Source organism: Haliotis cracherodii, unplaced genomic scaffold (assembly GCF_022045235.1).
Source record: "Haliotis cracherodii isolate W230 unplaced genomic scaffold, xgHalCrac1.p SCAF_1, whole genome shotgun sequence".
Classification (NCBI taxonomy): Eukaryota; Metazoa; Mollusca; class Gastropoda; order Lepetellida; family Haliotidae; genus Haliotis; species Haliotis cracherodii.
In genome coordinates, this window is record NW_027266264.1 from 85,015,026 (window position 1) to 85,087,114 (window position 72,089).

General features: G+C 40.9%; 4 protein-coding genes and 1 long non-coding RNA gene across 6 annotated transcripts; 1 reads left to right on the forward strand and 4 right to left on the reverse strand.

The window, feature by feature from the left end:
* The first annotated feature begins 208 nt into the window (after positions 1 to 208).
* On the forward strand, positions 209 to 1,411 carry LOC139470094 (succinate dehydrogenase assembly factor 4, mitochondrial-like). The gene is made up of 2 exons (XM_071252387.1): positions 209 to 293; positions 709 to 1,411. The coding sequence occupies exons 1-2, from the start codon at positions 248 to 250 to the stop codon at positions 996 to 998; spliced, it is 336 nt and encodes a 111-aa protein (XP_071108488.1). The 5' UTR covers positions 209 to 247; the 3' UTR covers positions 999 to 1,411.
* A 2,757-nt stretch (positions 1,412 to 4,168) lies between these two features.
* On the reverse strand, positions 4,169 to 32,309 carry LOC139451687 (nuclear cap-binding protein subunit 1-like). Its single transcript, XM_071233038.1, has 23 exons — positions 32,209 to 32,309; positions 28,186 to 28,271; positions 26,771 to 26,871; positions 25,205 to 25,289; positions 24,555 to 24,626; positions 24,168 to 24,275; positions 23,664 to 23,711; positions 23,353 to 23,426; positions 22,322 to 22,391; positions 18,238 to 18,453; positions 17,182 to 17,279; positions 16,449 to 16,512; positions 15,964 to 16,074; positions 14,889 to 14,953; positions 14,276 to 14,413; positions 13,339 to 13,442; positions 12,116 to 12,241; positions 11,291 to 11,390; positions 10,419 to 10,512; positions 9,420 to 9,523; positions 7,741 to 7,987; positions 6,706 to 6,819; positions 4,169 to 5,973 (listed from the first exon to the last, which is right to left on the reverse strand). The coding sequence occupies exons 1-23, from the start codon at positions 32,252 to 32,254 to the stop codon at positions 5,860 to 5,862; spliced, it is 2,385 nt and encodes a 794-aa protein (XP_071089139.1). The 5' UTR covers positions 32,255 to 32,309; the 3' UTR covers positions 4,169 to 5,859.
* A 4,386-nt stretch (positions 32,310 to 36,695) lies between these two features.
* LOC139451790 (polyubiquitin-C) lies at positions 36,696 to 39,035 on the reverse strand. The gene is made up of 2 exons (XM_071233125.1): positions 38,933 to 39,035; positions 36,696 to 38,395 (listed from the first exon to the last, which is right to left on the reverse strand). Exon 2 carries the CDS (start codon positions 38,390 to 38,392, stop codon positions 36,791 to 36,793), a length of 1,602 nt encoding a protein of 533 aa, XP_071089226.1. The 5' UTR covers positions 38,393 to 38,395; positions 38,933 to 39,035; the 3' UTR covers positions 36,696 to 36,790.
* Positions 39,036 to 48,467: 9,432 nt separating this feature from the next.
* Positions 48,468 to 50,726, reverse strand: LOC139451894 (uncharacterized). 2 transcript variants are annotated; one of them, XR_011652350.1, is made up of 4 exons: positions 50,315 to 50,726; positions 50,014 to 50,117; positions 49,125 to 49,408; positions 48,468 to 48,631 (listed from the first exon to the last, which is right to left on the reverse strand). It is a non-coding gene; the product is annotated as an uncharacterized lncRNA (long non-coding RNA). The 2 variants fall into 2 exon arrangements; XR_011652349.1 differs by having other exon boundaries at positions 50,014 to 50,726.
* Positions 50,727 to 57,041: 6,315 nt separating this feature from the next.
* LOC139470102 (6-pyruvoyl tetrahydrobiopterin synthase-like) lies at positions 57,042 to 64,119 on the reverse strand. The gene is made up of 6 exons (XM_071252399.1): positions 64,012 to 64,119; positions 60,545 to 60,624; positions 60,061 to 60,083; positions 58,511 to 58,567; positions 58,113 to 58,183; positions 57,042 to 57,192 (listed from the first exon to the last, which is right to left on the reverse strand). Exons 1-6 carry the CDS (start codon positions 64,083 to 64,085, stop codon positions 57,042 to 57,044), a joined length of 456 nt encoding a protein of 151 aa, XP_071108500.1. The 5' UTR covers positions 64,086 to 64,119.
* Between the last annotated feature and the right edge of the window lie 7,970 nt (positions 64,120 to 72,089).

Sequence of the window (72,089 nt, forward strand, 5' to 3'; positions counted from 1 at the left end):
CAGGGTTTTTTAAAAGACGTAATTTACAATCACTCCCAAAACGACATATCAAGTCATTTTTGAGATAAAGTTAATTACATAAGATTCGTTTATAAATGAAATAACAAAATATATGGCATAAACCTTAATATTTCTTCCGTATCAATCGCAACAATGTTACCAAACATAAAGCTGTGTTCGCATATATTTAGATGCCTTTTTGAACAACCCGCTTCGATCACAACGACCTTCACCTTCAGATGTAAACATGGCTGCAGTGGGGAGAAACGTACGAGTTCTTTCAAGTTCTTTATGTAAGTTACTGCGTAACGCATGGTAGTTCATTAGGCCATACAGAGTTTCAACAACTAAATCTGGTGATAATGCTTGGACATTTGAATAAAAAATGCTTCCAAACTTATGATATATGGACATGGTAATATGATTATGCAATAGATGAAGCCTGAGGGCGAACACAGCGTGAAATGGAGAAATTTGTAAATGTTGCATGGTTACTGTTAATCAAAGCCAAAGAGAGTAAATAATTTTATCATGATGCCTACAATGCTCAATTTATGTGCGATATATTTTCCGCCGTTATTGTGAGCTTCAACTTTTTATAGGTCCTGTAGGGAAGACCCTGCATCTAAAGCTCTTGGAAACAACTTCAAAACTGTTTGTTCACCTTTGATTTCTATCACTGACCAATAAAAAACATTATCACTACAGACAATATCCTATCATCAAGTGGAGCTCGGATTCCAGTCCTCGCCACTCTGCGCCATCACTCTGAAGATGGGAACAAATCTGGTAGGAGGAAGGGCAAGACACCCGGAGGGAAGCTAGACGACCAGATTGAGACCTCAGACGAGCAGAGGAACCCAGTCCTTGAGAAGGAACCGCTAGAGCGATTTCCAGATGACGTAAATCCCATTACTGGGGAAATCGGGGGTCCTCGTGGCCCTGAACCGACTCGCTATGGGGACTGGGAGCGCAAAGGCAGGGTCACAGATTTCTGAATTCTCGTCTGTTTTGTGGATGTGTGAACAGCCGTGAAACATTTTGTTTTTGATCTGACAGGACTGCTTCTAGTCACTAGTCACTTTGGGAATCATCTGGACATCAACACAACCACTGTGGATCATGGATATATTTAATGATTACTGTAGTCCATGGGATGGTTATTCCTATATTGTTTGCTGCTATCCTCATGATCCTTGTGAGAGTAGCTAGGATGAGTGCATTCATTCAGCTTTAGCATTGCTGCTTTTAAATCATGTTACTAAAGTATCCATATCAGTACCTCATTTGGTTTCAGATGGTATTGTGAAAGTTTCATACAGTTATATATTCATGGGAATGGTGGTTTAATTGTGGTAGAAACACCATCGAGTGTGCATATGTAAAAAGTTATACATTTACTGTTAATAAAGGAAATGGAAATATAATCCTGTCTTTGTTGTGCAGTCAGTGCTGCAGGTTGTGAAATATTGTAAATTTTGCATTAAATTGTATATTGATAATACTTATCCTATTTCACACTAGGTATTTCTACCGATCCTGATCCCAGATGGGGTGACAATCCCCATAGTCGTCCTGTCGATGTGGGGCCATAGCTGAAGAACGATAATCACATTCTTGAGAGTTCAAGACATGGGATGGAGAGCGATCTCAAGTTCAATCCCTGCTCTGCCGTTCTTTAGTAGAAGTAGAGGGCAAATTTGGTTGATACATCTCAATCATTTTTTGAAGTTCTTATTTGATTCCCAAACATTTGTACAGTTCGCAGGAGTTTGTCAAGGCGGCAAGAAAGTTTTTGTTTGTCAAAACCTTCTGTGTAAAGGTCCCTGAATTACAATTTTGTGGCCGTATTGTATTCCATTCGTAATTAATTCATTTGTTCTGAAACAGCTTTGTAATAGATTCTTTTGCATTCTTGGCTATTCTTAGCGATACATGGCTCCCAAAATTTCTTGTCCTCAACCCAAAAACATCCCGAAACAGACACGAATGTCCCGAGTCAACTACGAATCATGTAAGAATTAAGAACAACATTCTGCATATTTGTAACTTAGTTGTAGGTGATTCTTGCAATTCATGCATGATCCGTACATGAATCTTGTAATACGTACACGTTTCTTAACCCATTCCTGGCATTCTTCATATTTTTCAATCCGATTAGCCACGAAAGTTTGCATTATTGGCCAAATCATCACAAATTTCGAAAATTTCCGATTTGGGGTGATTCAGGATATTTGTAATCATAGTGAAAGGATGGCATAGAAATCTGCTTTCAATCTAGTAAGGTAAACTTTACATTTTCATCACTCTAAGGTGCCTCTAAATTACTACAGCCTGCTGGCCTGAATATGTATATCTGATGTTATAGGTATACTAAGGGAGAGAAGAAATTCAAATTTGTTAGGCATGACCATATTTTTGCTAACACTATTTGGGGCAAGTGAACTTTTCAGATTAATCTGCATCACTGCAGTGCATGCATGATTGTGTGTGGGAAAGTACTTTTGAAACAAACTTTCCTTCAGGCTATGACCTTGACCTTTGATACGACTGGTCAATATGTCAAATGATTTTTCCCAGGGCTACTGTATATAGGAGATATTTAGGTTATCATGCGAGTGTGTTTGGGGATGGTAAATATCCTGCATTAGGAATAAACATTGTATTTAGCAAGCCTTGGCGAGCTAAATACATAGTGTTTATTCCTAATGCAGGATATTTACCATCCCCAAACACACAAGCGTGATAACCTCTTTATCATATAATGTCATTCTTTAATTCTGTGCTTCAAAATCGCTTTCTTTCTCTCACAAACATTACCAAAACATTGCGAGTTTTCCTGGAATGCGGGCATTAATATTTATTACATCACAGGGTAAGTGATGTGTCAGTCAGACAGTGACAGTAGCCAATATAGTTCCAACTGAAATCTCTTTCTTATACAGTGGCGAAGCAACATATACGCAAAACTATTGTTTTTAATTGCCTCTCGCGGCAATCCATCGGCCTGTCTGCTAGAGTAACTGCCCTTTGTCAAAGGGGAACTAGTCTAATCCTAGTCTATGAGACGTCACGGCCACGGTCAGATGTTGTTGACAGTCGGTCTGTCCTGTCATAAAGTTAAGAAGTGTAGTCAGATGTACACACAGAGACAAAACGAAACAAGGTAACAATTCAAACATATTTCGGCCAAATCAAACTATTTTAATTTGTGGAGAAAGGTTCAAGCCGCAGAGGTCTACAAGAACAGATATGGCTACTGATCCTGCTTGATCTCCAAAGTTGCCAAAACTTATAAAATGCCTAAGCTACGTCACAGTTAGACGCTGATTTTCAGTATATTAGACTGTTCTTTTGATTATGAAAGCAATTATCTCTTCCCGATGGCTAATTCTGACTCGATCGCCGAATGACGAGGGCGATGCCATATTTGTTTATAAACAGTGAAAGTAGTCCCTACTTGAGCTTTGATATTTGCATCTCTATCCGCATATAACCCCAACGGGAGAAACCCCAACCCGAGAAACCTGCCCATTATATGATAAGTACCGGTACATGATATCCATGGCAGCTGTTATTCATACATTAAAGCCCCCTCATTTACATAGAGCGACTTAATAGCTATTGCCATGATACAGAAAAAAAACCCATGGCATTCAATAAAAAGATGCTGGCGCTCTATATTTCAATAGGAGTGAGTTTGTTTTTTTTAATTCAGAAAATTAATACAGGATATTTCTTAAAAGGAAACTTGAAGTAAGCAGTACTTTACTTTTTCCAGATTATGTTACGTCATGTGCTAGACACTTGTTCCAATTGGGTTAACAACCTCATGACCTATGAAGATCCGGGGTAGAAAGGGTCTTCAGAAACCCATGCTTGCCGTAAAAGGCGACTATGCTTGTTGTAAGAGGCAACCAACAGGATCGGGTGGTCAGGCTCTGACTTGGTTGATGCATGTCATCGATCCCAATTGCATCTATTGATACTCACCATGTCAATCACTGGATCGTCTGGTCCAGACTCGATTATTTACCGACCACTGTCATATAGATGTAATACTGCTGAGTGTGGTGTTACACAACAAACAAACCTCTTTCTGCCACCTCACAGTCAAGTAACATTCATGCTCTGCTGCTGACCAGAAACACAACAAGAGCACAGTACATCGTATAATGGCATTATCTTTATTTACAGGATGTTTCATCTCTCGGTCTCAACATGATTCTTGTAGCAGTAGACTATTAAAAGATTTACTTACATCAGGTAACAAACTAAAATATAAGAATTAAACACAATAAGAGTCCATTTCCTCAATTCTAACATGAAACATTCAACAGCATTCATAAAAAACACAAAGCAGACACGAAACCAAAGTGCTTTCACAGCATAAAATAATCAAATACAGACGATCAAGGCAATGTTAGTGATCCAATTCTACTGATGAAGCTCAGGTGGAAGAAATGATGACGTCTTGCAGACAAATCTGAATATGTACATGATGATGGCAATGTTGAAACAGATTATTCCAGACTGAAGATCAAGGTTGGGCCACAAAATATGATCAGTTTTTCATCAGATCATTTTGTCATAGAAAGTCATGATCTAGTAGACTTATGTATTGAAACTTATGACACATTCCACATTATGTCAACATTAACAAATTATTTCAGTTGACTATAATGAACAATAAATATATATTCTGGATGTTTTTAACCTGTAGAACTTGGCTGCACAGGCTATTTGTACCTTTGAAGTATGATCATAAATCACCATCAGAAAACGCCTAAACCTTCTTGAATATTCTCAGAAACAGATGCCAGTATCTATGAATAACCAGTTTGCTGTTTCCCTATCTTGGTTCCATAGAAGGGGCTAGAGTGACCACTACTGTAGAGTTGCACCAATCAGACGACTGGCTCTGGTAACTAAGCAGGTTTTTCCAGTTTCTTATGAGGGAGGTGCTGACATTTTGGTTTTAAGGCTTTTGTTGAATCTCGCCCTTTGACCTTACGAGATGTAGGCCTGTGTTAACACCGAGCTCAAACTTTTCATTTACAGCAGCAAAAATAGCTTAAACATTCTCCAAAAGCATAAATAATTTGGGGGCCAAGTTCTGTCAAAAGCAAAGAGTTAACAAATATCAAAACAGTATTTCATTTCAAAATCTTTCAAGAATTGCAAAGTTAAATGTCAGTTGTTTTCATGTTCAGACCTTTAAAACGAATCACTTCACAACACATATCACATTTATTTATTGTCACGTCTTGTTTATTCAGTAAGTGGCACATAAACATTACACTGGTCGTGTGTCAATATCATGTTCACGAAAATAAAGCAAACTGGAGAGACTAGATGCAAACCATGACTGAGTAGACTTATTTGAGAAGTGTTCTGTAACAGATTCAGAATGAATGACCAAAACCGCCTCATCAGTAACCAAGGTTACAATATTGTTAACACTATCCAGCCAACTGACAACCGGAAACATTACCAAAATCTTAGATCATACCCCACTGACCTGAACTGATTGTTAGCCACACAATCTATGAGATCACAGTGCATGCGGTTTATTCTACAGTATGAAAGTCCACACCAGGACCCTCCTCCACAGTCCCCTCCCAACATATATGTGTAGGAGCCTACTCCTCCACCAAGTACACTGTACAATCTTCAAGATGAGCGGGAATTCCAAAGCCATGATCTGTTGAAGAATTTATGTTATTCCACGATGTGTATCTTAAATGTTCGGGGCTCTTCAAGTGTCTAGATTTCGGAAAACCATGTGAGATGATTACATGAAACATGGCCGACACTGCTGGGATGGCGGACACCTCACACTCCGACTGATGCTGGGCCTTATGATCGAAGAGCACAGAACTGTTGAAATATTTCCAGGATGTGAATGTCAATGTCGGCTGTGAAGAGAAGCGTCTCGAGTGTACTGATGTACTTGTAGACCAACTTGTGATGCTGAAACAAGAAGGAAATTCATATTGGAATATAAGTCACACATTCCAGGACTGCTTGTTATTGGGCCCTGGGCAACAATATGTGAAGCCCATTTGTGGTGTCCCCTGGCGTAATATTGCTGGAATATGGCTAAAAGTAGCGTAAAACCACACCCAATCACTTTGCTGTCCCACTGTGCTGAATGAATGTCAGGGCTGCAACTAATACACTACGAGGCGAATACGATTTGTATCATGAATATAGGGTAACAAATACGAATATTAATTCCTGAATACAGTTACAAGTCAGCAGTCTATTATTTGTTATATTCAGTGAAGCAATAACAACATAAATTATTTGACATGGTTTGTTAATTATTAATACATTATACATTTATATACTGCACTTATCCAGGTACTAGTATCTGCTCAAATGCGACAATGACCACAATACTGACAAATAAAATAGTATAAGTGTTGGCTTTCGAAGAAATCTATGCATATAATATGTTCTTATGGATATTTTTATGTAAATGCACATGCTTGCATATTCATAAATATTTGATTGTAGTGGCCACGATTAACAAATTCAATTCCTGAATGGATATGTTTCGATTCACTGAATACATGAGTGAATTGTAACAGCCTTAATGAATATATCATCACAGCACCCACTGCAGCGTATTAAGCAAGCAATGATAATTGAGAGTGTCTATTTTGCCGAAAGAATGCTGAAGCAAGGAACTGCTACTACCTGGAGGAATATCTGCTGGAGTCTCTCTATGACCCACTTGTACCAAGGAGTGTTGTAGTCAATACCGGCGCCTTCACAGCGCGCCAGGTGCTCCGTCAATAGGATGATGAAACGCTGAAATGGTTGTCAGGTTTCAAGAATACAAGAATGTTTGACACTATGACATATATTCATTAAAACATCCTAGTAACTGTAAAACAACAGTTATCAGAAATGAACAAAACATTTCTCAAGGTTGGAAACCTTTATATTCTTTCATCCTAAAACAATATATTCCCTGAACACAATCCCTACCTTGCCTCATTGGAAGATCACATGACATCCCCATCTCTCTCAGAATCATCCAACAGATTTCTCTCCAAATAAAATTATGGTTCAGGGTCACAATAGAATGGAGATATGCTACACTTGGATAAGAGAGGATGCCTTTTTCATTGCTACGGACCCTTCACATCCAATAAACTTTTAACAACAATACAACCAGCCTGCAGCCATGACCCCAAGGTTCATCTTTACAAAAACTTCCCCCAATGATGATTCCAGCTATAATATGAAACCATTTTTGTTCAAAATGCTGAATGTAATAATCCAGCACCAAATGTTATGTTGCAATATCAAGAACATCAAGTCTTTTTTATTTTATTTGATACATCTCTCTGTAAAAATCTGACATGAAAGGCTAACTTTCCAATCAGCCAATCAGTGAGAAGGCTTCTTCTTTAGCGAACGAACCATTTTAAGAAGCATATCTGACCACTGTATCTTGAAGAAAAACGTAAACAGGCAGTTCCAAAAAGAGAAAATAATTTGATACCTTTCAGTATAATCTTCCAATCTCAGACAAGAAAAGTTTTAGCTAATAGCTATGGTTTTATTTCTGCTGAACCAAACACGGCAAAACTGCCAATGAAGTTCTGTTCAAGGCTGAATGGTTAAACAAGCTGAAGCCTGATTGGATATTCCTACGAAGTGTTCGCGTACAGCTGGAGAGTGGTATCAAATCATCGGAAAGGATGGGACTGAGACTGGACTTACCTGGAAGATGATGAGGAACAGTCTCTTCTGCTGGCTCTGTGTCGCCTCCAGCTTCTCCTCCATCCTGTCAATCTGCTCTAGTGTTGGCACATCTTCGTCCTCGATGGGGTCAAGCTCAAGGCCATCTGCTAGCCTCCGCTGTGCCGCCTCTAGCTTATCCTTGGCGTCCTCTACTTTGCGTTGTAACTTTCCAACCTGGTTGCTCATCTTGTGGATTGTGCCATGCATTATCTCCCAGACATAGAAACTGCAGGACCAAAAGCACATTCAAACTTCACATACCATGTTACTATCAGGAAGCAATTGACAGAGTGACTACGCATCTCAATAAGAAAGCCAGTCTCGACAAACCATACAGGCACATGATAGAAAGACTATGCTACCCCACCAACCTATCCACAGAACCATTTGTTTGTTTGTTGTTTAATGCCGCACTCATCAATTATTGAGCTATATGACGGCGGTCTGTAAATAATCGAGCCTGGACCAGACAATCCAGTGATTGATATCATGAGCAACGATCCAGGCAATTGGGATACGATGACGTGCATCAACCAAGACAGCCAACCTGACCACCTGATCCCATTAGCCGCCTCTTACGACAAGCATGGTCGCCTTTTACAGCAAGCATGGGTTGCTGAAGACCTATTCTACCTCGGATCTTCACAGGTCTACACAGAATGAAGAAAGTTTACATGATTATGAGTGGTGCAGCTGAGTGGTGTAGGCTATCTCACTGCCAAGTACCTACGATATCATCATCAGTTTGTGAGATCACAACAGGCTATAAACAGGATGCTGGTAGTTACCTCCCATAATGGCAGAAGTAGCATAGCGCCATCTGTTAGCATGGCAGAACACAAGGACATGGTAGATGAGGACGTGCCGACTAACCGTTACATTTAATAACCATCCCTTCATTTAAGACTGTATGGTTCTTGCTGTTTTCTTAAAAGGTTTTGAGATAACAATAAAAAAAAATGAAATGAAAGAGGTTTTAGATCTGTTTTTACTGATTTCATCATTTCTTTCTGTTTGATGTGGTGTATCATGATATCAGTAGTATCATTAGTCGATATCATGATAGAAATCGTATCAGAAGATACCAGGAGATAGTCAGCTATACTGTCAAGTACCTTAATGATAGCAGAGTTGCATAGTCAGCATGCAAGTGTCCTTGTCATAACCATAACGATGAAAGATACAACTACTACAGGAGCAGACATCAAGGAACCAAGGCCCCCTTCATTTTGACAACTGTGATTGAACTTCTCAAAAGGATTTGGGCGGTGGGGTTAAAGCGTTTGCTCGTCACACTGAAGACCTGGGTTCAATTCCCCACATGGGCACAATGTGTGAAACCCATTTCTGGTATCCCCTGCCATGATATTGCTGGAATATTGCTAAAAGCGTCGTAAAACCATACTCACTCACTCTCACAAGGATTCAATTCTTAAATACATACCTGCAGCCATTTAAACAAACAACCTTAATGTATGCTTTCAAAGGGAAATGGCTAGTAAGCCTTACACGCACATAAATCATGTACAGAAATGATTCCGACTTTGTCATCTTGAATATGGAATCTGTAATGACCAAGCTTTAAGTCGATAGTTCCATCCCCCAATGTGTTGTTGCTGTGGAAACAGAATACTCTTGAAGTAGTTATGTCTACTCACCAGGTGAAGTCAGGGAGCATCTCATTTGAGAAAAGCCAGTTGGCCACGGAGGAGCACTCCACGACCTGCGTCCTCACCAGCTTGTCCACAAGCACCACCAAAATCTGAAGAAAGGGAGGCACACGTGATGTGGCAGCACAGACAGTGGTAAATATTTGTAGTCATTGTCAGTGACAGCAAATCATTGAAGTGCTGGTAGAATATCGAGTGCTGTTGGTGGCAGTGAGTAATTAGAGTTATTGCCCTTGTATTTGTGAGTGCACTTACATCAATGCTAGGGCCTGTTACATATTGCCACTGCTGCCAGTCATGTGAACCACTGCTTGTTTTAATTGTGAACCTAATACTGGGGCTTTCAGTATTATTTACTGATTAGTTGTGCTGCAACCGATTTCTGGAGTAACTTATGTGTTTCAATTTGGGAATCACTTTGCAACACATTAACATAATCCTAGAAGATCTCAAATATTAGATCAGTTAAATAATTTTAGTTCCTGGACCAAAAGTTAGTCCTCGAATTAATATAACTTCTTAACATGAAGGGGACATGGAATACACTGTGCAGAGTTGCCTCCCTTAGGCACGCCAGAAACCTATGATCTATGGTTTGAATCTCTGATTTGTTCTGATTTTGTTTCTAGGTTTGTCAGCACCATACCCATGTTGTGGGTTACACCAAAGTGTTAACTTAAACAACTCATACATACAGAATCTTCAGAATGCAAATCTAGGCCTCTTCAGTTTCCCTCAAGGACTTACCTGTTGGTGACTCTTAAACACCTCATACAGACTCTTCAGAATGCAAATCTAGGCCTCTACAGTTTCCCTAAAGGACTTACCTGTTGGTGAGTCTTAAACACCTCATACAGACTCTTCAGGATGCAAATCTGGGCCTCTTCGGTTTCCCTCAAGGACTTACCTGTTGGTGAGTCTTAAACACCTCATACAGACTCTTCAGGATGCAAATCTGGGCCGCTTCGGTTTCTCCCAAGGACTTACCTGTTGGTGAGTCTTAAACACCTCGTACAGACTCTTCAGGATGCAAATCTGGGCCTCTTCGGTTTCTCCCAAGGACTTCAGGTAGGGGTGAAATCTAAAGAGCATGGCATACAAAAAGTGAATGAATCAATGATATTCTATGACACAGACACTGATATCCAGCTTCGGCATGGCACTAACATGATTAATGAACACAGTCAGCAAGTGAAGACAGTGTTAGAATCAGCATCAAAACGTGACTACAAGTATACATAAGGTAATGAAGATATTGATCATCCACACCTAACTCGAATATTCTGTTACAATAACATATCTAAAAAGTGCTACAGAAGAAATGCAGAACAGCTGAAGCAATCAAACAGTTATTTACATCACTGCACTGTGACTATCAAGTAATATTCATTGACAAGTCTATCTTTATATCAATGTTAAAGTATGCCTCAACTTTTGAATGGGATACTGAGACATTTAATACATTTACAAAACTCCAAGGACAACAGATGCAAGCATGTGCAAATATTACTCAAACGTGAAACTGAGCTGCAGGTACACCAGTTCTAGGAGTGAATACTATTTGTAGGGCAACATCTTCAAGCAGTTACTTCAAACTAGTCCCACCTCAACACACACTACGTCAATAGCTGCAGATACATCCAAAAGTTGCCTCATCCCATAACCTTGATATTATCTAGGGACATTTAATGACACACCCTTGTTTGAGACACAGTCTGAAGATAGAAACTAATACAATTCTGTTCAGTTTAGTAAGGTCCGCTAATAAATATCCATAAAACACTCATTCTACCGAATACGATACAAAGAAGCAAGTGCAGCAAGTAGACTGACTAGGCTACACCCTGGCATGTACTCACTTGGCGAGTGCTGCGAAAGAATGACTGAATGACTTGCTTCCCAAGTAGAGCAGGGTTGACACAAACACATCGATCTTCAGCGGATGATAGGGTGGCTCATCTGTAACATCAAGCTGCCGTTCAGCATGCAGGCTACATACACATGTATCAGTCGTATCACAGACAGCTCAAGGAATGATCTCAACCATGAAAGAAAGTGATCAGGGAAGCCCAATTGTAAACCCACTGCCACTTTTGCCTATTGCATTGTAGATATCTCTCTATCTTCATATAACCTCTTGGGAGTTACACTTAACCTCATCCAAGGTGCAAGGTTTTACTTTTTCCAAGTAAGACCTGGTATGAGGTTTTACTTTTTGGAAGTAAGTCCTAATGATTTGTGTAGCAGATGGAATTTTGACTTTGAAACTTTTTCATTACGGATGACGGGATTCGAAGCTGCATCCTCGCATATCGCTTTATGTTTTGTATACCACTGTTTTCCCACTGAGCCACCAAGGCAGGTGCTGAAAGATCGTTCAGTCTTAGATGTCATGACTTAATATGGTCTATGCTGCACATGTTTCTTCTCTCACAGACTTTGATAACATTCCTATATTGTTCCACTGTAAGATATCTCAATAGTTTCTTATATATTCGGTTGTTTCCTGCATGTAGCATGTCATACCTGCATCTAGATGTATTCCAAGAACGATTCCCGCCAGCCTCATGGCATTGTTCAATACTGTCACACTAGAGATCTTGGCAGTCCAAAATGGTCAACTATGTCATAGGAGATCTGACTGGCATTCGAACATAAGCTTCTGTTAAGATGACTACACTCACCCACTCTGTCGTCATCAGCCAGAGGGTTGGGCAGGTCTTTGAGGACCTGTGCCGCCTCGTCTGGCAGACACTTGGACTTGATGGCTGCCATGAGGGCGTGTGCCTCCGTTGTCCCAGGCAGGGACCCTGGAGAGAAGAACAATAAGCTCATTACGACTGCGGGGCACAGGTCAGGTCAGGTCATCAGTATGTCTGTTATGTCATGTCATGAAGTCTTTATTTGTTGGCTTCCTTCTTGTTCTAAGCGATATTTCAACTACATCGTAAATCATACTTTTGGTACATGATGAAATCTGGACCAGGTAAACAAGTGGTTGACAGCATGATCAAATCTGTTCGACTCGCAGCGTAGTTTTCAACAAGTATGATGTTCGGGCCGACTCACAGTCTGCCTTGGATGTTTTAATACATTATGCCGCTCATCCATTTGATTTCCATCTCTACAACTTATGTCACCTTAGTAACAACACGGAAGATGCCTTCAGTTGTTTACTCAGGGGATTTATCCCTTACAGGAATTTCTTGTGTGGAATTGGGCCGAGTGCAGCTGGTGTTTTATCACCCAAACAAGATGTTAGTAATTACTGATTGTTCATTCTTATTTTAATTATTCACAATGTCAAGATCAAAGGTCGGTTCTCACATTCAACAATGCATGCATTGTATGATCAACAGAAATAGCAGTTTATGTATCACAACAGTTATGTATCACAACATAGATAAACATGGCAAACATATCAGCCAATGAAAACATTGGTAGCTTTAGGCCACACCCTCAAATAAGTTTGTTTTGGAAAGTGATTACGGAGCATAAGATTTCAGCACTTTCACTTGGATATTTCAATACTTTCTATGAATATAATGACCTCGGAAACTACCTAATGTATCTGGGAAATTGATATTCACCCCAAAACGCGGTAATTTTTTCACTTTACCTGCCCTTCAACATGAATACCCCACTCTGACACAGTACACTCCAGCTGACCAGTCCTTGTATTAGCCCTCTAAAGCCGAGCACCAGGCATGGTAACAACAAGTACCATCTTTTTCATGTCTTTTGGTATGGCGCGTCTGGGGATCTAAACCGGGCTGACACTACTGATAGACCATGAGCGGTCTCGCCTCTTGTAACCAGCATAGGTTTGAATTCTAACCCAGAATCAGTTATTCAAATCCATGACCAAAGTAATGTATCAGGTAACATGTTACCAACAACACCGTACCTGCTCCGGCTTGCTCGTACTTGAAGAATGGCTGTGGCTTAATGGGGATGAGATTAGCGAAGGTCTCGGGCACAACGTCTACCAGCCGCTGGTGGTAGGATAGCCTGCAACATGAACACACCGGTGTCGGACTGCCTGGTCCAGATATTTATGTGAAACACCTTATCTCAAGGCCATAATACATTCATTATTAGATTTTCATCCCTGATGGCCATGCCACTAAATACCTGCCTTGCATCATTCTTCCCAAGTATGCAGACATTAGCTATGCATGTCCCTGTCTACTTCATCAAAATACACGAAGTATGTGAACACACTAAACATTCATGTCTCATCACATCAAATACACTATGTATGTAAACATACTAAATATTCATGTTTGATCAAATACACCACACACGTAAACATACCAAATATTCACTTTTGATCAAATACACTATATACATAATCATACAAAATATTCATGTTTTGTATGAATCACAGCCGTCGACAGTTAATGTACACAACACATCTTGAACATGTAGAACATTAACGTTTGTTAAGAAAAATACAATATACAAAATGAAATGCTTCCCACGTCTCGCATCCTCTTTATCAACCAAGTCAGTAAGCCTAACCAGCCGATCCCATTAGCATGATTAGGCAGCACTACACAACAAGCACTAGTTGCTGAAGACACATTCTCAACCGGATCCTCACAGCGGCTCAATTTTCAGAATAGTGGATAAGAATCCACTAATTGATAAAAGTAGACCATGATATCCTTATGGGACATTAATAAAGACAATCTAATGAAAACACCATACATAACAATAATGCATGAAGTATTAAGAAATGACTGAGCAGCAATTTCCAAAACATAAGCATAAACAACGAACATTCAAATGTATTAGACCTAATCTTGCATTGACTGTAGTGTAGTGAAGAGATACTGTACCTGAGACATCGCAGGAAGACTTCTCGGATGAACTTAGGTTTGGGTCTCTCAAGGTCCAGGTCCTTACATGTGGCCCAGTCGTCCCAACTCCACCGGAACTGGAAGTTACTCAAGTGGTACGAAAACCAACTTGTAAATCTGAAGGACAAGTTGAAACCCAGTTGTATCATGTTTGTCTTGTTAATCAATAACAAGTAAAAGTTTGTGACATCAGACAAACACAAACATATTTAATACTGCTCTACCAGAATTTTAAGTCTGGTTCAAGATTTGGTTGTTTGTTTGTTGTTTAACGCCACACAGCAATATTCCAGCTATATGATGGCAGTCTGTAAATAATCGAGTCTGGAAAAAAAAAATCCAGTGATTGACATCATGTGCATCGATCCATGCAATTGGGATGCTATGAAATGTATCAACCAAGTCAGCGAGTCTGACCACCTGATCCTCTTAGTCGCCTCTTATGACAAGCATAGTCGCCTCCTACGACAAGCAAGAAGACTTGAAGACTAATTCTAATTCAGATCTTCAGGGGTCTCTGGTTCAAGAAATCAATACCTCATGACTATTTCCCACAACCAATTCAAAATGATGGACACACAAAGTTCCTTACCTGTCTATGCAGGCGGTATGCATTTCATCAATTCTTTCAAACAACATTTCTGTAGCCTGGGCAAGCTGGTATACCGTTAAGGTGCATGTACAGGTATGAACGTGGAGATCCTAAGATCAATGGTGAGACATGAAGAACAAGCATCAGCCATTGTGGCCTAGTCCCCCATCTCAGACTGGACTTCTGAGGGTGGACCATTATATTTCATCTGTGCTATGGCTCTCTACTTTGATTGATTGATTGATTGATTGATTGATTGATTGATTGATTGATTGATTGATTGATTGATTGATTGATTGATTGATTGATTGATTGATTGATTGATTGATGCTGCACTCAACAATTTTCCAGTTATATCACGGCGGTCTGTAAATAATTGGGTCGGGACCAGACAATTCAGTGATTGACATCATGAGCAACGATACAGGCAATTGGGATCGATGACATGCATCAACCAAGTCAGCGAGCCTGACCACCCGATCCCATTAGTTGCCTCTTACGACATGTTTAAGAAAATTAAGTCCACATAATCATAATCGAATGGGATCTCAAATAGCATAGACGCCAAATATGTTCAAAATCAAGATCAGTCAAATCCTATTTTTGACCTAAAACTAAGTGGACCTGCAGGCTCTCCCGAATGACTTTCCAACCTCACATGAAAACAAGCATCCCTACCAATATGACATGTCAGGTTGTGTGCAAGGCAAGAAATATTGTACAGTTTTCAAAATCTGATCCGGAAAGGAGCACTACCGCCATTTTCAGTCTAAGTCAAAGTCGTTGTTATGGAAACTCGTAATATAATTTTTTAAAAATTCCCAAACTATCAAAAGGCACCAGTTCACCCCTTGACCTATCTATATGCCAAGTTTGTTAAAGATATCTCTCATGTTTTTATAGTTCTTCGCCGGAAACGAAATGTGACGGCGGGACAGACAGCACCCATTCCTATATCCATTCCACTTCGTGGTGGGGGATAATAATCTATGAAGCTTATCTTGAGGTTTTTCGCAAACAACTAATGAAAAAAGCTGTGACCTTGACCACTCCTGCATGTGTGTAGGAAGGATACAACTTGTGGCATGGAGCCTGGCTGTAGCTTGCACAACTCGATGAAGAGAGAGCCGTACAGGATCTCAATGTAGGGTGGGCGTGGCAGCTGGAACAGCTGACTGAACACGACCTGTGGGGAGGGAGATGACATACTGTAACTCACAAGGACAGTCCTAGAAGTCAAGATACTGGCATAAACAATGTGGTCAGTAGAAACAGTGTGCCAGTGATCAAAGACACAACCTCTACCATTTATTATTTTTATTGATACCAGATAGATGACGAAATTGTGTTTCTTGCATCATTGTTAATGACCTTTAATTATAGGTCTGTAATGATATATAAATGATCATGATAATGCTTTTAACAAACATTCACAGTTACGTTTCTGTATCAGGCTATGAATAGTCAACAATTGATTCTTTCCAATTTTGTCTTATTCTTTGCATCAGGTAAATGATTTATCTGAACCACAATATAGTAACACAGTGTTCCTGTACATACCTCTACTATCATGTAGTTAAGGGGGATCTTGTTCTTGCTGGTGAAACTCAGCAATGTTGCTGCACTGCAAACAATGAGGAAGAATGGTTATTTCCTCCTCAAATGACTGTGCTCAGGTCATGAAGTGAGTTCAGGATTACTGCTCCTCTCGTCAAATCACTATTCGCAATGCTGCAGCTCAATGCAATGACATGTACTATGATGTAGGAGTGAGTGAGTGAGTGAGCGAGTGTGTGAGTATGGTTTTACGCTGCTTTTAGCAATATTCAAGCAATATTCCAGCAATATCACAGAGGGGGACACCAGAAATGGGCTTCACACATTGTACCCATGTTGGGAATCGAACCCGGGCCGTCAGCGTGACAAGCGAACGCTTTAACCACAAGGCTACCCGACCGCCCCCTATGATGTAGGAAGAGATGTTATGCAGTTCGTGGACATTTACTTCTGATCCCGTGGGTGTGGGAAAACATCCACCATAAGAGAAGCAGATCTGGGATTCAAGCCCATCGTCATCGGATCCTGGCAGAGCTGGGGAGGCAACCCTGCATAATTAAGTGCAGTGATGCCGTAATAAAAGTCTTTATCACCACAAACTGTTGACATGACAAACCAAAGTGCAGAATGTAAAGGAACATTAAGGCAGAACAATCAACAGTAAGTGATCCACATGTGTTGTGACACAGAACGCATGGTCCTACTTGTCAGACTGGGAGGAGGGTGTGTATATTACCAGTCCTTCCTCTCGATGTAGTATGTGTGGATGATCTTGTGGAGATGCTCCTCAATCAGGTATCTCTCAATGGCATGGCTCCCCGGCAATACACTCCCCTGACAAAAACATGGAAACAACACTTAGACATCATCAGCATAAAAAACACTGTTTAACAGTGTAAAATGTCCACAAACACTTAAAAAAGTTGCTGTCAGCATTGATATTCAAATATTTTTGGCACATGTCCAAGACATGCTGGTGGTATGACATTGTCAATTGTGTGGACTACATCGTTACTTTGGGGTGGAAGGCAGTCAGTTTGTGGAACCAGGACACTGCTGGTCCATGTACACCGAATCATGTCGAGGGTGGCATTGGAAATAAGTCTTGAGATTGCCGACTTTCATTTCATCATCTCCAAACCCAAACTCACAGACTTTCAGAAAAGTGAACTTGAACTGTGATGCAGCTGTGAGGAGGTGGTACAGGAGGGGGCCGCAAGAAAATTGAACAATTTGAGAATGGACGGAAATGTGATTTCTAATATCTGGCTGTAGTTTCACACTGAACATTTTTGTCGGGAATCGAACGCTTTAACCACTAGTCTACCCGACCGCCCCGAACATTTTGTAAAAAGCCATATCTAATGATATTTTTTTGACCGAGGTGGAACTTGTCATGGAAATTGTAAAAAAAGAAGAAGAGTTAGGAAACTAAGTCCATCTTGTTGCCATGGAAAACGTAAAAAATAAAAATTTCTAAAATTTCTAAATAGCAAAAGGCACCAGTTCAGCATGTACTTGACAGACCTGCAAAGTTTCATGAAAAAATATTGAATGGTTTCTGAGTTATGCTCTGGAAACGAAACGTGACGGATGAACGGACGGACAGAGCCCGTTTCTATATCTCCCGTCAAATTTGTTGGGCGGGGGATAATAAAAACTGTCAAAATTATTTTGAATTTATTTTGCGTTGAAAACTAATGTTGATGTGTGAAACAACGTGTCTGCAAAACCACACCTATGTAAGGGTGTGGGGCGGGATGTGAAAAGCTAAGCAGCAAAGAAAACTCACCTCAGGTACATCTGTGTAGTCAAACAATCTGAATGTGACGGTGGGTAGGGGGTACTCGATCTCCTCGTTGTGAGAGGGGGGTATGATCTGGGGGAGAGTGTGCTGCAGGGCGTCACATAATACACTGTCGAAGGCCAGGTAGGGGCGCAGAATCTGCTTCTCCACCCACTTGTTGTTGCGCAGATTCTTGATCTGTGCCCACAGACAGTCCAGGTACTGCAACACCAAGGCATTCGCCATTAGACACAATAAACGATATGTTTTTTCTGTATTGATACAAGATGATACACTTGATGAAATAAATTACTCACTATTCGTTTAATGAAGCTTGGCGTTTTGTCAGTCGCAAAAATGTGTTGTAATTAGAGTTGCAAGTTCCATACTAAAATAGCCACAATGTACATGTGTCTACAGCTACCTTTTCCTATTGAACCTGCTCTGAAATATTTATAGTCAAGAAATATTCATGGTATTTGACGTTAATATGCATATCGCAGTATGTATCATATTGTGATCTATGTATCGTGATACGTATGGTATCATGACCTCGCTGTATCATTTCACCCCTAATGCACACTGAGCACAGCACAGTCCTGTCAACAGATGTGTAGCTACTGTGTGATACAGCTACATGGTGCTGGTGTGTGAAACAAGAATAGCTACATAGTTGTGCGTAAAACAGCTACATGGTGCTGGTGTGTGAAACAGCTACATAGTTGTGCGTAAAACAGCTACATGGTGCTGGTGTGTGAAACAGCTACATAGTTGTGCATAAAACAGCTACATGGTGCTGGTGTGTGAAACAGCTACATAGTTGTGCGTAAAACAGCTACATGGTGCTGGTGTGTGAAACAGCTACATAGTTGTGCGTGATATAGCTACATAGTGCTAGTGTGTGAAACAGCTACATAGTGCTACTGTGTGATATAGCTACATAGTGCTACTGTGTGATACAGCTACATAGTGCTAGTGTGTGATACAGCTACATATTACAAGTGTGTGAAACAGCTACATAGCGCTAGTGTGTGATACAGCTACATAGTGCTAGTGTGTGAAACAGCTACATATTACAAGTGTGTGATACAGCTACATATTACAAGTGTGTGAAACAGCTACATAGTGCTAGTGTGTGATACAGCTACATAGTGCTAGTGTGTGAAACAGCTACATATTACAAGTGTGTGATACAGCTACATATTACAAGTGTGTGAAACAGCTACATAGTGCTAGTGTGTGATACAGCTACATAGTGCTAGTGTGTGAAACAGCTACATATTACAAGTGTGTGAAACAGCTACATAGTGCTAGTGTGAGAAACAGCTACATAGTGCTACTGTGTGATACAGCTACATAGTGCTAGTGTGATACAGCTACATATTACAAGTGTGTGAAACAGCTACATAGTGCGAGTGTGTGAAACAGCTACATATTACAAGTGTGAGAAACAGCTACATAGTGCTACTGTGTGATATAGCTACATAGTGCTACTGTGAGATACAGCTACATAGTGCTAGTGTGTGAAACAGCTACATATTACAAGTGTGTGAAACAGCTACATAGTGCTAGTGTGAGAAACAGCTACATAGTGCTACTGTGTGATACAGCTACATATTACAAGTGTGTGATACAGCTACATAGTGCTACTGTGTGATATAGTTACATAGTGCTACTGTGTGAAACAGCTACATAGTGCTAGTGTGTGAAACAGCTACATATTACAAGTGTGTGAAACAGCTACATAGTGCTAGTGTGTGATACAGCTACATAGTGCTAGTGTGTGAAACAGCTACATATTACAAGTGTGTGAAACAGCTACATATTACAAGTGTGTGAAACAGCTACATAGTGCTAGTGTGTGAAACAGCTACATATTACAAGTGTGAGAAACAGCTACATAGTGCTAGTGTGTGATACAGCTACATAGTGCTAGTGTGTGATACAGCTACATAGTGCTAATGTGTGAAACAGCTACATATTACAAGTGTGTGAAACAGCTACATATTACAAGTGTGTGAAACAGCTACATAGTGCTAGTGTGAGAAACAGCTACATAGTGCTACTGTGTGATACAGCTACATAGTGCTACTGTGTGATACAGCTACATATTACAAGTGTGTGAAACAGCTACATAGTGCTAGTGTGTGATACAGCTACATAGTGCTAGTGTGTGAAACAGCTACATATTACAAGTGTGTGATACAGCTACATATTACAAGTGTGTGAAACAGCTACATGGTGCTGGTGTGTGAAACAGCTACATAGTTGTGCGTGATATAGCTACATAGTGCTAGTGTGTGAAACAGGTACATAGTGCTACTGTGTGATATAGCTACATAGTGCTACTGTGTGATACAGCTACATAGTGCTAGTGTGTGATACAGCTACATATTACAAGTGTGTGAAACAGCTACATAGTGCTAGTGTGTGATACAGCTACATAGTGCTAGTGTGTGAAACAGCTACATATTACAAGTGTGTGATACAGCTACATATTACAAGTGTGTGAAACAGCTACATAGTGCTAGTGTGTGATACAGCTACATAGTGCTAGTGTGTGAAACAGCTACATATTACAAGTGTGTGAAACAGCTACATAGTGCTAGTGTGTGAAACAGCTACATATTACAAGTGTGAGAAACAGCTACATAGTGCTACTGTGTGATATAGCTACATAGTGCTACTGTGTGATACAGCTACATAGTGCTAGTGTGTGAAACAGCTACATATTACAAGTGTGTGAAACAGCTACATAGTGCTACTGTGTGATATAGTTACATAGTGCTACTGTGTGAAACAGCTACATAGTGCTAGTGTGTGAAACAGCTACATATTACAAGTGTGTGAAACAGCTACATAGTGCTAGTGTGTGATACAGCTACATAGTGCTAGTGTGTGATACAGCTACATAGTGCTAGTGTGTGATACAGCTACATATTACAAGTGTGTGAAACAGCTACATAGTGCTAGTGTGTGATACAGCTACATAGTGCTAGTGTGTGAAACAGCTACATATTACAAGTGTGTGATACAGCTACATATTACAAGTGTGTGAAACAGCTACATAGTGCTAGTGTGTGATACAGCTACATAGTGCTAGTGTGTGAAACAGCTACATATTACAAGTGTGTGAAACAGCTACATAGTGCTAGTTTGTGAAACAGCTACATATTACAAGTGTGAGAAACAGCTACATAGTGCTACTGTGTGATATAGCTACATAGTGCTACTGTGTGATACAGCTACATAGTGCTAGTGTGTGAAACAGCTACATATTACAAGTGTGTGAAACAGCTACATAGTGCTACTGTGTGATATAGTTACATATTGCTACTGTGTGAAACAGCTACATAGTGCTAGTGTGTGAAACAGCTACATATTACAAGTGTGTGAAACAGCTACATAGTGCTAGTGTGTGATACAGCTACATAGTGCTAGTGTGTGATACAGCTACATATTACAAGTGTGTGAAACAGCTACATATTACAAGTGTGTGAAACAGCTACATAGTGCTAGTGTGTGAAACAGCTACATATTACAAGTGTGAGAAACAGCTACATAGTGCTAGTGTGTGATACAGCTACATAGTGCTAGTGTGTGATACAGCTACATAGTGCTAGTGTGTGAAACAGCTACATATTACAAGTGTGTGAAACAGCTACATATTACAAGTGTGTGAAACAGCTACATAGTGCTAGTGTGAGAAACAGCTACATAGTGCTACTGTGTGATACAGCTACATAGTGCTACTGTGTGATACAGCTACATAGTACTAGCGTGTGTGAAACAGCTACATATTACAAGTGTGTGATACAGCTACATAGTGCTAGTGTGTGAAACAGCTACATAGTGCTACTGTGTGATACAGCTACATAGTGCTAGTGTGTGTGAAACAGCTACATGGTGCTAGTGTGTGAAACAGCTACATGGTGCTAGTGTGTGAAACAGCTATATGGTGCTAGTATGTGAAACAGCTACATGGTGCTAGCGTGTGAAACAGCTACATGGTGCTAGCGTGTGAAACAGCTACATGGTGCTAATGTGTGAAACAGCTACATAGTGCTGGTGTGTGAAACAGCCGACTCACTTCTTCCTGTGGGTGAGGGTCATCGGTAGCCCACACTCTCAGTGCTGGCACATGGATGTGCTGACGTTTGCTGGAAGAAACACATGAAGTCCATGACCAACACTTCACACACATCATATCAGAGACTGAATGAACATGAGAACACTTCTGGTAAGTAGAGAAATGATTTCAGTTTGGCCTTCACAATATGAACAAGAGTTTGCCACTAACGTGGCTATATCCCCTGCCCCTGTTGCAGAGTTTATGACATAATGAAATCTAAACAAACCCTAACCCCGAGGTGGAACTTGTCATGGAAATTATAAAAAAAGAGAGAGTTTGGAACCTAAGTCCATCTTGCTGCCATGGAAACGTAAAAAATAAAAATTTCTAATATTTCTAAATAGCAAATGGCACCAGTTCAGCATGTACTTGACAGACCTGCAAAGTTTCATGAAAAAATACTGAACGGTTTCTGAATTATGCTCCGGAAACGAAACGTGATGGACGGATGGACGGATGTACGGACGGATGGAGCACGTTTCTACTTACTTTGTTGCGTGGGGGATAACAAGGGACATTAAAAAATACAGGCAAAATATTATTCTAACATTACAAAGTAGAGCATGACCTTTACCACAAAGTGAGTGAGTGAGTGAGTGAGTGGGTGAGTTTGGTTTTACGCCACTTTTAGCAATATTCCAGCAATATCACAGCTGGGGACACCAGAAATGGGCTTCACACATTGTACCCACATGGGGATTCAAACCCGGGTCTTTTGGCGTGACGAGTGAGTGAGTTGGGTTTAGAGCCGCTTTGAACAGTATTCCAGTTATATCACAGTGTGTCAGGTTAATGTGGGAGGAATGCCCAAAGTGATGCAGGTCTCAGACATTTACCACTTCGACAAAACCCACAAGCACGGGCATGGTGCTGAATAACCAGCCATGACACCCCCCTCGGTGTGACGAGCAAACACTTTAACCACTAGGCTACCCGACCACCCTTATCACAAAGGATAGATAAGTCTTCAATGGGGACAGTGTCTGTACCTGATGTAGTTGTCGACGGTGGCCAGGAGCTTACTGAGCTCAGTCTCCTTCTTCTCGTGCAGTTCCTGTCCAACCTACAATACAACATTAATTCACAGTTAAAGTAACATCTGTACATATTTAAGCAGTGTTCGAACTTATGGTCCTGGGGTCCTTCGGATTTGGGACACCCCTTAATCTCTGACATTCAACAATATGGTAATGACAAGGACCCCTCATGCTTATTTTCAAACATTATATAAGTGATTGATTCAACAATCCAATCATACACTGAGATATGAACACTTGACACAAGGGCTGGAACAACTTACCCAAGGCAAGGCCGTCAGAACACAGTACACATACCAGTCAGATCGAACCTAAAAAACAACAAGATATTATGACGAGTGTGGATGTAAAAATACACAAATATAATCAAGAACCAGGAACAGAGCCACAATTTGGCGATCAATTATGCAGCAAAAACAGCAAATTCTTTGTAAACGTAACTGATTACTGAAGTTTCAAACATGGAAGCTACTCTCTGTAGTATTGCCTATCTCTTCAGAAAGACACAGCTCGACTTGACGTATGCACCATGAGAATACTGTGTCACCCTAATTTTATTGTGTTCAGACATCCAAGAGAAAAGGGGCCTACCATTTCATATTTTATATTTTTATTATTTTTCAAGCATTTTGGGGCCAAATATTTTTGTTGTTATCATAATTATGTACCATATTTATGAAATTCCCATCTTACTAGGAATGTAACAGTTGACCTACCATATGTATGTATACACTAATGGGATGTAATAATCAACTGATGTTCACTACCTGTGGTATGTTGTCCTCAAGAGTCACCTCGATGAAGTTGTCAAACATCTGCAGCAGCGACCCTGACACCAGCACATGGCAGTTGACCAAGTCAGACAGGAAGCGCACCTTGGTGGACAGACAGTGGATGTCATGTGGATGACATGTGGACAGTGGATGACATGTGGATGATATTTATATGTCTACTGGGGTTTGAACCAGGCAAACAAACAACAGATAGTCTAACCAACATGTGTCGGAATGTTTTTCATGTTCTACAGAATTAAGTAATCTTAATGAAACATAAATTAACAAAACTGATCAGCATCAATAAGAATCAGATTGAACTGAATGTCGTGTTGTCATGGGGGTGAAAATGTGCTGGGATCGAAGATGAAACCTACTTACAATCATGCGTGCATTTTCAAACTCGGCTGTCTTCAGTGCTTCTTTCAAGTTGCGAACTAACATTTCTATGAACTGTGAAAGATAAAATAAGAATGCAGTTACTGTCAACCCAATCTAGTGTCTGAGTCTCACACAACTTTTGCCACTTACACATCCACAGAGTACTCAATCATAATCATAGGACAGTTGAAATTTCCTCCTTGGTTCTCGTGTGTTTGTTCCAACAAATCAGTATCAGTAAGTACAATACTTAATATTACTCTGAAGACATGAATATCTCAAAGTGAGTAACATTAGTTTTAAGGTTCTACTAATTTTCATTATACTATAAATGCATATTGCATGTTGATATTCTTATGGTTAATAGTTAAAACTTTCAAACATAAATTGCATATTACATAGAATTGTCCGCACAATCAATAATGGAAATATACAATCAATGTTTGCAAGGTGACTGATCTAAGGATCATCAGAACACCCATCCCTATTTCAATTTTAAATTACTAGATTCTCGAATTTATTTACTGAAATCTTATCCTTCCTAAACTTTGAGGGAGGATGTCTACAAGATGAGTTAGTTCTTCTTGAGTACCGAAACTGAGGGAGGATGTCTACAAGATGAGTTAGTTCTTCTTGAGTATCTTACTTACCTCTCCACCACAGTTGTAGTTCTTTGCGTTCAACAAACCAATCAGTGTTGTGTAGACAGACAGCTTCTCCGGCATTCCCACCACACTGAAATATACGACACAGTTGTACTAGTTCCTACTGGGAGAACACATCTGAAGCAGTTAGTGCAGGGGGAGATGTAACACTTGATTAACAGTACCGTATTTAGGAGATGTAACACTGGATTAACAGTACCGTATTTAGGAGATGTAACACTGGATTAACAGTACCTTATTTAGGAGATGTAACACTGGATTAACAGTACCGTATTTAGGAGATGTAACACTGGATTAACAGTACCGTATTTATTTGTGTACAATATTGCACTTTTTTCATAACTTTTAGACTCCAAACTTCTGGGTGGGAATTACACATGAGAACAACATGTTACCCCTTTTCCCCAGCCTAGTGTGTGGCCATACATCGCAACGTTATGACCGGAAATTACTGGTTGATAATCATCCACATCGTCAGAGTTATAGAGTAGCTTGACCTAGATCTTCATGTAGAATGTTGTCTTCACTGCCATCATGTGTGTTTCTGCCACCATGGTTTCAGGGATGCTCTGCCAGGGCTTCCAGTACCCATGTACAAACAAGGGAGAGATCTGGTCGGCGAATGTGGCGTGTCTGGGTGATGGACTTGTGCCCCTCTGCTATCCACTGGTTCCATTTGGCATGAACTTTACACTTTAACGGCTTGTTTATGCTGACCTCCAATGGTTGTAGCAGTCCAGCGACGAACTGAAAGTTTATGTCTTTCCATAACTTGCTGACTCCACCCAACCCTGGCCTTGAGTCAACTTTGTTGCTGTTTCCATTGCCTTGAGACCTATGTCACTTGTGTCAACTCCAATATTGGCCGTTCTGCGTTATTTTACCCACTCGATCAGCTCATCTTCCAACTTCGGAAATTGTGCAGATTTCCCCCTTTCTGCCTTACTTCGGAACGGTTTTGAAGTTTGGTCATGTTTTCGTGTCTCAGAACATCCAAAATGATGCCCAGTTGCCATTTTCCTCTGCATACAAGACTGCCTTCAGTTTCCCTCCACTTGGGCATGATGTTCGCTTAAACGCCATGGTCAAGGACACTGATGTTTTATATAGCAGCAGGTTGAAACCAGTTTATAAAGAATTGAGTGAGTGAGTATGGTTTTACGCCGCTTTTAGCAATATTCCAGCAATATCAAGGCAGGGGACACCAGAAATGGGCTTCACACATTGTACCCATGTCGGGAATCAAACCCGGGTCTTCGGCGTGACGAGCGAATGCTTTAACCACTAGGCTACTCGACCGGCCCAGTTTATAAAGAAAAGCACTTTTCTTACTTTCATTAGTAAAAGATGAATATTTTGTTCTCCTGTGACATCATAACCATGGGTCAATCACTGCATTAACTACAGAGCAAAATAAGTACACTGTCAATATCCTGAACAAATTGATTTATAAACATTTAATATAAACAGGATGTTTAATTGCGGTGCCTCAGACGAATGGGCCACCCGTGCCCCCAGTACTCCAAGAAGGATGACCAACAGTGTCCCTACCATTCACAGAGGATTCTCAGTATCTTGTGCTTGTAGTTGGGCAGGTCTGCTTCCAGCACACTGGCCAGTCCCTCCAAGTTGCTCTCAAGGGATGAAGTACTCTGTAATGTATACATTCAAATTGCCACTTTTCCTTAAGACATACATGTTTTGCATTTTTGTTTCTAAAATGTCATTAACCTCACGCTGCATCTTTTTCACTAGGTGTGTTGCAATGTGTTTTGAACTAACAAGTGGAGTTAAAGCACTTGAGTGGTGTCCCCAAAAACCCAATATAATGTATAATGGTCGTAACTTGGCTCTTCATTTTCAAAGATGTAGAAGACAATACATTTTGGCAAAAAGAGCTGATTCTATGCTGCAGTCTGTACTTGATTAACACTATAACATGGCAGCATGTAAGGACGATAGTATCTACAGTCAAGTCTCGTTAATCCGACATTGTTGGTTGCATATGATTATGTCGGATTAACGAGTATGTCGGATTAACGAGTATGTCGGATAAACGAAATTAGGTAGTATCAACATTCGTGACTGAAAATTGGATAACTATATGATACATAGCGATTCAAATCCTGTTGTTTATTGTTAAGCAAGTTTATCTCTGCAGCCATTGAAATATGCAGCAACTCGCTGACTCGTCTCGCATCAAAACATGGGGCTGTGTACTCGCGGGCAGATGACCAGGGAGTACGCTGATCACTATGTCGGATTATTGAGTGCTTCCAGCAATTCGTTACAAATTAGGTGTGTTGGAATCGGAGTGCAAGACTGTCGGATTACCGTGTCTAAATAGCACTGATTTAATCGGTTCCCATCATTTGAGTCAGATAAAGCTGATAGTTGGATTAACGAGACTTGGCTGTATGTAACTGAGTTGTTTCCACCATACCGGTTGTACTGGGGGATGTCTCACAACTGTGAGGTGAGGTGAGGTGAAATGGGGTTTAACGTCGCGTCCAAGATTATTGCACTTATATAGCGACATGTATGTGTGTGTGTGTGTGTGTGGCTGCTTGTACTAGTCCGGACTGATGCCGATTTATAATGCTAGCACACTGAGATACCATGCCGCAGTTTAACATGAATACCCCACACAGACACAGGTATACTGACTCCGAGCCGACCACTCCTTGTTTTAGCCCCTTAATGCCGAGCGCCAGACAGGGTAACAACAAGTACCATCTTTTAACGTCGTTTGGTATGGGGACCAAACCCCAGGCCTTCCGCTCTCCGGGCGGATGCTCTACCATTAGACCGGGGAGGCAGTCCCCTCACAATTGTGAAGAATTGTTTTAGTACAGCATCAATTACATTCAAGTAATATTTCAGATATTTCTGGTGTACAATTGCAGCAAGTATTACCATGGTTACCAAAACGCCTCTCATCAAAGTATGAACAATCCATCAAATACCTTTTCTCCTACTCTTGTGATAAGAGATTCCAGGCGATCTTCAATGTCCACAACATCTGACTGACGTCTCCTTTTACGTGATGGACCTGACAAGACAATACAAGATGAAACGTTTCTTGTAATTCCATATTATTTGTTTTCACCTTAAATTTATATGATTAAGAAGAACATATCTGGTTAGAAAACCTTCATACTCAGTAAATACTTATAATGATGACAAACACATTTCCTGATGCATACATATAAGCATGTATAGCAGGTAAAATGTAAACATTTCATTGAGATGGATCTAGCCAGCAGGGCTGACAAAAGTTTACAAGCCACTGGGCCTTCAGACATATTGAACATGTTGAACAAAGACTCAATTCTACAAATGTTCAAATGCTGACAATCTATAGTACATTCTCAAAAGGTTAAACTAGCAGCAAATTTCTGCTCTTAATAATTTTGTATTCTTTAAGTTTATAAAAACACTTAATATACTTTTTTACTCTGCTATAAAATACTGTAAATCAAGGAATTGATGTGAGCATGAAATTAACATGAAAAATGTGAGTTTTCTTGCTAACATTAATAAAGTGATGCATTTTTATCTGGACGTACTGGATTTGAATGTCACATCATCTTTGTACTTGTTAACCTTGTCAAGTGATCGTATAGTTAGAAGCAAAACACTTTTCACCAACATGGTGCAGCAGAGCAACAGCAGAGTAACAGCAGAGTAACAGCAGATTAACAGCAGAGTAACAGCAGAGTAACAGCAGTCGTTGTGAAAACATAACACTGATCATTAATGTTTAAAGGAGCAGTAATCTCTGGCTTCTTCTCAGACATCAGGCAACAACCAGTCCCGGGGAATTGCTTTAGATCAGTGCCCCTTTTAAGGACTGCCCTAACTAGTGTGACTTGCATGTCTGTTGACCTATCTCATTTGAATATGACTTATTTGGAATTTCCTGTTCTTCATTTCCTAGAAGAGTGGTCACATGTGAAGAAGGAGAAGTTCAGTTTGTGAAACCTACCACTACCACTACCACTACCACTACTATTACTACTACTACTATGTTCTTTCTCTGGGCAGTTTATTTCCCTGCTTGAAAACAATCTAAGGCAATGTATTCCAAGAAACATGATGACCATGAAATAAAAGAGTAATTTAACCAGGTTAACTGTTAAAATAAACATTTTTTCACAACTGCCCATAGCACTTAACATGCTGAATGTTTATATTGCAGTTTATCATATAATGGGTAGGTTTCTCGTCAGGATAAAGCCAACGGATAAAAACGATATCCGTTGGGGTCATATGCGGATAGAGATGCAAATATCAAAGGTCAAGTAGGGACTACTTTCACTGTTTATAAACAAACATGGCGTGGCCCTCGTCATTCGGCAATTGAGTCAGAATTAACCATCGGGAATCTGGATAAACTACAGGGATAATTGCTATCATTATCAAAAGAACAGTCTAAAATACTGAAAATCAGCATGTAACTGTGACGTAGCTAAGGCATTTTATAAATTTTGGCATCTTTGGAGATATAAATTTCGAAACAATTTTGCGAGGACACTAGGCCTAGCCAAGCGGGATCAGTAGCCATATCTGTGCATGTAGAACTCTGCGGCTTGAAACCTTCTCCACAAATTAAAATAGTTGGATTTTTCCGAAATATGTTTGAATTGTTACCTTGTTTCGTTTTGTCGCTGTGTGTACATCTGACTACACTTCTTAACGTTATGACAAGACAGACCGACTGTCAACAACGTCTCATAGACTATGACGTTTCATAGACTAGGGTAAGAGTAGCTTCCCTTAGACAAAGGGCAGTTACTCTAGCGGACAGACCGGTGGATTGCTGCGAAAGGCAATTACAAACAATTGTTGTTTTGCGTATATGTTGCTTCGCCACTGTATAAGAAAGAGATTGTCTACTGTCACTGTCCGACTGACACATCACTTACCCTGTGACGTAATAACTCGCAATGTTTCGGGGAGCACCTTTAGAATACAGTACCACAACTTCTCGTGAGGACGATCTCTGCCGTAGGTCACATGTCTCAAGACAAGCAACCAGTTTTAGTGAGAATCCGTCGGACGCGAACCCGCGACCTTCGGATTGTTAGCCTAACAGCTAACCGACTGAGCTACGTCCACTGTTAAACTTAGTGCAAATTAACCTAGTCATGCCTATGACGTTACGGAACTGAACGAAAAGGGTCTAATAGGTGACGGACACTTACGAAGGTTACGGGTAGGCATGGTGTCTCGTAACTTTAGTCTATGGACACTTACGAATGATCCCGATGCCATTTGGCACACTCGTCCCATTCCGTAATCTACAAGATACAGGGTGGTGAGGAATGAGCCGATATGCCGCGAACTGAAAACGGCTCAAGGCGTCAGACGTCAGACGTCGAACTTGCCAGTGCGCATGAATGATATGGTATTTAATAATTCGTCAGGTGATTTTTGTGACAGAAAAGTGTGGTAGGGAACACTGTAAGGATGATGTGGATAATAGTAAGGAACGATGGAGGAATAAGCATGACTAGTGACGACACAACGGTGAGTTCACTTTTGAATCAGTACTGAAAAAATGTAGCCGGTGAAAGTGGCTTGTGTGAATGTTCCAGGACAGTTTCCAGTAGCCAAAATATTTGACACAAAACCATTTCATCCTTTTTACTCGACGTTTTTGTGGGAAGAATATTAGGAGCCGCTATATAATCTATAATAGCCACTAAACGAGTACCTAACCCTAATGATCGTAAAGGGGTGATTGATCGTAAAGGGGATCCAAGGGTTAAGGATAGACTTAGGGTAATCTAATAGCCACTAAACGGGTTCCTAACCATAATGATCATAAAGGGGTGATTAATGTAAAGGGGATCCAAGGGCTAAGGATAAAGTTCGCGGTAACCTACCCTAACACTGGCGACATTTGGATGTGTTCAGCACCAATTAAATATCCCTAATAAACTACATTCTTGTGCATAATAATGAAAATTAATGCACCGAAAAAATAATATATGTATATTAATTCCCATTTATAACCCTTTTAGCCACTTGAATTACGAGAAAAATGAAATAAAAAATAAATAAAAAATAAAAGTGCTTTCGTAAACTAGCGCTTGCTATAAAATGCGATGCTGCAGGCTATATTCAGTAAACAAATATTCAAAACTCTCCACAGCGCTTGGCGTATTCAATAACATTTCGTGTAGAGATGATAGATCACTGGGAGGAGCTTATGCACACTCGATGACCCCTGACGTCACAGGGCATTGTTTCGCCAGTGTGACTGGCAACAAAATACTACAAATTACGTCATAGGGTATGATCACGTGTTTGAAAAGTTTGTGGTACTGAATTCTAAAGGTAGGCCTGTTTCGGTAATGTTTGTGAGAGAGGGAAAGAGATTTTGAAGCACAGAATTAAAGAATGACATTATATGATGAAGAGGTTATCACGCTTGTGTGTTTTGGGATGGTAAATATCCTGCATTAGGAATAAACACTATGTATTTAGCTCGCCAAGGCTTGCTAAATACAATGTTTATTCCTAAAGCAGGATATTTACCATCCCAAAACACACTCGCGTGATAACATCTATATACACGATGCATTCAACCTTGTCTTAGTAATGGCCTCCAGTAATAGTTTTTCAGCTTCCATTTCATTCTATTTGTACCGGCAATAGTTAAACAGTGTTTGTTGTGCTTAAAATCATACGTAAATAAACCATTTTCAGAAACAAAATAACCTCAACTGTCCATGCGTTTGATCAAAATAAGTCTTGGATATACACAGCGATAGGTGGATGCCGGGCAATATTTTTATTTATTAATTTTAACATTACTGAGTGCCAAATGGGTATGCTCTTATCAATCTACATTTGTAACATTTATCTCAATACTGCAGTGGATGAAATCCTTTTAAAGGCAATATTTCACCAATATTCTATTAGTACTGGACACCATAAAGACATAATTCTATATAATCAAGCTTGCATTATCAACGCACCATCATCTTCATCGTCACTGTAAGATGCTCTTCGTCGTCGAGACATTTTTACGTCTTATTTATCTGGTTTGAAAACCCGGCGTGAAAAAGAAAGCCCGCCTTGATACGGAAACGGAAGTCATGAAATCACACACGCACAAAATGGATTTGTGATGTTTCATTGGCTAAATATATATATCGTTTACCCATTATGTTTAAAGATGTTTAATCGGGGTTTCCGTGGCCTGTAGAACATAACACAAAAATTAAAAAGAACAAGAGAGAAAAAACAACAGGATTTCGTCTTCACATTTAGTTTTCATACTAAAATCGAAAATGCATATGGTTTATCAAGCAAAGAAACAATTCCTGCAATGATCCCATATTAAGTGTGTCAAAGTTTTGCCCGTTTTAGAATAGGTCATTAAAATTTATAATGTCAACCACTGGTTTGTCTGGTCGACGGTTTGACAAGTAAGTGTTCTGAAAAAAGGGGATGCATTCTTATGCATGCATATATACTTGGAAATCTAATCTCGCATCTCATAGCTATCTTATGTCATGGTCTTTTGTACCGCCATATCACATAAACTACATGACTATGGCGTTCTGACATAAATATCCCCGGTTCAACAAACCTAGTTGTAGCACATCATAAATCATTTTCAGGAAAACGCGGGAGCGAGTAAACCACAGGTACGGCCTCTCTTGGTTACCCATAACTTAAAACAAATTAGAGCCTGCTGGGTGCAGCTTTCACTCGGCTAACAACAGACCAGGCTTCGATTCTCCACAATGAGTACACTATGTGAGGCCAGTGACCCCAAATATATCCAGACATGATTGCTGAATAAACAATGTAGACACATGTTTGTGTTATACATGCACGACAGAGTGCATGAATTGATACATAACATCATGCTGCCTCTAAGATTCGACTTAATGGATCACGGGAGGTCAGGCTCGATGACTTGGTTCATAGCAATGCAACGTACCGGAGATCGTTGCTCATAATATCAATCATTGTATTTGACCTATATTCTGTTATTGTAGAAACGTTCGGTGCATGAAGAGTACATTGTTTTATTATATGAACTATGTGAACTTTTAGACACTGATCTAGATTGAGTGGCGATTGTCAAAAACATAGAATATATACATTTTTAGTTTACTTTGATTTTGTTTTTACCCGTGAAGATACGGGTAGAGAATAGGCCTTCAGCAACCCATGCTTGCCGTAACAGGAGCTCATGCTTGTCGTAAGAGGCGACTAAGGGGATCGGGTGGTCAGACTCGCTGACGTGGTTGGTGTATCCCAATTGCGTAGATCGATGCTCATGTCAATCACTGGATTGTCTGGTCCGGAGTCGATTATTTACTGACCGCCGTCATATAGCTGGACTATTGCTTAGTGCGGCGTTAAACAACACTTTTCTCCACAAGCGTTTCAATCAAAGCACCTGTTGAATACAGACCACACTGCCATTGCCAGCTCGATGTGCTTACGATTTTAAGAGCGCTTTCATCGAGATTCGCTTTTCAGTAAATAACGGAGCACAGGCAAACTAGACGTCAATGGTATGAGTGATGCCACCGCCAGGATGTGACGACACACTTTCACTTAGGTCACGGGACTGACGACCTCATCCCACTGTTATAAGCAAGAAAACTGGAACTTCTTTCACGTCATCGTTGCATGGGGAAGATTTTCTTCAGACTTTCTGGACCATGGGACTTTTATCAAGTCACTTTTATCATTTTTTGTATTGATGTCTCCAAGTGGTACCATGGTTAAAACGTGCCCACTTCTGGTACCCTTAACCAAACAAGCCATTTGTGTGTACAAAATATCCTTGTAAGCCATCTTGGTAATCAGAATCTCATTTGTTTCAAACTTAGTTGCAGATTTGTCAATTTCTAATCAACAGACAGGTTCTATTAAATATTTTAAAGATATTATAGATATTCTGTCAAACATATTTATTCAAGCAGCTTAATCCTTTGTGTCGGTATGAGTTAGGTTTGGATATCAAGATCTATTTCAATGCTGGTCCAACTGGATAGGGCTATCAGATGTTGATAATTCAAATTCCTAGCATCAATTGTAGTATTTACCTTCCACAGTTATCAAATGTCTAACCATGAACAAAATATGAAGTTAAATTTGGTGCACACATATTTGCTGTGTGGTTTTGAACACTTGATGAATGTTAAGTACAATATTTTAGATACATGGTACTCAAAATCACCACCAGTTTCAACATATTCATCCATTGCATACATTTAATTTCTGTATTAGTTTTTTCTGTGTGCACTTACAAGTATGTAATAAAACTGAGAGCTCAACTTGGTAGCAATAAAATTTAATATCCATGCTGCATGTATTTTAGCATATATATAAATACATATGCCAAAGATAAAGTTTTCAAGCCTCCCTTTGCTTACATTCCACCTTACAGTACTTTTCAATCATAGATTGTGGTTCACAAGTTATTTGCATTTTTCTTTAAAATTCTCTGATAATGACAACTGTAATCACCATAGTGTTAGTCTCTGCCTCACTGACATAGTTCAAACTAGAATAAGCTTGTCCTTGCTGTATACATCCTCAAGGAAACTGTACTGGAAGTATGTGACCGGAAAAATGATGACCTTCAAAGAGTTGTTTGATAGAACTGGAACTCAGAAACTTCTTAAATAACAATTACCCAACACTCTTAGTATAGATTAGTTGATGCACCAACTTACAATGTTGGACAAGTGCAAAACAAATTTTCCAAGCATGTATAGTTTGTTAAAAAATAATATATACTGAATGAAAAGTAAGCAATCATGAATAATTTTGAGGATATTTTTAAGAAATTGTGTGTTCAGTCTTCATTATAAGAACAATATTCTCATGACCCAAAGATGTTTCTGATCATTATATATGGGTTTGTGTGCATAGAATGTCATGCGAAGACGTTTACAATGTGTAGATGTATTTTTGTACCTCTGATGCAGCTGTGAGGCCAAAGTGTGGATGCAGTTATATTTAGTGATAACATACCCACTTAGTCAGGTAACTAATCATCACTTGATGTTGGCTACATATAATATGCATTAACATCCAACTTCTGAGACTCAGATTATCAGGAAAATGTCAGGTAATTGCTATGGTATATTTTTAATGATCACTCAGACATCCCAATGAAAGTTGAAACAGGACAAAATTGACAAAAAGAACTTTATCTATAACTTCTTTATTATACTGTGATAGCAACATTTTGGAATAGATCCTTATACTCTTGTCAAGCAAGACAGCTGTGTCAATATGACTTATGCCGAAACATGGCTATTACAACATAAAGATATTTTTGTCTACTTTGTCAGAAATACCCAGATAGCCGCCAACAGGATATCAGTCAACCATTTCCATTTCTTTGATAAGCATTTAGAAGATGGAGTACTAAGTAAGGATAAGAATTTATGGATAAGTGTAATAAAGAAATTGTTCATCCATAAATTCTTATCCTTCCTTACCATTTCCATTGTAAATCCCCCCCCCCCCCCTTATCCATCACCACCTGCAATAACTGTCATTTTGGAGGACTGACATAATCATAAAATATACCCCAGGAAAATACCCAAGTACCCCTTACTATTTATTTTCATATAAAACTGCATTTTTAAAAAGGATAATTTTGTAATTCTTTTTCCAAACAAGTCTTTCTATACAGAAGCTGAAATTGATTATGTATACTGCGATTATTATTTTATTTGACCAGTTTCAATTGCTTCTTCTCATTTGATAGGACAAGTCCTTGGGACTATCCAGAGGAACAGTGTTCTGAATAGGGCTGGCTAAAAAGATCAATAATCGATGGGAAGAAATATTGAAAAATTGTGTCATCGATAATATCTTATACAAAATATTCTGATGAAAAGTTTTAATTTATCGAAGCAGACTTGTTTTTGACCATTGCCTGAAGACTGCAAGCAACTGATTTTGTTGTAGCTTAAATGTCAAAGTAATCCATGCAAATAAATGTCACCAATGATGTGAAATATGTTTTCTCCGAGCTCTTTGCATTTTCGCTCAAAGTTACTTCTCGGATATTAATTGATATATGATTGTTATTGAGTTAACTCTCAATCTAAGTGAGTGAGTATGGTTTTACGCCGCTTTTAGCAATATTCCAGCAATATCACGGCGGGGGACACCAGAAATGGGCTTCACACATTGTGCCCATGTTGGGAATCGAACCCGGGTCTTAGGCGTTACGAGCGAACGCTTTAACCACCAGGCTACCCGACCGCCCCTCTCTATCTAAGATTTATATCGATAGCCAGCCCTAGTTGTTATACCTACTTTAAATCCGGTTTGTACTGGTGGATTATCGGATATACATCAAAATGTGGGGCAATGTCATGTTGATGTCTAATAATGATATACAGAAGTTTGGAAACTATGATAATAGGAGTTGTGCATACATCCACCAGTTGATAGCAAAAACACAAAAAATAAGTTTCTTTCAGGGTGTTTATTGCACAGAAACTATCAATTCAATATTTATCAGCACATCACAATAAGTTACTGTCCACAAGTTGACATAGCACAGGCTCAGTTTCCACCTCTCAGACGGAGCACCAAGTGGAGGGTGGATTCCTTCTGAATGTTGTAGTCTGAAAGTGTGCGCCCATCTTCAAGCTGCTTGCCGGCAAAGATCAATCTCTGCTGGTCTGGGGGAATCCCTTCCTTGTCTTGGATCTTGGCCTTCACATTCTCAATAGTGTCTGAGGGTTCGACCTCGAGGGTGATGGTCTTGCCTGTGAGGGTTTTCACAAAGATCTGCATACCTCCTCTCAGACGGAGCACCAAGTGGAGGGTGGATTCCTTCTGAATGTTGTAATCTGAAAGTGTGCGCCCATCTTCAAGCTGCTTGCCAGCAAAGATCAATCTCTGCTGGTCTGGGGGAATACCTTCCTTGTCTTGGATCTTGGCTTTCACATTCTCAATAGTGTCTGAGGGTTCGACCTCGAGGGTGATGGTCTTGCCTGTGAGGGTTTTCACAAAGATCTGCATACCTCCTCTCAGACGGAGCACCAAGTGGAGGGTGGATTCCTTCTGAATGTTGTAATCTGAAAGTGTGCGCCCATCTTCAAGCTGCTTGCCAGCAAAGATCAATCTCTGCTGGTCTGGGGGAATACCTTCCTTGTCTTGGATCTTGGCCTTCACATTCTCAATAGTGTCTGAAGGTTCGACCTCGAGGGTGATGGTCTTGCCTGTGAGGGTTTTCACAAAGATCTGCATACCTCCTCTCAGACGGAGCACCAAGTGGAGGGTGGATTCCTTCTGAATGTTGTAGTCTGAAAGTGTGCGCCCATCTTCAAGCTGCTTGCCAGCAAAGATCAATCTCTGCTGGTCTGGGGGAATACCTTCCTTGTCTTGGATCTTGGCCTTCACATTCTCAATAGTGTCTGAAGGTTCGACCTCGAGGGTGATGGTCTTGCCTGTGAGGGTTTTCACAAAGATCTGCATACCTCCTCTCAGACGGAGCACCAAGTGGAGGGTGGATTCCTTCTGAATGTTGTAGTCTGAAAGTGTGCGCCCATCTTCAAGCTGCTTGCCAGCAAAGATCAATCTCTGCTGGTCTGGGGGAATACCTTCCTTGTCTTGGATCTTGGCCTTCACATTCTCAATAGTGTCTGAAGGTTCGACCTCGAGGGTGATGGTCTTGCCTGTGAGGGTTTTCACAAAGATCTGCATACCTCCTCTCAGACGGAGCACCAAGTGGAGGGTGGATTCCTTCTGAATGTTGTAGTCTGAAAGTGTGCGCCCATCTTCAAGCTGCTTGCCGGCAAAGATCAATCTCTGCTGGTCTGGGGGAATACCTTCCTTGTCTTGGATCTTGGCCTTCACATTCTCAATAGTGTCTGAAGGTTCGACCTCGAGGGTGATGGTCTTGCCTGTGAGGGTTTTCACAAAGATCTGCATACCTCCTCTCAGACGGAGCACCAAGTGGAGGGTGGATTCCTTCTGAATGTTGTAGTCTGAAAGTGTGCGCCCATCTTCAAGCTGCTTGCCAGCAAAGATCAATCTCTGCTGGTCTGGGGGAATACCTTCCTTGTCTTGGATCTTGGCTTTCACATTCTCAATAGTGTCTGAGGGTTCGACCTCGAGGGTGATGGTCTTGCCTGTGAGGGTTTTCACAAAGATCTGCATCTTCTGGAAAGGACATAAAAACACATGAATATGTTGGGACAAATTCATTCATTTTTTAGATATATCACAGCAAATGTCTTACTTTAATGTCGTAGAACAGTAATGATTATAAACATTAGTAAAAATCACAGGCACCGTCATATCTTTCTCATGATTACATAAATTATGAATCGTAAGCCTACACCTATCTCAGTTCCCAGGCAACAATAATCCATCATGGCGGACTCAACCACCTCCCTGGAATATATTCTAGGTCACGTAATTAACATCCCAGTTGCGGACATAGATATGGACATCGCAGTATCTTATTTTCCAGAAAGGATGGTCTCGTTTGAAGTATATATTCGTGTTTGTTTCACTTATCAGCCTTGATTGAACGAAAGAATACACAATACAAATAGTTCGAGATTTGTTGAATCATTTCCTGCCATCAAAAGTTTCACATAGTCTGATTCATGATCAGCTAAACCATTGAATCTACGACTCGGGCAATCCTAAACTTATGTATCAACGTTCCATAAAACCGTTCAGATAACTTACGTTTTCGTGATAACAAAGTCTCCTTTCCCAAGATGAACAGCTGTGTAATGACGCTGTGGCAATGGCGGGTTGTATTTATAGTCGCGGGATTGTGTTAGTCACGTGACCTTGAGTACGTCGTTTGATTGGGCAACGTAGAAAGTTCTAGGTGCATCAACAACCAGTCTGAGCATGCCCAAGCGATACCGTACGTACTACAATAATATGATTATGTACGTGTCATAGTCCTCTTTAGCCTACAAACAGCACGTGCGCTTTTAGTAGATAAGAAATGCCAATCGACAGCCTTACTTGTATTTACCAAACATGGCCCCGTAGCATAAGCAAGGTATATAGCACTGTAAGGCACTAGCAGAATATTTCTCAATAAGCGAACCAAGGTCCCCAGTAAACCTGTTGGAATACCTCAACCTCAAGACCCCATTCTATTGAGATAAGGCAATAGAATCATGATTATTGTCATGTGGTATTTTATATACAGCAATTCTTTCGTGTCCATAATATGTCATAGTGTAGATTTTGCATAGGAAATGGCTAGGACCCGTGTAAATGCATCGTCTAACTGCAAGTGTTTATTTGAGTGGTAAATACGGTTTAATCAGATCCAATTTTGACCACAGCAGCTGAGTGTATCATGTGATCCAAGATGACGCGGCACACATTTAATATTTCATGCCGCGAGGCAATGTACAGGTATCACGTGATCCAGAGTTAGCATAGGGCACTCGTTTTATATTTCATGCAGATGGGCAATATATGTATAAACTGTATACAGGGCACCTATGATACTAATGTGGTAGATAATATGTGTCATATGTATTGTTGAAATAGTCACATCCTTGTGACACTTTATCTTTTATCCAACTTCATTCATATCCACTCATTTGTTGTGTTAAAGGTATAGAAAGTTACATGCATACTTTTAAGAGCGATGTTGACACGTACGATGTCAAACAATAAAATATATATTTATTACTGAATTTCATTTAGTGCCTGTCAGAAATGTCAAGCGAACTAAGACCAGTCAGTGTCTCTTTAGATACATTGTTGTTTTAACATCGAATCAACGAATGTGTTAATACGTGAAACAATGGATCGATAGATGAAAGGATTAGCTGAATATGGGTTAATTGGATAATTAAGTCACTTTTATTGTCCAGGTAATTTTTAGGAATGGTCGCTTGCATTTAACGTTATGTAATAAGTATTCATGCGTGACAAGCTGGAAGCAACGATGACGTCGGTTGTTTAAGCCCCTTTGGGGGCATAATTAACCAAATATGTTGTTATTGTACGGTGAAGACGTACACTTGTCTACGATCACAGCCATGAGTTCAAAAGTAGTCGTTATACTAGCAGTAAATAACGATGTGACTGATTTGAATTTACAAATTTCAAACTGTAAGTTTTGAATAGGCTCGAAACGTGACGGTTAGTGTGTATATAGGTCTAAAAGCGTGGCTAAAACAGGTTTTGAACGCGGTTTTGGCATCGCGCCAGAAAGTCACCTGACGTGTTGTCGGAAAAGGTGTGCTAGTGTTCGCAGGTGGAGAGCTGTTGTAATCACATACGTAGTCAAAACAGCAGCGCAATGACCTACATAACGTACCCGTTATGAGATATCACGAACAGGTCACATACATACATATACTACCAACGGAAATGTTCGTAAAGACAATGGTTAACTTTATAACTTTATAACAAAGTTTATAACCTGTATGATCTCTGTCTTTCATCTTGCCCAAAGTGGTTTTAGACTGTCTGGGTATATAGTTACAAGCAGAAATCGTTATCGTTATTTTGCGCAATATTATACATGTATACACTTTACAACGCTGTGTGGTATTTGCCCTATCACAATGACGCAGTATTATACCTTGGTGACTATACAAAGACCCTCTATACAGATTCCCTGATAAAACATACAATGCTTGCGTTCGAGTTCAAAGCAATGACTTATGATAGGCGTGAGGGAAAATTACCTTTTGATATAAATGCTTTATATTATGTGAATAATGCAAATCTCGTTTGATGTTGTAACGTTATTTTGATTTTTTTTGGTGGTCGTTTTACCCATTTATAACTAGAAAGGGCAATGGCTGTTGTGTGTCTCCGCCTGGCGTCTCTTGTCATAACCAATGCAATAGGTCAAAGTTCACCGCAGATGTCCACATCAAGACGGGGGAAGCAGATGGCAGTTATGACGGTGTAATAGGTTGCGTCATAACGTAATGAAGGGATTATGTATGTGTTAGTCGGTAGTGGTCTCTGGTTCTAATTGTGTCATTTAATTGATACAATCAGAAAGTCTGAAAGTGGAAAAGTCACCATCACCATGCACACCGTCAGAAAGTCATCACCATGCACACCGTCAGAAATTCATCTCCATGTGATTTTGCAACAACTACAGCCTGACCTCATCATAATGCTTTTACAACAGGGCATTGTATGGTAGACAGCTTTTGATTAGTGTTTGATTTGAGAGACAATTTTGCAATGTTCCCGTTAACTGATTACCAATAAGGGTAAGAGGATGGAGTTTAATATCAAGTGCATTTGGCGATGCTCAATGCTGATTGGTTAGTTGAGGCAATAATGTGACGACACGTTGGCAAAGGCTTACATCATTTAGTATTCCTCCACTGTGGACAGATAACCTGTAATTCCTCGTAACTCGCTGGTTATTCTAAATATATCTCGGTGGCCTGTAAATAATGCAGCCTGGGATAAACAATGTTTTATATAATGAACAACGTTGCAGAGCCTAGCCCCTCGATACAATTTAGTGACCCGTATAGATCCGTGATTGTATCCAAATATATACAGTCCCCGAAAATTCTTGAAAAACATTAATATTATCATAGCGGCTGATTTACGACAACCATTGTCTGAATGAAGTCTAATTACTCTGGAACTGTATGCCTTGAAACAAACTTGTCGTTAATTGTCGTTATTTATAAGATCCTAATCCCAGGGGCACGGATGGCCCAGTCGTCTAAGGCGCCGCGATTCGCTGTGCAGAGTTGCGTCCCTTGGGCACGCCAGAAACCTATGATTGTGGGTCCGAATCCCGGTTCGCCCCAATTATGTTTCTAGGTTTGTCAGCACCATACCCGTGCTCGTGGGTTTCACCGAAGTGGTAAACGTCTGAGACCTGCATCACTTCGGGCTTTCCTCCCACATTAAGCTGACACGCCGTGATATAACTGGAATAATGTTAAAAGCGGCGTTAAACCCAACTCACTCACACTCCTAATCCCAATTGTTAATCCCCATTGTATTGTACTTCGACTGTCTGCTATCATGAATGGCATGTGCAAGTATGACTGATGAATTACTGTTGTTTATATTTATGACTTAGTAAATGTCGGGTGACCTTGGCTCTATAAGCCTTGGCCCAGAGATGAAAATCAGAGGAGAGAAAGAGAGAGAGAAGAAAGGTCTTACCCTTAGCCTAGCCAGTGTTAGGCTGGTTGCTCCGGGGCACCAAGACAACAACCACTACAGCTATCTGCTGACCTGGTACATAGTGTGTTTTGTATGTATATATCTGTATTAAGTAAAATTGTATATACCGCAAGCCATCGTCACCAAGTTGTCACTTCCTACTGCATATACGAGTATGCAAATTATTCATTAGCAACGTCACGGGTGTCTGCAACGCACGTGCACCACCGCGTTGTTAATATGCTTCAGACTTTGTAAAAAGGAAATGCCTTACATTGTTACATTGTTGCAAGGAGCTTTTCTATAACAAAATCAGGTTTATCGTTTTAAAATTAACAAAACCCCTATGTAGTCTTGTAGTTGAACATATCTAATCCTGATATCCTAATTATGGTCGGTCCCCAAACATGCACAGTAACTCTTTACCGAGACTTTACCCAGTTCAGCTGCGCCCCAAAACACGTTTTTAGCTAACAAAAAAATGAAGTAATTGTTGTTACAAGCCACTTGTATGCCATCTACATGAGGGCAGGGCAGGACATCACACATTGCACCATTGTGGAGGGTCGAACCCGGGTCTTCGCCGTGACAAGTGAACGCTGCAACCACTAGGCTACCCGCCACCCACCACAAATTAAGGATATGTAGACGACGGTTCAAATTTCTACAAAGACAAACACACTTTGAAAAGGGTGTTGTCAGCATTAATCTCACGTCGGTGATCGTGTACAGTGCCTCGACAGCACCCCGCCTGTGTTGACTTGATATCTTTTTAAATTGTGATCACACTAGCTGACGGCAAATCAACAAACGTTGTTGCTACATTACCAAAGGTGAATGATTCTGTATAAAACGCATATGAATTTGAATAGTAGTGCTGTTTGTCTCTGTTCAACAAAGTTTCTCACACAGAAAACAGATAGCAGGATGAACCACGATGGCTGCACAGTTAAGCACCATTTAAGAACACACACACGCACACAGACATATAAACACAGACGCAAACAAACACACATACTTATACATGCACATACACACACATAAACACACACGCATCACACATGCACACAGGCACGCACACACGTACATACACACATAAACACACACGCATCACACATGCACACAGGCACGCACACACGTACATACACACATAAACACACACGCATCACACATGCACACAGGCACGCACACACGTACATACACACATAAACACACACGCACCACACATGCACACAGACACGCACACACGTACATACACACATAAACACACACGCACCACACATGCACACAGACACGCACACACACGTACATACACACATAAACACACACGTACATACACACATAAACACACAGGCACGCACACACGTACATACACACATAAACACACACGCACCACACATGCACACAGACACGCGCACACACGTACATACACACATAAACACACATGCACACACGTACCACTCGATGGACAGACACAGACACAGCATTATTCCAGCTCTAACAGGGTCATCTGTTGTCCAGGGAGCCTGGACGCCGCCACGTGTGGTACGAGGGCACACAATCCACCGAGTCTCGGGGCTTTGCCATCCGAACCCCGTTGGTTACATTTTAATAACTGACACTTGTGTTCCCACTAACATTTTTAAAGTTCAAATTCAGAGAAATCTTTTTCTACAGAAACCGCCGCTGGTGGTACACGAGCAACGTGTTACATTTTCCACATATAATATTGATAACAAGATGGCTATAATATCGTATGGCTATGTCATCGTCCAAAGGCGTGACGCGACGCTCATCCTTTCAACCACAATAGCTTGTCTTGCCAAGACTTGAATATTCACAGGCAGCCCTGGAATATTGCTGACAACGACGCAAAACAACATTCACGCATGAGGTGCCTTTGTTAAGATATAAATGTCCAAATAATTGTCCTGAATACTCGGTGTCCGGTTTAACGGGATGCGAACTTGGTGTCAGTTCAATAACAAGGCGCTGTTTAGTGTTGACTGTTATTGCAGAAAGACAACAGCAATCGTCTGGCGGAGGCTGCTCCAAACAATCATTGTATCATGATCACGTGTCGATTGCAAAGTGCAGAGTCAGCTGTTCTGAAGTCACCGGTGTACCTTGATACCGAATGAATCACTGGTTGTGTTGTGATAATCACATGTTCATACAGAGAAAAGGTCCAGTACAACCGTTGTGCAATATACTACTCAACTTTTGATAGTGATATTCAGATATTTCACATATAAACTGGGCGGCAAAAGAAAGTATAGGTCGAGTTCCATGATCGATAAAAAAAATAACAAGAAGAGGTTTTGTTGTGAATTATAATATAATCTAGGGAGGGGTAACAAATGATTGATCAACCACAGTTTGAATGAAATTGTGCAATCACAGGTAATGTAAGTTCAAGGTAAACAATGGCGGGGTAACAAATTTCATTTTCAAAAGTTGTCCAAAAATTGTCAGACACACTTCAAGTTCATTGTCGACACAGTTGCCTTCAATAGCGTGTATGACCTCCAGCTGCCTCAATGCATGCTGTGATAGGCCGCCTCATCGATGACGTCAGTCTTCTGATGACGTGGACTGGAATCCGTTGCCACTCGTCTCTCAGGGCCTGTTGACGGGAGGCTGATGGTGTGCTCTAATCTGTCTGTCAAGATGGTCCCACAGATGTTCAATAGGATTCATATCGGATGAGTGGACAGGCCAGGGCAAAACGTCAACGTTCTCCTGGTTTAGAAAGTTCCGAGTCAGTCTTGCAGTATGGGGCCTGGCATTGTCGTGTTGAAACAATGTCCCCTGCTGTTGGTTTTGTAAGAACGGAAGCACAATTGGCTGCAACACTTGGTCTCTGTACTGTACAGCGTTCAGGTTTCCCTGTATAATCACCAAAATCACTCTTCTGATCTCCACAAATACCGCCCCACACCATGACACCTCCCCCGCCGAATGGATGGACCTCTCGAATACACGCCGGAGCCAAACGTTCCTCTCTGCGTCGATAAACTCGTTCATGTTCGAGAAAAGTTCGACTTTCATCAGTAAACAGCACTCGACGCCAATTTCTCACTTGGCAGCATCGAACCTGCCTCGCCCATTGCAGTCTCAGGCGTCGATGATGAGCAGTCAGTACCATTCCTCGGAAAGGACGATACGCTCGGATTCCAGTAGCACGAAGTCGTTGTAGTACTGTACGTTGGCTAATGGGATGTCCGAACGCTGTCATAGCCGTCGCTGCCGTCGCCGTTACGAATCTGTTTCGCAGGTGAATGAGCCGTATCTGACCGTCTTCCAGTGGTGTTGTTACTCGGGGTCGTCCGGTTCTAGGCCTGTCCTGTGTCCTCCCTGTCTGCCTGTACCGTTGAATCTGTCTGGCTACTGTCAATGGTGTACAACCAAACCTGGCAATTTGGACCCGTGTTGTCCCCATTTCGGGCATACCGATGGCTCTCTCGCTCTGCTCCTGTGACAGTCGTGACATTTCTTTTAAGTGCTTTCATCACGTGTGGCTATACCCTGCAGACGAACGCATTTATACAGCTAACATGCACGTGCAGTTTATGCCATAGGCGGGAAACCTGTTTCACCATTTTTTTTGTCATCGCACGAGCGCCTTCAAAGGTGGCGCGTTCGGGTGAGGTGTTTTTTGGTACCTGTTTTTGGGCAGTCATATTCCCAATACCAACTTTCCACTAGTTATCGCTGTTTGTAGGAAAATTACAAATTGCCAACCTATACTTTCTTTTGCCGCTTAGTTTATATAGACCGCCTCCGTGGTCTAGTGGTAGAGCGTCCGCCCAGAGAGCGGAAGATCCCAGCCGCGTCATACCAAAAGACGGTACTTGTCGTTACCCTGTCTGGTGCTCGGCATTAAGGGGCTAAAACAAGGACTGGTCGGTTCGGAGTCAGTATACTGTGTCTGAATGGGGTATTCATGTTATACTGCGGTATGGTATCTCAGTGTGCTAGCACCATAAGTCGACATCAGTCCGGACTAATACCATGTATTAGACCAAAGATGCATGTTGACTACAAACATCATTTGCAACACCGTTCATATCTGTAAAACTTAATACCAAAACTAATCCTATAGTTTTGCACGTGCATCACACGTGCGTATGATGTTGTTCCTGATTTTGGCACATTCAAGGAAGGTCGATTGAGCTCTGTGGACAATTATTTCTGTTAATCGTATTGATTCTACTTATCATACAGTTGTGATTTACTTGATGTCATTCATTGTTTGTGTATGTGGCGTCAACAACACGCGGTGTGTCTACGGGCTATATACGGGGAGACTGGCAGGAGTAAGCGTGCAGTGGCCAATACGTTCAATGTTTCAGTCTGTGACTAGTAGACTATGGAACAGGTACCAACAAACCCAAAATGATGACGATCAACCCCGTTCAGGGCGTCCCAGATCAACGATTCGAGTACAGGACCGAATGATCCGAGACCAGGCTTTCCGAAATGGAGCTCAAACGGTGACTGGAGTACGAGTTGCGTGCAGCTCATCGCCATGCTCGACGGCCACGTGTTGTGCCGCTCCTTACAAATCATCACATTGTCAACAAACGTAAATGGCATACATCGTCGCTTGTCATGTTTTCGGATGAGTCCCGATTCACTTCCTTCATTGGCGTGGTCGTGTCTGGCAAAGTCTAAATGAACGTCAAACCAATGTCCTGAGACTTCTTGGTAGATTTGGCGGTGGGTCGGTCAAGGTGTGGGGTGGCATCACTATGACTGAGTGAATCCCACTCCATATTATGCAAGGAAGGTACTATCGGGACAACATACTGATACCCCTTGGCGTCCCATTTGCACGGCGTGAGGGTCGACCCCCCCCCCCCCCCAATGTTCACGTCTGGGACATGATAGGGAGACGTGTGCGTCAACGTCATAGGCCGCCGACCACATTGGCTGAACTAGGCCATGACTTACATGAGGAGTGGAACAGACTCCCCCAAATCGCCATTGGCAGAATCTTACGCAGTCGAGTGAATGCATGTTTGACAAATCGTGGTGGTATTACGCACTACTGATCCAAAAACGTCAATTTCCCTTCTTTGCCCTATCGTCCTTCAATATCTTTGGCGGTTATAACATCTACTGTCACACTTCACTACCTGTTGTATGTGTTCCTAATTCGTTCATTATTATCATACAACTATTACTAGAAACTAATATCTCTTACAACTTCGGAGTGAGCGAGTATGGTTTTAGGCCGCTTTAAGCAATATTCCAGCAATATCACGGCGGGGACGCCAGAAATGGGCTTCACACATTGTACCCATGTCGCGAATCGAACCCGGGTCTTCGGCATGACGAGCGAACGTTTTCACCACTTGGCTACCCAACCGCCCCACAATTTTTGAAATGTTACGTTACTTCCGAATATCCCCTTCTGAGAGTATATTTAAATATACACTGGTCATATTATGAGAAAAATGTTTGTGTATCATGGAAAGATGAATAAATATCCCTATCATATGAAGTGTATGATTTATACTCCTGCATAAGTAAAACATTTGTGTGACAGATTAATGTACATATACTTTAAACGGTTTCACATTCACGATATAATGTCACTGTCGTTGTTCTCCGTCAGCCGGTCCTTGTTGGCGATGTGATTACTGTCGCCTCGTGACCTCCATGGGTCTGTGGACATAGTGTGGATGGCGACTCGCCGCTGTGTGTGTGAATCAGTCTACGGCGAGGTCACCGATACACTCTCTTATCCTGTACATTTAGGTTATGTCACTGGAAGAAATGTATAACTCACTGGATATTTACAAGCATAAACTCTTGAATTGTTTGATAGGCATTACGTAGAAGTTGACTGATGACAAAGTAGACACAATCTATTGACAACTTCTTTATTTACTGTAAAGGCGACGTTTCGGTATACAGATGTGGGTTTGTTCTATATATAGACACCCTGACACAATCAACAACGTGTGGCCCAATGGCGTGTACAGACTGTAACAGTAAACAGACACATTGCTCGGAACTGTCACGTCCTTCCGCCGTGGTATATATATATATATATATATATATATATATATATATATATATATATATATATACATACATTCAGCTGGAGACTGTAGCCATATGTAGGAAGAGTGGCGACTGGGACCGTCACACGTGCAATGCAACCACTGCAGCTGGAGACTGTTGGATGATTGATGCACGTGTAAAGCTCTAGGGTGATGACTGATGGCTGCTTCCGGCTTCCTAATATATAATATTGGAATTAGGCAAAATAATTACTTCGTGTATTATAGGTAAATATTTGTGTGTAGATTCAGAAATAGGAATATAATTCATGAAGAAGGGACTCTCTACTATGTTCGCCAAGATGTTTATAGCGCTGGCTGTGGAAGTCCATCTCCACTTATGACACTCACATACATCACTAGAGTTAGCGAGTGAAATCCATTTCGAACAGTATTTCAAGTACATCACCGCGTGTCAGCTGATGTGGGGGAAACAATCAGAATCGGGAAGCTTCGTATCCTGACACTGCTAAGGGACGCAACTTTTATAGAAAATTGCGGCGCCTTAGATGGCATGTCCACCCGGGCCCGATAGGTATAGATTTGACGATGAGTTAAGTCGTTCATATATCTGTGTATGCTAAATATTTTGTGTGATCTGGTAAGGAACCTGGGTACAAATTTGTCAACTGATGGAAGCGACCGTTAAATCTCTACAACACCTCCCTTACCGTCAGTTTTTTAAACCGGAGTGCCAAGTGAAGTGATGATTCCTCGCTTATCCCATAGTACGACACAGTGTGGTGGTCAAGAAGCCCTTTCCCCGGAAGGAGCAACCTTTGGTCATCAGGAAGATACCCCCGTTTCTGCTCTATCTTGTTCTTCACTTCTCTCATGGTGTCGGATTGTTCGACGTCCACGTAGAACACTTCCCCTCCCTTCACCAGCTTAATAGGCACCTGCATCGCTAGTCATCGACGTGGATAATGGGTCGTATGCAACTCAATTTCCGTAACTGGAAAAGATATATCTATAGTGACCTATTTTGCCCACGCCCACGGCAGCTCGTATTCCCGATTCCAATACATGTTCTGGGCCCGTAGTCATTGTGACTAATATCTAAGATAACTCATGAGACGGTATGACATGAATCATTTCTATACTTATAAGTGTTACTACCAACATACACCATGTTTCAACCCTTTGGACATACTCAGTGTGTACTGAATTACACACACACACGCACGCACGCACGCACGCACGCACGCAGACAGACAAACATATATTGGATGCATGTGGATAGGTCGACATGTGTGGCTGCGAACACGGACAATTTAAAAATCAGATCAGTTCTGTAAAAATTATTCCGACACAATCGGGGGCATATAATTCAGGTAATGTTGTCTTTATAAACAGTGTGACACAAACGTGAGTCATTCATTGGTTACACAATAATATATGATCAAAATTATCAAAATTCCATTTTCTCATGACGAGATCTTGTTTTTTAATCATACTACAATTCTAGTGGTTTAACTACTAAGCTCAAATTCTCAACAGTTATATTTGTGTCATCTGTAACGTGACCCGATAAACTCGATGCCTCAAGAATGGTTGTACCTTGTGCTGTATCTCATATCAGACCGCCTCTGTGGCCTAGTGGTAGATCGAGCGTCCGCCCGGAGAGCGGAAGGTCCGTGGTTCGATCCCAGGCCGCGTCACACCTAAAGACGTTAAAATATGGTACTTGTTAAAACAACAACTCGACTTAGAGACAGTACACTGTGTCTGAGTTGGGTATTCATGTTAAACTGCGACATGGTATCTCAGTCAGCTAGCACTATAAATCGTCATAGTACAAGCAGCCTCACACATGAGTGCATTAATCTTGGTCGCGACGTTAAAGTCATTTTCACTTCACCTCTATCTCATATCAGTGACGAGGTGATCGAGTTTCCTTATCAATATTTGGATTCTTGGGGAAAACCTTGGTCTCCTGGCTCGTCCGTGGTTTTGAAATCGGACGCGAGTATTGATCCAAGTGTAACCGTCATTTAATCATGTTGCTTTCGACAACCAATATTTAGGTACATTTGACACTTCACATCCACCGAATGTATTGTCTTGGATAGCGTGCCACTGTGAACCTCAATGGACACCCCAGAGACATAAACATATGGTCCGGACACACAATCCACTGCTAGCTCACTCGACGCTTAAAGAATGGTCGTCCATTTCCTTTTCATCTGTAGTGTTCGAGTCAAGTGATTGTGTAGAACAGGTAGACATTATTGTGCAATGTGGCCTAGCGCGGGCTGACGACTAAACATGTCGACCACCAAGTAAACAATGTCAGCGACAGCGCGAGTCGGTGGTATGAGAAGATGTGTAGAGTTGCCTCCCTTTCCCGCCCAATTCTTCCCAATTTGGATTCTTCCTTCATTGCAACTCTCTAGCTGTATAATGCTCTGTATTTAATCTCCTGTATTTATTGGTCGCATACATCTACGAAGTTTCCTGCAGTCACCGATCCATCTTCGATTATTCAGTGTATTATATCGCCATTCCCCGTACCCATTCGGGTACTTCGCACAGAATTACTGTCGCTCTTCCAGAGTAACTTGACAGTCGATTATTAATCATTCGATTCGAGTCCAAAACGAAGTTAAGGTAGTGATGTTCACTACAAGGGTAGCCTATTTATCATTAAACTACAATGTAGTAGATGCAATGTAGTCAAGGGGCCTGCATGAATAGCTCCATGTTGTGTGTTCCGTACCCAAGTATTTCATGCAACATCTCAGTTGTGTTTTGTAGTTAAACGCCGCACTCGGAAATATTTAGATCCTAAACAAAAAACACAAATGTAAACAGGTTCCTTGTCCCATAATATTGACATGTTAAGGTCTAAACACGTTTTGGATTGTGTTGAACATCTAATCGTGTTTATGGCCTAAACGTGGGTAAGACCCACGTGGGTTAATAGACGAGGACCAAGAAGGTTTTATATCTGGAGGACACTTGGGTGAGATTACTAGACTAATTTATGACTTGATGGAACGAACTGAAACGTTTCAAATGCCAGGATTACTGCTACTAATTGACATCGAAAAGACATTTGATTCAGTTTATTGGACATTATTGCTAAACATTGTTCTTCTTTAATTTAGGACATGCTATATTCGCAGATTATTTACTGTATTTCACGAAGGAATTCAATCCAATGTATTAGTTAATGGTTATGGATTAGACATGTTCAGTATATTTAGGGGCTGTCGTCAAGGAGATCCGATTTCACCTTATTTATTCATTTTGTTTGCCGAAATACTTGGAATAATGGTCAGAAATAATGCACATGTAGGGAATACAGTTTGGGAATGTCCACTTCCTTATACATGTACATCACTTTGTAGACGATACAACTTGTACCAGATGCATCTGAACGCTGTCTACACGCAGTCTACAAGTACTTAATTTTTGCACGATTCCCTGGACTAAAAGTTAACATTGATGAGACACGGTTTAGATGGATAGGGTGGAGAGAAAGATCAAGAATAAAGCTATATCTACAGTAGAAACTAAACTCTGCTCAAGGTCTATTTGCCCTCCTTGGAATATCCTATTGTCTTGAGTTAGCAGACATGATTGATTGGAATTATACTACTCAAAATTTGATAAGGATCACTAGGTGATATGTGTGTAAGTTACCACAAACATAACAAAATACATGACTCTGACTCAGAAACGTGTTTAATCATGTTATGAATGAAAATTCATGAACGGCATGAACTTGTATCAATATGGAATGTTTGAAATCTGCAAACACCAAAAGGCATTTCATTAAAAAATGTTAACAGCAAACAAGAGAAAGAATTACACAGTTATGAGGGATAGTCCATCATTACACTTAGTCGATGAAGTGTCAATATCGAGTATGACCTCCCCTTGCATCAATGACGGCCTGACAACGTCGAGATATGCTGTCAATAAGCACCCGGATGTTCCCAATGGGAAGGTTGTTCCACTCTTCCACGAGGGCATGTCCGAGCTCTGCCAAAGTCGTGGGTTGTGCTCTACGGCGTGAAAGGGCAACCTGCAGCATGTTCCAGACATGCTCAATCGGGATCAAGTCCGGCGAGCGCGCTGGCCAATCCATGCGGACAATTGTCTCCTGCTCAAGATACTGCTCAACCACCCTGGCGCGATGAGGACGGGCGTTATCATCCATCAGGATGAACTCAGGGCCAACAGCACCAGCGTAGGGTCTGACGTACACATCGAGGATCTCATCCCGGTACCTCACCCCCGTCATTGTTCCTCTCTCCAGGACATGAAGATCTGTCCTTCCATCTCTGTTGATTCCACCCCATACCATGATGGAACCACCACCATAACGGTCATGTTCACTGATGTTGGCATCATGGAAACATTCACGATGTCGTCGCCACACCCGCTGCCTCCTGTCTGTAAAGTCCAAACAATACCTGGACTCATCGGTGGACAGAACTGGAACCCAATCGTTCCGTGTCCAAGTGACATGATCTTCAGCCCATTCCAATCGCTCCCGCCGGTGTCGAACAGTCAGGTGGATTCGGACACATGCCCTTCTCGAGTAGAGACCTGCATTGTGAAGACGATTCCGTATCGTCTGAGTGGACACATTCACCCCCGAGGCGTTCAGGAGGTCGTTACGTAGGCTGGTTGCTGTCCAGAAGGGATGACGTCGTGCCTGAAGAGCCACAAAATGATCTTGGCGTTGGGTTGTCGACCTCGGACGACCACCCCCATGTCGGTGTGCTGCTGTACCAAAAGTTTGCTGTCGGGACCAGGCCCTGCTTCCAACGCTCTGGCTGACGTTTGGTGCATTGGCAACGTCACGTTGTGAATAGCCAGCATCAAGCATTCCAATACATCTGCCCAGTTGTTCTGTCGTCAGGCGACGCCTTACACGTTGAGGGGGCATTGCGTAGGTAAACGTAGTGTAAACACTCAATTGAGTTTACAGTTTCAGAATGAATCAGACACCGTTGCCTGATTGGAAATCGTGCAATGGTAGCAAAAGCAAGAACTGTGCTGTGAAACGCATTTCCCATGGCATGAAATGCACGTGCACGTGTGTTGGAGACGTTTTTGATTTCACTTGAACACAATATTGCCAGTTATGCAGTTATTTTGTTTTTTTATTCAGAAAAATATCTACGATCCTTATCAAATTTTGAGTAGTATATATAGAGCCTTTTAGATATTGTAAAACACGAATGTTTATTCGGTTAGTTCGACACCTAACTCACCTCGGCCGGAATTTAATGTTAAAATCTCTTGTTTTGCCAAAATTAAACCACATGTTTTCAGCGAATAGATTGTGAATAGACGGATGACGGATGACGCACGCCGTACAAAGACAGATGACAATACGTCATATAATCCTTTAGGTCATCTTGCATGTATGGATAAAAAGTAAGCTAACTAGAACTGTCCTATGGGGAATAAATGAAGGCATGTCGTACAGTACCCGTAACTACACCTACGTACATACCTGAAAGAAATCGATGTAGTAGTTTAGAAGTTGTCCAGACAAATTGAAATGATAAGTAATAAAAGGCAATAACTCGGCCAAAATGAAAAAAACACACAAACAATTGCAATGTGCCCAACAACTTGTTGAAGCGGCCACGTGTACAATGTTTAATTGAAATCAGTCAATTAGTTCAGAAGGAATTGTCCGGAAAGTTATTTTCTGCTGATTCTTTTGTACGCCCTAACTTCGAATGGAGCCGACAACTGATGCTCATCACCTTCCAGAGCAGCAGCTGGCATGTCCACAATAATGAGCCTGTCATAACATACCGTGTCGTAGTTTAACATGGATACCCCACTCAGACTGACCCTAATTTGAGTCGCCAAGTCCTTTATTTATCCGAGCACCAGTCAGGGTAACAACAAGTAGTGGCTCGTTTTGTATGATGCGGCCGGATATCGAACCATTGACCATTCCCTCTCGGGGTAAACTCCCTATCCACTACCACAGAGGGAGTGGTAATTGTGTTAACGTTACTTAAATGTATTGCCTTTCCGTGACGTCATGGTCAGTGTAAGCTTAACTTTACAGCTCGCCTGGTCAGCCAAGTGTCATTTAAGTCAACGAGTATATGTTCTATTGGTCCTTACTCTGAACTGTCTCCACGAACATGCATGTACCGCATCTCACACACTAGTGAACACAACACAAGGTTTATGTCCTCAAGTCTTCATCGACCATGCCATCATGTCTTATATGCCAATTCTGAAATGACCATATCTCACGTCTTCAAAGGCCATGTGTCACACCTTCAATTGACCATGTCCTTAAATTTCCAACGAACATGTCCTGAAGTCTCCAATGACTATGTCGCAAGTCTTCAATGTCCATGTCCTCATTTTTTCAGTGACCATGTTCTAATGTCTTCGATGTCCATTTCCTCAAGTCTCCAATGACCATACCCTCAAGTCTTCAATAACCATGTCCTCAAGTCTGTAATGTCCGTGTCTCAAATTTTCAACGTCCATGTCTTCAAGTCTCCAATGACCACACCCTCAAGTCTTCAATAACCATGTCTCAAATTTTCAACGTCCATGTCCTCAAGTCTCCAATGACCACACCCTCAAGTCTTCAATAACCATGTCTCAAATTTTCAACATCCATGTCTTCAAGTCTCCAATGACCACACCCTCAAGTCTTCAATAACCATGTCTCAAATTTTCAACGTCCATGTCCTCAAGTCTCCAATGACCACACCCTCAAGTCTTCAATAACCATGTCTCAAATTTTCAACATCCATGTCTTCAAGTCTCCAATGACCACACCCTCAAGTCTTCAATAACCATGTCTCAAATTTTCAACGTCCATGTCCTCAAGTCTCCAATGACCATACCCTCAAGTCTTCAATAACCATGTCTCAAATTTTCAACGTCCATGTCCTCAAGTCTCCAATGACCATACCCTCAAGTCTTCAATAACCATTTCTCAAATTTTCAACGTCCATGTCCTCAAGTCTCCAATGACGATGTCATCAAGTCTCCAATAACCATGTCTCAAATCTTCAACATCCATGTCTTCAATTCTCCAATGACCATACCCTCAAGTCTTCAATAACCATGTCTCAAATCTTCAACGTCCATGTCCTCAAGTCTCCAATGACCATACCCTCAAGTCTTCAATAACCATGTCTCAAATCTTCAACGTCCATGTCTTCAAGTCTCCAATGACGATGTCATCAAGTCTCCAATAACCATGTCTCAAATCTTCAACATCCATGTCCTCAGTTCTCTAATGAACATGTCCATATGTCTCCAATGACGATGTCATCAAGTCTCCAATGACCATGTCTTTATGTCGTTAAACCTCATATCTCCAGTTGTATGTTTCAGGTTCATCCAGTCACAGGAATGGTCTTCAACCTTACCACACTAAGCCGCCTTATGACTGTAAGAATATGCATGTAGAAATGTGTCTGTATGTGTGTAGGTGTGCCTGTGTGCATATGTTCAGCGATGCATGTGTTTTTGCGCATGCTTTGAACTGTAATGTGTCATGTTTGTAAATATTTGTATGGATCGGTAAAAGTGTCTTTGTAAAGGTGTGTTTCTCTATTGATGTACTTTTAACTGTGTTTCTATAACTGTATGTCGTTCTAATGGTGTGTTAACAATCGTAATAGTCATTCTTTATCCATCATTGGTAAGGGACGAGTTACTATTGAGAAAACCGTATAAACAGGATTATGATTCAAATAGCTATGTTTTTTGTTACAATTTTAACAATGTTTTTGGGATCTATTTTAACTTAATAACAGCGGTCTTTGACATAAGAAGGAAACTACACTGTGATGCAGGTCGTAGACCTCTTGGTTGAATCCATTTGCATGCGTAAGGTGCTGACAGACCAAAGATCAAAAGTGGGACTCGAACCAAAATTTAACGGATGATGGCATGGAGCAGGGGTGCAAATCTGCAGTTACAGTTCATCAGAGTTTCGTCTGCATCTTTCAAAAGGTGTTTTCTTTGCTGATCGTATGGAAACACACCTATGAATGTAAATGCATATTATGTGTTTCTTTGTCAGTGAGAGAAGAAAAAAAAAGCACACAAATCAATAATGTATTTTTTTTGTTCCAGACTGGGTATGTTGAATATATATATTCGTACAACGTAAATGCGATGGAGTGCAGGGTAGAAGATACAAGTTTGCGCGGACGTGCGCGTTCTCTAGGCACATAATTCGTACAGAGATCGTCCATCATCTATAGCCGACAGCGTACTTACAGAGCGGTAAGTCACCGGCCATTGTTCAAAATCCTCCAAGAATCTTCCAGGAATGCTTACTCATCTCTCTATTAGACGGCCTGCTTGTTTAGAGGATTCCACATTTGTTTTCATTGAGTTATACATTTTACTCTACTTGTGTCTTATGTTCCTCTTTCGCTGTGATAAGAAAGAACAAACAGATACAACTCAATAATGCATTTTATTTGTTCCAGAAAGGGCATGTTGAACATATTCGTGCAATGTAAGTGCGATAGACTGCAGGGTAGCAGATTAAGCTTTCCGCGGACGTGCGCGTTCTCTCCGCGGCAGGTGCCCGTGTGTCTCGCGATCAGCTGCAGGGTCGACTAGTGTAACTGAGAAAGCCCGGCCGCCCTCTCCCCGCGATACGTGGCCGCGTCACTCTCGTTGGACTGCATGTGCACTTCATACAGGAGATCGTCATCGAGCTTACTCTTCAACTGATTCCAGATGAAGATGACAATGTTCTCCGAGGTTCTACAATTAAATCGATGTACAATGCAATGGCAAAGTTAATAATAACAATGGTAACCAGTCACTAGCGAAAAGATCACCACAGAGAATTCTTATAAGTCATGACATGTCATCAACGGATCAGTGAGAATTATATTTGAAGACATGAAAAACAGCAAGATACTTATCACCGACATAATGAGCAAAAAGAAAATGTCTTTATGGATTATATTTTTAGAAATAAGGACGCTCGATGCCCCATTGCTTTTGAGGTAACATATTATATCATTTCTTCCTTTTAATTAAGCATTAAATGGCATTTCTTTCTCTCTCTCAGTGTCGAGCAATAAAACTAAGGGGGCCTTCTGTGTTTCCGAGAACTCCTCTCACATGTTATTTTTCGTGTGTGTTTGTTGTTCAACGCAATATTCCAATTGTATGACGGTAAATAATTAAGTCTGGACCAGACAATCGTTATTGACATCATGAGCAATTGGGATACGATGACCGGAAAAAAGCACTATTACAAGCGTCTGTGTTTCACGCTTCGATCAAACATTTACTGATAATTGAGATTGAATCATTTGTCTATGTCAGGGAAATAATTTGTAATTTAGTTTTGTAATTGTAGTTTTCAGACACGATGGGAACAAAAAGTGCCTTTAACTGGACATTTGTCTACATTTTTGACGAAATGTTAGATGGGTGACAAGGTAAACACAATTAATGGGTTACAACGTCTATATTTTAATGTAATCGCAACGTTTCAATATAGATCCTGTTAACGGAGAAGCAACGGTAGAAGGACCTATACACAAACGTAACGATTGCAGTAAAACAAAAAGGTTGTGGTCCAAAAATTGTCCATCTTCTGCTCAGAAGTCATTGTCCTTAACTGAGTCCAATACTGGCTGTACATCTCAAGACTCGGTTAGTCAACTCACGTGACCGTATTCCGGAAGTGGGGGACGTCGACGTTGATGTTTTTGTGGTCGAGGACATCCATGATGCATTCCTAGAATCATAACTGAATCATAATCCTGTTCATACAGATTTCTGAAAAGTAACACGTTCCTTACCAATGATGGATAAGGAATGACTATTACGATTGTTAACACACCATTAGAGCGACATACAGTTATAGAAACACAGTTAAAAGTACATCAATAGAGAAATACACCTTTACAAAGACACTTTTACCGATACATACAAATACAGAGACATATTTACAAACATGACACATTACAGTTCAAAGCATGCGCAAAAACACATGCATCGCTGAACATATTCACACATGCACATCTACACATAAACTGAAACATTTCTACATGCATATTCTTACAGTCATAAGGCGTCTTAGTATGGTAAGGTTGAAGACCATCCCCGTGACTGGATGAACCTGAAACATACAACTGGAGACATGAACGTTAACGACATAAAGACATGGTCATTGGAGACTTGATGACATCGTCATTGGAGACATATGGACATGGTCATTGAAGACTTGAGGACATGGACGTTGAAGATTTGAGACATAGTCATTGGAGACTTGAGGGCATGATCATTGGAGACTTAATGACATCGTCACTGGAAACTTGAGGACATGGACATTGGAGACATATGGACATGTTCATTGGAGACTTGAGGACATGGACATTGGAGACATATGGACATATTCATTGGAGACTTGAGGACATGGACGTTGGAGACATATGGACATATTCATTGGAGACTTGAGGACATGGACATTGGAGACATATGGACATATTCATTGGAGACTTGAGGACATGGACGTTGAAGATTTCAGACATAGTCATAGGAGACTTGAGGGCATGATCATTGGAGACTTAATGACATCGTCACTGGAAACTTGAGGACATGGACATTGGAGACATATGGACATGGACATTGGAGACATATGGACATGTTCATTGGAGACTTGAGGACATGGACGTTGGAGACATATGGACATATTCATTGGAGACTTGAGGACATGGACGTTGAAGATTTCAGACATAGTCATAGGAGACTTGAGGGCATGATCATTGGAGACTTAATGACATCGTCACTGGAAACTTGAGGACATGGACATTGGAGACATATGGACATGTTCATTGGAGACTTGAGGACATGGTCATTGAAGACTTGAGGACATGGTCATTGGAGACTTGATGACATGGACATTGGAGACATATGGACATGTTCAATGGAGACTTCAGGACATGGACATTAAAGATTTGAAACATAGTCATTGGAGACTTGAGGGCATGATCATTGGAGACTTGAGGGCATGATCATCGGAGACTTGAGGGCATGATCATTGGAGACTTGAGGACATGGTCATTGAAGACATAAGGATATGATCATTGGAGACTTGAGGACATCTTCAAACGAGATTTGAGGACATGGACATTGGAGACATATGGACATGTTCATTGGAGATTTGAGGGCATTGTGGAAGGAAGCATTAATTTGTATGTGTAAGATTCAATGTGATATCCTAGGCAGGACAATGGTAAGTTTGTGGAAGGAAGCATTAATCTGTATTTGTAAAATTCAATGTGATATCCTAAGGAGAACAATGGTCAGTTTGTGAAAGGAAGCATTAATTTGTATGTGTAAGATTCAATGTGATATCCTAGGCAGGACAATGGTAAGTTTGTGGAAGGAAGCATTAATCTGTATTTGTAAAATTCAATGTGATATCCTAAGGAGAACAATGGTCAGTTTGTGAAAGGAAGCATTAATTTGTATGTGTAAGATTCAATGTGATATCCAAGGCAGGACAATGGTCAGTTTGTGAAAGGAAGCATTAATCTGTATGTGTAAGATTCAATGTGATATCCTAGGCAGGACAATGATCAGTTTGTGGAAGGAATGTTTTCTACTCACCGGTCCACGCAGCGTCACACGAACTGTGAACAAGAAGAGGGAAATGTAGAGCACAATTACATTACCTAAGTCAAGCAATCCTACTGATGAAATTTAAAATAGGATACTGTCGCGATATGGCTGAAATATTATGGATGCCAAATTGAACATCAACAAGATAGTTACATCGATGTAAATGAAACAATATAATTAGCCGCCATCGCGATACCACCCCCTCCCCACAAAAACAAAACAAAACAAACAAACAACAACAAAACATCAAAAACATCAACAAAAACACAACAAAAGTTGTATTTATTACAATGAACTAATGTTACACTATGTATCCATAAAGGCTGTTTCTGCAACTTCCACCGGATAACAGTGCTCTTGATCATCAACTTACATGAAACAAAATTATTGCTATTTTGTTCTTTATCTCATTTGTTTCTGACATTTCTTTCGACCCATGATGCATGTCACTTAGCCCTTGTACTGATCTTACCTTTGTAGTTGTGGCCATGGCCATTTACAGAACTGCATTTTCCAAATATTTTCTCATTTTCCACATCTGTCAGCTGTTCACTACGGAAGAAGTATTTATCCAGACAATGGTTTGAATGTTTACATGAGTAGTGAAACCTCGTTAATCCAGACAGTTAACTATAGTCATATGAAAGAATTGGATGTTCTTTAACTATTTTAAGAAGTATATATACATAAAGAAAAGAGTTCAGTACACCCTAGTCTATGTCATTATTGTTTGGTCCCAATATTTGTAACAGTAATGAAAGATATAATTACGGGAAGAATTTGTTTTCTCGAGATGATGTAATCTGTCATGCGTGACGAAAGCTCACGTGCCATGCATAGTATGCCCTTGCATCATGCATGGTATGCCCGTGCATCATGCTACCCTCGCGTACCTCTAAAAACAGTATATCCAAACGTTAAAATTGCTTTCTTAAGCTTGGTTTTAAACAGTTATTCCATGACATTGTGTGACCATTGAACGAAGGCGATTATCAAACGTCACAAGATGGCAAATAATCGGCATGCATAACGCAGGAATGTCTTGTAATGCCATTGGTCGAAATTTAGGGTATCATCACACTGTCGTAAGCCGTTTAGTCGAGAAATATGCTCAAACCAGTGATGACTGGAGCCATGAGACGTAGGGTGACGGGCACGTGGCGGTTATACCCGCGACTGAACTGTTTCACGCGTCATGTCAAGTAGAGACTTTCAGGAACATTTTCACATGAAACATCAAACGTAACTCTATTACTTAATCCTTCAGCTCCATACTTTTTTGAGGCATTGTCTAAGGTCAAGAACAGTACCTGTGTTACCATGATGTTTTTGTCAGTAAATTTCAATCACAACTTGCCAAAATCTTCTTTATTTGTTGTCAAATGTTTGTTCTATCCGATGATATTGGTATCGCCCAGCTCACGTGGTCAGTCATCCCATGCCATGATTTTTGCCATTTGTCATGGTTCAGAAATAGGGGTGTGCTTAACCTTTTTCTTTGTGTATATAAGTTTAAAAATTAATCAAATTATATTGTCGCTAGTGTGGTGTATATGTGAAAGTGTGGTGCTGGCAGTAATCACACCGCTAACGTGTGAGTGACGTTTAACATCCTTTGTGCAGCCGTTACATCAGTGTGTGTGTGACGTTTAACACCCTTTGTGCAGCCGTTACATCAGTGTGTGAGTGACGTTTAACACCCTTTGTGCAGCCGTTACATCAGTGTGTGAGTGACGTTTAACACCCTTTGGGCAGCCGTTACGTCAGTGTGTGAGTGACGTTTAACACCCTTTGGGCAGCCGTTACATCAGTGTGTGAGTGACGTTTAACACCCTTTGTACAACTGTTATGTCAGTGTGTGAGTGACGTTTAACGCCCATTGTACAGCTGTTACATCCGTGTGTGAGTGACGTTTAACACCCTTTGTACAGCTGTTACATCAGTGTGTGGGTGACGTTTAACACCCTTTGTACAGCTGTTACATCTGTGTGTGAGTGACGTTAAACGCCCTTTGTACAGCTTTTACAAAAGTGTGTGAGTGACGTTTAACACCCTTTGGGCAGCCGTTTCATCCTTGTCTGAGTGACGTTTAACACCCTTTGGGCAGCCGTTTCATCCTTGTCTGAGTGACGTTTAACACCCTTTGGGCAGCCGTTACGTCAGTGTGTGTGTGACGTTTAACACCTTTTGTACAGCTGTTACATCAGTGTGTGGGTGACGTTTAACACCCTTTGTACAGCTGTTACATCAGTGAGTGAGTGACGTTTAACACCCTTTGTACAGCCGTTACATCCGTGTGTGAGTGACGTTTAACACCCTTTGGGCAGCTGTTACATCAGTGTGTGAGTGACGTTTAACACCCTTTGGGCAGCCGTTACATCAGTGTTTGTGTGACGTTTAACACCCTTTGTACAGCTGTTACATCAGTGTGTGAGTGACGTTTAACACCCTTTGTACAGCTGTTACATCAGTGTGTGGGTGACGTTTAACACCCTTTGTACAACTGTTATGTCAGTGTGTGAGTGACGTTTAACACCCTTTGGGCAGCCGTTACGTCAGTGTGTGTGTGACGTTTAACACCCTTTGTACAGCTGTTTTATCCGTGTGTGAGTGACGTTTAACACCTTTTGTACAGCTGTTACATAAGTGTGTGAGTAACGTTTAACACCCTTTGTACAGCCGTTACATCAGTGTGTGAGTGACGTTTAACACCCTTTGGGCAGCCGTTACGTCAGTGTGTGTGTGTGTGACGTTTAACACCCTTTGTACAGCTGTTACATCAGTGTGTGAGTGACGTTTAACACCCTTTGTGCAGCCGTTACATCAGTGTGTGAGTGACGTTTAACACCCTTTGTACAGCTTTTACATAAGTGTGTGAATGACGTATAACACCCATTAGGCAGCCGTTACGTCAGTGTGTGGAATAGTGCCACAGTTTGGAGACGTATACCATTCTAATGAAACCCACGGGCAGTAATCTCACAAGTGGCTATAGTGAATGCCAGATGTTACACGGCTAAAGCAGCAATGACTTCAGTTTCTTAACAACAGTCCTTATTAGCAGATCCTCATAATTGTGTTTTGGTGGGACCGCCTCCGTGGTCTAGTGGTAGAGCGTCCGCCCGGAGAGCGGAAGGTCCGGGGTTCGATCCCCGGCCGCGTCATACCAAAAGACGTTAAAAGATGGTACTTGTTGTTACCCTGTCTGGCGCTCGGCATTAAGGTGGTAAAGCAAGGACTGGTCGGCATGGAGTCAGTATACTGAGTGAGTGAGTTGGGTTTAACGCCGCTTTCAACAGTATTCCAGTTATATCGTGGCGTGTCAGCTTAATGTGGGAGGAAAGTCCGAAGTGATGCGGGTCTCAGACGTTTACCACTTCGGTGAAACCCACGAGCACGGGTATGGTGCTGACAAACCTAGAAACATAATCGCGGCGAACCGGGATTCGAACCCACAATCATAGGTTTCTGGCGTGTCCAAGGGACGCAACTCTGCACAGCGAATCGCGGCGCCTTAGACGACTGGGCCACCCGTGACCCCGTCAGTATACTGTGTCTCAGTGGGGTATTCATGGTATCTCAGTGGGCTAGCACTATAAATCGGCTTGAGTCCGGACTAGTACAAGCAGCCACACACACACGTGCATGCACGTCGCTATATAAGTGCAATTATCTTGGACGCGACGTTAAACCCAATTTCACCTCACCTGTTTTGGTGGCGGTGGGGCGACACAAGTAATCGTTAGCTCGGGTTCGATTCCACATGGCTTCGAAGTGTGAAGACCGTCATATGGCGGGAATATTACTAACGTAGCATAAAAGCTCACAATTGCAACATATATTTATACACGAAATGATTGAAAACACACAGACTATCTCCTATGGACACTATCACCAGTTTACTATTGTCACTAACTAAAAAGACGTTTTGAAGTTTACGTGAAGAGCCTGTGTCCGGCGCTGAATGTTTCCGTTCTGCTGATGTAAACAATTCTGTTCTCGCTCCGCTCCATTGTTACCTGGCGTCCTGCAAGAGAGGGGCAGACCATCCTCGATTATCCAGGGTTTTATATAGCTCCATTCTATCATGACAAATACCCTGCACCGAATCTCCACCAAGCTTCGTTATGAACCATGGTCAAAAGACATGCCGCTAAAGAAGTCGTCCAATCAGATTACACTCATGAGCTGCTGTTAGGGGAGATGAAAATGGTGACGTCACTTCCGAAACGAAACTGTGGTGGCTCTGTAGATTATTACCACGAGTTTACGCAGACTTTGAAATAATGACCAAATCACAATAACAATTATTATGATCTTGAATTTGGTCTGCCATTAACCACTGTCAATCGGACGTGAAAGTGGCTTCGTTAATTTCCCATTAGTGGTTGTACTTTCATTGTTTGTTGTTTAACGCCGCACTCAGCAACATCCTAGCTACTTGACGGCAGTCTGTAAACAATCTGGGTCAGACAATCCACTGACTGTACTGTACTATATAAGCATGTTAAACTATTCAAGTTTTACCAAAGGATCAACGTGGCCTTAGCATGAATAATATTCAGGTTGCCGAACAACAAATGTTCCAAATAAGAACAAAATTACTTATACAGACGTTAATTTAGAAAGCTGTATTACGTTAACAGTAATGTGCGAGTGACAGCAAGTAATTGTTTATTAACATACGAGCTCAGGTAGATGTTCACGTGTTAAATATTAATGAGGCTATTTTTCTCAGTACATCATGTAGCAACACTATCAATAGATTTAAAACAATTAATATGTTTTGGAATTGGAACCCTTGATAAAAGACTCACATACGGGAGGTAACTCTACATACGAATTGTGGCGCCTTAGACGAATGGGCCCACCACCTGTGCCACCTGATGTAGGTGTGAGGTAAAGAAGACAGATACAATCAGTGGGCAGGGCGGCACACCCAAAGCGCCCAACATATTAATATAAATTGCCAATGCATGAGAATGACCAGCCATTGTTCATGTGTTAAATATTAATGAGGCTATTGTTCTTGTTGTATTATAGTACCTTTCACCCATTGTAAGTGCATTCAGTTAAATTTTGCATCCCCTGTGTAATATATTCCGTATTTTCAAGGGTGTAAGTAGATACATGTTGAGTGGCTCGTCCACGGTCTAAGGGAAATCACTCTGTCAGTCCTCTGGAAGTTGTGCCGCTTAGCGCACTGTCAAATTGAAAGCGCTTACGTCATTTGCTGACGTCATTGGCTGACGTATCTTTGTCAGCCATGTTTTATCAAATATAAAACAAACGTGACCCAAATTCTTGTTGTTTTCAGGTATGTATGATAATTAACGGTAAAGATAAGACCACAACATAGGTATTTATGTAGATAAGAACATGTAGATTTGAAATAACCATATTTGGCTGTATAGATAATGTTGTAATTAGATAATTACTTGCTTAACGATAACGCTTCGCCCAGTCAGTGTTCGCGGAAGACATGGTAGCGAAGGACAGTCAAGGTCATTTGTCGTTTGAGTACTCACACAAATATATATGATGTGTATCGCTGTCAAACATGTACACACACTCCTCAGGCAATGTTTTCAAGCAAAAGTTAGGATAAAAAGCTATATTTGTCCACACCTCGCTGATCGTTCATATTTGAGGTCACGTGACCTCCCACATTTTCATGTACATCATTTGGCATACCTTCGTTGTATATTTTGTAAGAACACACTTCAAGCATATAGCATAATCATTGTAAATATAATTTTTCTGCATTAAAACATTATAATTGAGCTGAACCAAAATAAGTTACAACACATCCCATTTCATAGCATAGCATGTTTTAGTTAAAGGGAGGTAATTCTTGTTGTCTTGTTTACACACTGATTTTACGACACTTCACAATGTAATGCAGTTTGACTCAATACTCATTTATAAGATAATCTGTAATTTCTTAGTTTTCATTTGTAATAACAAACTATTGGAAGTATAATTCATTAAGGTATTATTTTCACACATAACATATGCCAAGTATATAATTAGTTCACTTTTATAGAGTATTTGATGATTTATGCAATGTTGTAATACAGTATGGAAATTTAGCATCTCACTGGTGTTATGGTTACCATGAATGCATGGATTTATCTTTTAAGGTTTCTTGAAAGTTGATATTAATGTTATCAATTAGTTCCATTGCAAGTTGTGTTGATGGGTCTTGTCATCTAATGTTGACATCGAAAATATAAGTAACCAAGAACTAGTTGGGTATTATAATACTTTATTGTATGCCTAGTATATTTAATGAGTGTTGATATTTTATCCGTTGCGCCACACCAAGTTGAAAACTTGAAGTATAAACATGTATTAACATGACGTATCTTTGTCAGCCATGTTTTATCAAATATAAAACAAACGTGACCCAAATTCTTGTTGTTTTCAGTTTTCAGCCATTCTGAGTGAATGTGACCTGGGTAACATTCTCATACAGTACATCATGTAGCACCCAACATGTTAAGCAAGTGCTCAGTCTTGGTCAATATCAACTATATTGTGCCCTCTACAGAACGCCTCTAGCACGCTATGTCTAGTGTTTTGACCTAATGGTCAACATACACGTACCTTCTGGCCTCGGTCGTCGAGATGTGTAACGCTACCGGACAGTGTCAATGCAGTTACAACACTAAATGAAATGTGTCTAAATTTATTCCCCCATATAAACATATCACAGGTGATTCCGTGGCAATTCATTGGTTAACCAAGCACTTCATTTTACGTTATGTCCACACATCTAAACACCAAAAAGCGAAGTAGTGTTGCCTGATTGGCTGATAATAGCGTGGGCGTACATTAGCCTCACTGTTGTACTGCATTATCACTGATTCGTATCGTTGTCTGCAACTGGTTGTGTTAACGATGAAGTATGCAGCCCGTGGAGTTATGATTGTTGTGGGCGTTTATGGATTTTTGAATTTAAAAACCAGTGCGCTCACTGTGTAGATCCGCAAAACTTAGTCTTTGTACATTGTTTGATAGGCATTACTTAGAAGTTGACGGATGACAAGATAGACACAATTTAATGGATAACAACTTCTTTAATACTGTGAAAAGCGACGTTTCGGTATAGATCCTTATACCGTTGTCATACCCGTTGTTTATACCGAAACGTCGCTTTTTACAGTATTAAAGAAGTTGTTATCCATAAAATTGTGTATATCTTAGTCTTTGTACACTCTGTAAGACTTGTTTGTTTTTTTTGTTTGTTGTTTAACGCCGCACTCAGCAATATTCCAGCTATATGACAACAGTCTGTTGTCATTCCAAGGTATAGCTGACAAAGACATATTTCGGAGTACTTCAGTCCAGAGGACACATTCTGGTAAACCTCCTTAAATGAAGTGAAAAAGCTTATATACATCTTGTGCACATTTATCGAGGGCATTGTGAACATCGCCATTTGTATTTCGTCGTTTGAAAAGCGATCCTGTTGGAAAGTTGTCACAATTATCCCATGCATAATCGTACAAGCTCTCGCGGACATAATTGATATCATTCATGCTTTTGTCGTAAAACTAAGTAGGCTTTCCATGAATGATCGCTTTTCTTTGTGTCTAAGTTTTTGCTTAATCTCCAGATACATGGCTCTGTCCTGTTTATCGCTGGGCTGTGCACTGTAGACCTCGTCGGATTCTTCTATTGTTGGTCAATCAGTACCCGAGCGCTCACTGTGCGTCTGAGTTGGGTTAAGTTGAGTTGGGTTGTTAACACATGTGTGGCTAGATAGAAAGATGTCTTTTTACAGATTCCGACCAAAAAAACAACATAAACTCACTTTCCAAGAAACTTCGTTTTCACGGTATTGTTTTCCTGTGATGCTCAGTTGTTAGGAGGAACTTTCTCAAGCTGTACAGCTGTATAGATCATGAGATAAGTAGCACGTTTCTCTGAGCGATGTTACGTGCGACCGTCCCCTTCGACGGTGATCTCCCATTATACTCTACGTACAAAACTGGATGTATAAAATTGCACGAAATACGAAACGGACGAAAACAAACGAAAACAGGACAAAGAAACGGGGTAAAATGGATGTTATAAAGCATGAACGTTTTATCATCATCGGTGCAAAGAATTAATATATTCGAGTAATCATAATATCTGTTATGATATTTCATGGACAAATCAGTGTTCAGAACAGCGAATTCTACCACGTGTTGGCTATTCACGGCACATTTTAACAAGATGCAAATCACGTACATTCGCCATGTTCAGCGTAGGTATTGTGATAACGTGGGGACCTTCTGATCTGTAACTGGAAACTTTCAGTTCACCTCCATATGTCCTGTAAATATTCTGAACAGTAAACATTATTATTTATTGTCTTTGTCTCTGTTTGTGAGCCGAATAAATGACTTCCATTATCCTGCCAAATTATGATAAATTTATGATCATGTGAATTGTCTGGTCAAACATAAAACAAAATAGTTCTCATCTAGAACGATGATGATTTGTACCAAGGCCATGACTATGTAGCTTGTGCTTCAGGAGACGTCATGTCAAATATGTTTTTGGTTTGGTTTGGTTTGGTTTGGTTTGGTTGTTGTTTAACGCCGCACACAGCAATATTCCAGCTTTATGACGGCGGTCTGTAAATAATCGAGTCTGGACCAGACAATCCAGTGATTAATATCATGAGCATCGATGTAATCACTGCGGCCTATACACCACCCTCCTTATACACCATTGTGCCTGTAAACTTCATCTCTCACCAAGAACATCCTTGGAGTCGACTCGAATTTGATAAAATAAAGATGCTAGCGGTATTTCATTTACGTGGTCGTTTTATTCCATGTATTATGTACACGATGTCGGGACAATAGCGGGCTGACACGAACTATTAACGCACATATCACTGTTGAAAATGGTGTGTGTCATTGTTTACATTTCACTAATGTGTCTCGAAACAACTTAGTTTTCCTTCACTAAAAAGAAACAATGGACGTTATTCTCGTGGCGTATACATCGCAACAGTATTATGAAAATGCTAAAAAACACATTTAACTAACAGTTCTAGCGTTTTTCTACAGTAAATACATGTCGTGTCCGCCATGTTTGTTTGTCTAGTGGAGGCCGCCATTGTACAGTCATTGCCTTGGGTCAGTGTAGCGCCAGCGCAGCATACCCAGGGAACCAGGCTGGATTCGGGAGGATTCCATGACGTTACTCTTGAAGTTAGTCGTAATGTCGTTACATTCTACAATACTAAACATTTTTTCATGGTCATACATTTATCAAACACGTACATACAGTATGAGACATTACTCTGACACATATTGGTCAGTAGACGCAAAGTTATTCATCACACTTATTTCTCATATTTTTGCATGCTAGGAAATGAACGTGTAATCCGGGGTCCATCTGAACAACGTTTGAAATGTACGGGTCACTTCGCCGCCAAATTTGCACTTATTACGCAGTTCATGAAATAAAAGAGCATTCTAGCGACTATGAACATACATGACAGAGGTGTGTAAATATAGACATCGTTTTTCTTGTTTTTTCTAACGTATGCAATAATCGTAAATGCTGTTTACACAACAATTAGCACAAATAACCTTGCCCATGTAATCGTGTATGACAAGGTTTCAAATTATGCTACGTTTCATACGCTCCTAAATGTTCACCCGCGAAGATCCGGGGTAGAATAGATCTTCAGCAACCCATGCTTGCCGTAAAAGTCGACTATGCTCGTCGAAAGAGGCGACTAACGGTATCAGGTGGTCAGGCTCGCTGACTTGGTTCAAGCATGTCATCGTATCCCAACTGCATGGATCGATGCTCATGATGTCAATCACTGGATTGTCTGGTCTAGACTCGATTATGTACAGACCGCCGTCATATAGCTGGAATATTGCTGAGTGCGGCGTTAAGCAATAAACATATAAATAACACTCCATGACACTCCATGACACAAATGACACTCCAATCGGGAGTTTTAAGGAAAGAGATGGGCCGTAAAATCCTCAGATAAGCGTTTTCATTACGAGTAACGGGTATGCGTCCATTTAAAAGTAGCTTGACAATCGCTTTGACAGCTTTGATTTGATCTCTAGACATACCATGTATGTCATCAAGGGTCCAGTCATAATCATTGGGTAGAATGAGCTATCTGAGGAGGAGTGTAATGATGCAGCACATATCTGGCCATTCTCGATCGAAAGTTAAACTTAGTTCCTCCTTAAATAATAATTTTCAACCTTTAATTCTATTCTAGTGTTATTTGGTTACAATACAGAGATAGGAGTAGGTAAACTATTAGGATGTACAAAGAGCTTGGTTAGGTAGTTGCAGATGTACCGTGACACCAACATATCATTTCGTAGTTTATCTGCACTAAACGTAGCCACGATCACAGTCTCCACTTCTTCATCTTTGAAGCAAGAAAAATAAACAGTGAAATCCACAAGTTTTGGACGTCGATTGTTGTAATGCTTTCGTGTTTTACCGATAATGACGACAATGTTTCGTTTTAAATGGAGTAAATTCTCGGTTATAATAATCTGGTTTGTGACCAAAACTATCAAAGAAATCTGCAACATCGATTTCAAAATAGAAAGCAACCCAATATTGTCCTCTCGACCGCGCCACATCCGTGGTGGTAACACATCTCCAAGCTCCATGTTGTGATGAGGAGGGTAAGGTATCTGGGGCTAACAACCCGACTTTGCGTTAGCGAAGACTCGGATCACTCTGTATAGCACACAACAATTCCCCTTTGTTCATGGTTTACTTCAGAGACACGTTTCTATGACGGTCGTGAACTTGACTAGGGTTGTGATATTGAAAGTGTGGGTCAGGTCCTGGGTGAACTGTACTTCCAGGCGGAGATTGCCGGACCGGACTAGGTTCAGGTTCAGGTAGTCCTCATCCGTGACTGTGTCTTGAAGACTGAATACGTACAGGGCGTAGCCAGTAGAAAACTCTGTGCGTTCAATACCGAGGCCTCTGTCTTTTTGCTGTGCATTGTTCAAGTAATACAGGCTGGTGTAAGCTTCGATGTCATCCGTCTCGAGCTGACGTTCTGGGACACTGGTAGCATTTAGATAGAGACCCACGCATTTGACAATGTCTCCTTCAATACAGAAAGGGTGTTGAAGGGTTGACTGTGTAGGAACCTCGAACCCCATCACCTTTGACCAGGGACATAATGAGTCGACTAGGCATTTCATCCAGAAACATATTGCCCCATGTGTAGGACAAATGAGCCGATGGGACTTGTGAGCAAGGATTAAGGCGTCATAAACTTTCAGGTACACGTCGGCAGTTCAATGTTATATTACTTACTGCTTTCTCCCGACATCAAGACGAAGGATGTGTTGGATCAGTGTCATAAAAATCGGCCACTGTGTCTCCGGTATCTTTGTAAAATAGTTGACTTTTAAGCTTGGCATCCATGCCATTCTCCAGAAGGGATTGCATCATGGTCTTGTGACGATAACCCCCATTGCTGGAGCTCACCTGCTGTCCCTGTAGGTAAACACTGATCTGAGACCAAAGACTCTGCAATGTCAGGTTGACGGTTTTTCTCCTTATCAGTGAGATGCTAATGATCAGCACGAGTCACTCTCAGTTTGACGTGAATTCTGGTTCGACACAAATCGATGTAAGCGCTACCAGCGTTGTCAATGTGGAATTCCACGGGACTGGAGTCCGTGATGCCCGAGAGAGGGCGAACATTGTCGTAATACTTGTAGGGTGCTAGTTTGATAGGAATCCAGTTCAAACAAATCCAGAGAAGAAGGGAGAGTTTCTATAAACTGCTTCTCTGTGAGTACCGACATGTTACTGGGGGAAAATGTCCTTTTTACCAATGCTTGGAGTATTGTTAAACTTCAGAGATGGCCTTCCCGACGAACTTTCTTCGGTGTGACAATTTATTCACCTACTTGCCTTTTTATAGCGTTGGTTCTCTACTGTGCAGCCTCTGCTTTTTCAACCACATCTTGGCTGTGTGACGTCACTTTCATTTTGAC

Bases quoted from the DNA above. Each gene is read 5' to 3' on its own strand.
- LOC139470094 (XM_071252387.1), top strand. From the start codon at position 248: ATGGCTGCAGTGGGGAGAAACGTACGAGTTCTTTCAAGTTCTTTAT. The intron at 294-708 runs GTAAGTTACTGC...TTATCACTACAG, and splicing joins AGTTCTTTCAAGTTCTTTAT to ACAATATCCTATCATCAAGT.
- LOC139451687 (XM_071233038.1), bottom strand. From the start codon at position 32,254: ATGTCTCGACGACGAAGAGCATCTTACAGTGACGATGAAGATGATG. The intron at 16,075-16,448 runs GTATGTACAGGA...CCCTCCCCACAG, and splicing joins TTAACTACATGATAGTAGAG to GTCGTGTTCAGTCAGCTGTT. The intron at 14,954-15,963 runs GTATCCTTCCTA...ACGGTATACCAG, and splicing joins CAGGCTCCATGCCACAAGTT to CTTGCCCAGGCTACAGAAAT.
- LOC139451790 (XM_071233125.1), bottom strand. From the start codon at position 38,392: ATGCAGATCTTTGTGAAAACCCTCACAGGCAAGACCATCACCCTCGAG.
- LOC139470102 (XM_071252399.1), bottom strand. From the start codon at position 64,085: ATGGAGCGGAGCGAGAACAGAATTGTTTACATCAGCAGAACGGAAACA. The intron at 58,568-60,060 runs GTGAGTAGAAAA...TGTATGTTTCAG, and splicing joins GTGTGACGCTGCGTGGACCG to GTTCATCCAGTCACGGGGAT. The intron at 58,184-58,510 runs GTAAGAATATGC...TTATGATTCTAG, and splicing joins TACTAAGACGCCTTATGACT to GAATGCATCATGGATGTCCT.